Source organism: Podarcis pityusensis (genome assembly GCF_964106645.2).
Source record: "Podarcis pityusensis genome assembly, chromosome: 2".
NCBI lineage: Eukaryota > Metazoa > Chordata > Lepidosauria > Squamata > Lacertidae > Podarcis > Podarcis pityusensis.
This window is the reverse complement of record NC_138029.1, coordinates 46,402,748-46,473,752: the sequence shown is the minus strand read 5'-3', so window position 1 is coordinate 46,473,752 and position 71,005 is coordinate 46,402,748. Positions and strand designations below refer to the sequence as shown.

The window sequence follows — 71,005 nt, the reverse complement described above, 5'->3', positions numbered from 1 at the left end:
TCCTCTCTTTGTGCATTAATGAAGCACTACTGAAGCGAAGGGAGCTCCACACAATGAAGGAGAAGCAGGGGACATGTCACGGTGGAGAAGCATGTCTGCTTTGCACATCCGTTCTGTTAGCTATTATGTTTTTTGTTTATTTCCGTGGCAAGGGACAGCGCGAGAGAGAGCCTGATGTCACATGCAATTAGTATTATCTCCGGTTCTAATTAATAACATCAGACACTGCGTCTGTCTCTTTCACCTTCCACCTTAAAAGCTTTATCATTTACATGACATAATGTCACTGACTGACTCACAGATTTCCCACCTCATGCTGAACCAAGGAAATGACAGGCTACTGATGTACCTTCATCAGATGCATACGAGAGGAGAGAATGAGAGCAGTGAAGCGGCTGAGGAAACCCAGGGGCTCTTCTGTGTTTTGTTCCTATCTCCACCCTTCTCTGCAGGATGGAGCTTGGGGGAAACCACTTCTGCAAGTGCTGATTAGATGGAGCCAGTCATATTTCAAGCCCAACTTGCTCATTTTTCATCACAGAACAGAGTTTCGTATTTTTTTAAAGGAATATTTCTTAATTATATAAATTCACAAACATGGACTGCAACCAGCTAAGTCATTGTGGATCCACTGGAACCAACGCACTTGTTAGTCACACCCGTTAATGTCATTGGGTCTACTCCGAGTATGGCTTACTTAGTAAAAATCAGGAATCAGTATGTACAGGCTATAGCTCCTCTGTTGGCTAGCAAGACCAATCGTACATCTTAATAACTGTTGATATATACTGTTATTGTACTGTGTATTTTGGGTCTATGGACCTCAAGAAAGCTGTCTGTGTGCTTAATTAGATTCCACCCAGTGTTTTTAAAAACCCAAAGGTGAACAGCGTGCCTTAGAGCCGAAAGATGAGGCAACCCCACCAAATCAGCATTCACATTGCTTGCCATCAGTGCTATTTTTGTAGAAAAAGCGATGCTGGAACTCTCCGTGAATATGCTATCGTTGTATACATTTATTTAAATTTCCCAAGCATTTTTAAAACAAAAACAAACTGGATATATATTTCTAATACTACATTTTCTGCTACATGTATACCACTTGCCTGTTCTTTGGGAAAATAGATCACCATGTTTCTATTTTGTTTTATCTCCAGATTTTTCATTTGCTTTTGTTTAATTTTTCCCCCATTCAAAAAGGAAGGATTATTTTTAGCAACACATTGAAAATCTTTTGTAATTATAATCTACAACTTTACAGTCCTTTTTTCTATGACCATAGAAAGCCTATGAAGCATCTAATATCGTGTCTAAAGTTAAATTTCATGCGCGGGAATAACAGGTTCAGGTTCTTGGACTTTGTTATGATTGAGTCTGTATGGTTTTAATTTCCTTTCTATGGTTGAAGAGCAGTCCTTTTAAAATCAACATCTACAAAGAGAAGTTTTCTTTTTCAAAATATATAAATCTTATGAAAGGTTTTGCTCCTATGATATATTCTGTTACTGGTTTTGAAATGGCCACCTGGAATGGACAGATAAAAATGCACTAGTGATTTTCAAAAGGTCAGCTATTTTTGATCCTGCCATATATTTAGAAACCATAACAGTGAATCTAATTCACTAGGAACAAACATCGCTTAATATATCTCCCAGCTGTATTGTATATGCGGCAGTCCTATGCCATGATTAGCAATATTGTAATATTCATACCCCACAAAAAATAATTAAGGCAAAAATAAAGCTGGGTGGACAATTTCCGAATGATGAAGGAGAAAATAATAAGAAAATGAATTATTGCAGGCTAAATGCAATTATATTTGGATGACAGATGCAGAAATTGTCTGGAACAACTGTCAAGACATTATAGAGGAAATGATTTTCCCCCCTGTCACTTTTCCTATCCTATTTTTGATGCTCAAGGAGAATTCTGCCTGTGATTTATAAGATTTCTCATAGACATTTTTTTCTGATGGAGAAAAGTCCAGGAACACAATCTAGCATCTAGTTAAATAAGCCTTTGTCCTACCAACTTTAGAGGGATTTCTGCATGTGCCCTTTATTTGACCCAAAGTTATGTGAAGTCAACAGGAAAGGCAGGAGTCAATTCAAAATTATGATTAGTTACCATACATAGGCATTATTTTGGTAGAGAAAAAGTCATGCCACAAAAACACGCAAAAATATCTTTTCAGTGCCTAAGGAGAGAGACATGTCTGCAAACAATAGCCCAGATTGGGCATGCATATTTTGGTTTATGAAGCTGAGATAAAACGGAGCATCACTTCCAGGTGCTCGATCCTTGTGCCATCCTTTTTCCCCCTTTGTGTGCTTCTATTCAGTACTTCCTGAATTAAATAGCTATACTTTCTTTTTATGTCTGAACCATCATGAGGATTGAAAAAGAGCCAGGATCATAAACAAACATTAAACTGTGGTTTGCAATCCTGGCATGTTCCAATCCTGCTCACCATAACTTCCCCGTTTAGGAGTTACAGGAAACTATGATGATGTAACATGAGACGTGTCAAATCACAGTGTGCAGAGGTTTAAAATATATAAGCTGTCCATGTCCCCTTTAAGTGTATGTGTCAGTATGGAACTTCCACAATCTGATGTGCTTTCCACCATTTGACCTTCTTAATATAACTTCCAGCAGCAGACAGTGGAGTGGGGTGGGGTGGTACCTGCTCACCTGACCTATGGTGAGTCATGTTGCTTCTGCTTACTGAGAGATAGAAGGGGCAGGGAAGAGGTGGCAGGGAAGTTGGCATTGTGCAAATGCACCACCAGAAGGGCCAGATTGGCTCCTGCTGTTGTGTTTGCATGACACTGACCTCCATCTGCCTTGCCTCCTCCCCTTCTGTTTCCTTATAGACAGTATTAACTCAACAGACCCAAGTTCAGGTGAATAGCGGCGCCCCAACCAAACTGTCCACTGCTGATAGCTTCTCATAGTGAAAGCCGTTAGAACAATGGCACTGCAACAGTTAGAGCATGGTTTATTTGTAGGGCAAGGCTATTCCAGAACTTGAGTGCCACCACAGAAAAGGCCCTTTTTCCTGGTTGTTACCAGAGAGAGCCGGCCCACCCATGAGGCAGGGTGAAGTGTCTGCCTCAGGCAGCAGAAGCCCAAGAGGTGGCATTCTGCCCACCTTACCACCTCCACTGTCACCACAACACCCCCTTCTTGCTGAAGAGGGAGGCATTTCAGCACAAGGCATTGCCACACAACTCTGCGGCAGAGAAAATGAGTGGCAACACCATGCAGAATGCCCCACCCAAGTTCAGCAAGGGCCAGGGCATTCCTGGGTACAATGTTGCCACTCATCTTCCCCACCCCCAAGCAGAGAAACTGAATGGCAGTACTTTACGGAGTGCCCTGGCTCCCACCAAGTTCTGTAAGACCCAGGGTATTCTGGTGGTGGAAGGAGTCGAAGAGGAGGGCAGGAGGCGTCAATTCCCGTTTTGCCTTAGGTGGCAAAATGGGACGGGCCACCCCTGTTGCCAGATGTGGGTTGTGTCGTAAACACAAGGATGACTGCAGTTGACCTGAGAACTCCTTAGTTCTTGGGGCTCACATCTCCAAGCCTAAGCAAACAATACTACAGTGGATGCTCAGGTTGCGAACATGATCTGTGTGGGATGCACGTTCGCAACCCACAGCATTTGCAACCACAGGGGCGCATCTGCGCACACGCGGGTTGCGATTCGGCACTCATGCGCAAAGCACAATTTAGCGCTTCTGCCTATGCATGACCCCCGAAACCCAGAAGTAACCCATTCTGGTACTTCCAGGTTTCAACGGGTCCGTAACCCGAAAAAACGCAACGTGAAGCATCTGTAACCCAAGGTATGACTGTATAGTGACTGGGATAACAAACAGCTACCAGTTCAGTTCCACACTTTGACCGAGCAGTGAGTCCTGATGGGGAAAGCTCGAGCATCAGAAATGAAAGGCAGCACAAAGCAGGGCCACAGCGATCAAGTGACGGGGGCAGAAATCCCTGCTAATTAACCTGAGCAAGTAAAAGGGCTGGCAGGTGATAGACAAGCAAAGGGAAGAGAGTAAATTGGAAAGATTTTCATCAATATATGCCAGACTTTTCAAAGTCTGGGCTATATAGTTAAAAGGGAATCGTAATATGCATGAAACATTTCCAGTATTAAGGGTTTGAATCTTTTCTCCCAAAGACAGCTGAAAGTACTAAAGAGAATTGGTAATTATAGTTCACATCAGTTTGTCTAATTCGGTTAGCTTGAGTATTATGAGGCTGAAAACAGGTGCTTCACCGGTAGCGTGACCTAACGCCCGAGTGTAAATTAATGCCTTTTATTTTCAACGTGTTTTCCAATCACAAAACTCTTATGCAAATTTTATTGGGAGATGGGGAAATCCTAGCACAATTTGACACACTTCAGTAAGCACGTGGACAAGTTTCACTGTCCACAGTCGGGCAAACCCTTTAAAAGGAGCAAGCCAAATGCAGCAAAGGGAGCACTACCCTCTGCCATTATGAATGGTTCTTTGAACCTTGGTTCAAAAGGTTTCAACTTTTCTTGGGAAAGTGAACTTTGCCTTTGGCACAGTGCTGGCCACAAAGGGCAAAAACACAGAGACATGTGCCTGCACCTAAAACTTAGCTGGATATAGCACAGTAGACCCACTGAAATTAACAGACCTGATTAACAGGCATGGAGTCAAGCTGGCACTACTACCATCAGTACACCTGTGTAGCCCCAGCCCCACTGCTGTCTCACCTCCCTGCCCCCTCCTGATAAGTGGAAGCAGCTCTTCTGCAAAGAGGCTGTAACTGCAGCTCAGCTCCACTGAATGAGCCACTCCAGCCTTAGTTACTCAGGTTCATTAATTTCAATGGGTCTACTCTGTGTATGACTAACATTGGATACAACCCATGATGGCCAAGTTCAGATTATTATAAAACCATGCTTTAGATGGTTGGAAACAAGATTAGAAAAGTCCTCATGAAAGGTCACCTCATTTTAGTGCAAATTTCCCCTAATACAGGGGAACAGCTGAATATTCAAGAAGACCAACCAAATTTGGGTTGCTGGCCTCTATCAGAAATTCGTTTTACTGAGCCGCTAAATCAGTCCTGCTAATTCCTCTGCATCAGGAGTAGACAACCTGCAGTCCCAGAATTAGGCTCTCAACCTAATTTCAGCCATGTTTTTTTCTCTCTTATGACCATCACCACCACACACAGTTCATTGTGTCTCTCTCAGCCATCTTAATGGGAAACAATTACCTACTCTTGCTCTAAATGCTAATTTGCATCTATGGTGTTTACAAGTTAAATGGATGCCTTTGCTCAAGTTTTGAATCATCTGACAGCAATCCTTGCACATCTCAGAGTGGCAGCCATGTTAGCCTCTTGCAACATAAGCAAATGTGATGGTGAAGGTGACATAGCTTGACTCTGTGTTGCCATTTCCATTCCTTTACCTGCCATGATCATATCATCTTGCAGAATGATTCTCTCCTGCCACCATATGCTAATAAGACCAGCACTACTGAACAGTCTGGTTGCACCCAGAGCCATTTTCATTTCCAGCAAAAACTCTTCAGAAGCTGCACCATCCAAGTCTGACATTTAAAATACCAAGATTCTGATTTGCTACTACTGAAATGTCATCTTCTGAGATGCACCAACCCTGAGGCAGTATTGCTAGAAATATAATTAAAACACTAAGAGAATGGAATATTCAATGGCTCAGAGGATGGCTAATGAGAAAGGAGGTTTTAATCGCTAGGTCACCAGTTCAAATCCAGGCCAAATGAATCATCTCAAGTCAGTGGGATATCCACTAATAATCAGCACTTAGTAATGTGTCTAATGCTAGAGGCCTGTATTTGAAAATGTCAGCAGAGGTATTTAATCAGAAAGCATGTTGAGTAAGTATTATTTACAAAAGATATATTATGATTCTTAAATGGTTCGTATAAAATATGGTATCTATGTTACTTTGGTGATATATAATTAGACTGTTTACTTCTATTTAAAGGGTTTTGTAGCCACAATCCAGATCATAATTATAGTATTTCTTCTCATGCCAAACATCAAGAAACCCACAGTTAGGATTAAGAGAAAGACAGAGGGAGAGATTAATATTAAACTTCATTGCACTTGTTAAGGACATTTCATTTCCCTGAGATGTAATGAAGGTCAATATCCCATCCCCCACCCCCACCCCCCACCCCAAAAAACCCCTATAAAATGTACTGAGAAGATGAATCTATGTATTTGTGAAGTGGCGTGTCTATGGGCAACCAACCAAGGTGTCTAAATGTGGAGGAGCGCTGGGCAGAAGATGGTATGTGAACCACAGAGACCCCCAGCCTTGAGAAAAAATGGAATGTTGAAGCAAGTGTGTGTGTGAAAGGCTTACACTTGAACAACACCCTACTGTACCATTCAGATAGATCTCTAAGGTCAGAGGCACTAGCATTGGGCCCACAATGGAAGGGTGAATTGTGCTGGGACCTGCCAGGTAAGACACCTCTGGAGATGCCATTGATCCATACTAAGATGCCCTGGGCTACAATGGGATGCATCCCCCATGTCAAAAGTTCTCACTCACTGAATCTCTTGAACTGCTGGGTGGATAAATTATGGGACACAATGCTGACCTTTCAAGGGCTTTCCTTCCTGTCCCCCTCTCCCTCACCAGTTGCTTTGGGGGCAAAGGAAGCTTTTAGTTCAAAGGGTGAAGAAAATAAAAGCCAAACTAGTCCAGAGAGGCCAACCAGATGCTTCCAGGAAATCTACCAGAAAGGCAGTTGCCCCTGCTGGTATTCAGTAGCACATTGTTGGTTTCTGTTTATGCCACTGTGCAGTGCTTCGAGTCACAAGACTCTGTTTTGCATTCCAGAGATTCCAGGCTGTTGGAAGTCTCATGGAAGACAGGAGACAGATGTGATGTTACTGGTTTCCTGTTCCTTTGTTTTCCAGTTGCTCTCTGCTTTCACAGAGAGAGCATGTATATTTCTTTTCTGTCTGCGTATTTAGAAATAAACTCTTTGCAATGTGGCTCAAACTTCTCGTCCTTGCCTGTGTGCTGTATACTCTGTGTAATGGGGAAACGTGCCTGGAGCCTCATCAAAGGCTTAGGTTGTTAATCATCGTCGGAGGCAATTCCGAAGGACTCGACCAGAGGAGTCGCTCGGTTGAACGCAGATTCCGACACACATGGCCTTTGAACATGGAAGTTCTCTGCATCTGTTATGACTAAAAGTCATTGTCAGATGACTGAATCAGCCTGTATTGGGATGCCAGCTGTAGAATGAGCTGCTCATGTGAACATTCATCAACATTTTAACTGCTGGGGGGGAATAAAAATGTCGACATCCTGTTGGCAAACAGGTCAGGTTCTGTGAGCAAAGCGAAAGGTTAGCTGGGCTGGGGAAAACACAGGACAGGATGAGCTACGTAGGCAAAGTTATAGAGCTGAGCAGAGATGGGATCCAAAGCAGGGCTACACTAAGTAAGCTGCCAGTTTCTGACCTGGACATGAGCTTTCAAGAGCACCTCCAAGCACAACCAACGCACACCAAATTGGAGGGGAGATCCATGAGAACTGGGGTGTTTGCTCTCTGCAATCATTACATCCACAACCACATGTTTTGAAGCATTCACAATCACAATAAACACCAAGGCTGTGAGGCGTAAATCACTCATCTCTCTCTTGCAATCCATGTAAACATTTGGTTGTCAAAGAGAAAGTGGAAAGGGGGGCAGTGGTGGTGCAAATTATCATTCCGGCCAATGTATGCTTTTTGTTTTTGCTTTTGTATGCTTTTTGTTTTTGTATGCTTTTTGTTTAACCTGATCTCGTTTTTTGACAGAATTACAAGCCTGGTAGATGAAGGGAACGCAGTGGATGTAGCCTACCTTGATTTCAGCAAGGCATTTGACAAGGTGCCCCATGATATTCTTGTAAAGAAGCTGGTAAAATGCGGTCTTGACTATGCTACCACTCAGTGGATTTGTAACTGGCTGACTGACCGAACCCAAAGGGTGCGACAGTGGAATTTGCTGCCAAGGAGTGTGGTGGAGTCTCCTTCTTTGGAGGTCTTTAAGCAGAGGCTTGACAACCATATGTCAGGAGTGCTCTGATGGTGTTTCCTGCTTGGCAGGGGGTTGGACTCGATGGCCCTTGTGGTCTCTTCCAACTCTATGATTCTATGATTCTATGTTTTAAATCACATTACCAAACCATTGAAGGGAGAATTGCTTTAAACTTCACGTGTGAGAACACCACTAGAGGTGTAGATTTATTGCATGGGGAGAGGGGAAATGGCAAGGGCTGAAAGCTGAGCTTGATGAACAACTGTTGCCATACCACAGTCTGCGGGAGTCATTTGTTCCCAGTGTTGTCAAAACTGAGCCTCTTGATAGCTTTGAAACCCTTTCTTTTTCTTTTTAAGGACGGGAGAGGACAACATCTATGGTTAAGCAAGCACTTCATTACCTCCCTATTGTTGGCCATAAATTATTGTTTACCTGTCAGCTGACATCAGAACACCCACCAGGTGCACTTTGAAGTTAACCTATTGGATATCAAGAGTTGTTTAAAGAGCTGTTGAAGAGCTGCTTGATCTTCAGACTGAGCCCTTTGAAGTTGTGAGCTAATGGCAGATTATTTTTATTCCAAGTGATCAAGCAATTAATGAGATAAAATAGTGGGAAGACAGACTTAATAGAATTATTGTGGCTCAATCACAGGCTAAACCTTCCATAAAGCACTTGGAAAAGAAGGCGAAAGCAAGCAAGAAATTGAGCCGCATATGGAAGGCAGGAAAGAAAATAAAGAGGAAGAAATAAGCTGTAGACTTCTTAAATAAATAAATAAGCTCTTTCTAAATCTTCTTTGGCAGAACTAAAGATATGTAATGCCTGTCTTTCACATTCCACAGCTAGTAAAGAAAACAGAGTTTATATACACACACACACAGAGAGAGAGAGAGGCAGAAAGAACCATTTTCTATGTCATCTGTCCATGCTGTAGTCACACATGACAGTGGTTTCACATGTCATAGCAAAGTGGACACACATAAAACAAGACAAGAGTTATGCCTGAGCATATGCCTGAGATATTTTTGTTCATCTAGCCCAGTATTGTCCTCTGCTCTGGCTGGCAGAGCTCTTAGGGTCACAAACAGTCTTCCATGCCACCTGCTGTCTTATGCTGTGTAATGGTGTTGTCCTTGGTGTGAGTGGACCATCTCAGCTGGACAGTGGAATATAAATATATGGCCCTCCATATATTGTTCAACTCCAGCTCCCATCAACCAGCAACACCTGAAGGGTCAAAGGTTAACCACACTCCTTGGCACAAGGTGACCAGAGCTCAAACCTTTGCTTACTCTTGCAGTTCTCTTGGTAGCAAGCAGCAGAGCTGTCAGCCTCACCTGCCTCATAGTCATAGTGACAATGAAATGGGAGTTAGCCCCAGATATAGTACCACTTGCTTGTGGGGAAGAGACGAACAAAGAAGAGATGTACAAATGTTGAATAAATAGATTCCCTGACACGTCTTATGCATTCTACAGTCTCTATGAAACATGTTCTGCATTATAGCGGAAAGCAGTGATAGTCTTTCCAGTTGTTACAATATCTGTTCTTTGGGGATTCTGTAAAAACACTTCAGGTTTAAAAGGAAATCAAGCTTTTGGCGAAGGTCTGTCTTCAGTTGTATCCATCTCTTTGCCAAGAGAATCATCAAAGCGACACTTAGTAGAAGGAGAAATGGAGACAGCTCAAATATTTCTTGAGCAAACAAATGTCAAAAATGTAAAGACAACAGCCCTTGAAAGCGACTGGCAATCTTGCTTGATATCCTAGTGTGCTCCACTCTTAGCTTCCATAAATCACAACGAAATGGCAGAGGATTTCAGCCCTGTGTCACTTAAGCTGTGATATCCCAGTGACAAAAAACGTGTTAAAGCCTGGCTGCTTCCACTTCTTTCCAAAGTACTTTTTTCTGCCGTGGGCTAGAAATGGCATGAGGAATTGCGAGAGAGCGATTATAAGGAACAAGGGAAATCAGACTGATGTGTCAATAGTCCTTCACAGAAAGGAGGGAATCTGTGGACAGCAGCACCTTCTGAAAACAACTGTGAGTGGTAATGACCATTTTTAATTCATTTTTTTTTTATTTAGTACATTATAATCTTTGTTTGTATCTGACAATTCCGACAGTCTTAGCAAAGCAAAATAGTGCCCGTAAAATGAAGTGCCATCTTTTCTAGATATTGAATATGCAAAATAAGAGACAGATGTTCGAGAAGGGTCTGTTGCTCCTACCACGAGGCAGTTAGGGCAGCCAAGATGTCTTACTTCACAGCTTCTGCTGCATCCTCTAGTAATTGTCTTGCAGAGCTCTTCCAAGTTGTCTGGAATCTGGTCTCACCTACCCATGGGCACAGGTCTCTGCAAGCTATGGAGCCCTGCTGAGACCGTTTGGCCTATCATTTTTAGGACAGCGTTGCTCGACTCTACAGCAATTTAGATGCCAATGTTTCAGTTACCGCAAGGGCAGACTTTGGTTTTTAAAAATTGCAGCAGCATCCTGTGCAAGGCCAACATTTGGTACCCATCTCCAACTCTTGCCTTTCATTCTGCACATTCACTGTGTCATAGTTGTGACACCCTGCAGCAACCCCCTCAGCTCAGGGGAAACCGGTCGGGCTGCCCTAAATCTGCCTCTGCTTACAGTCTCAGCTGAGGTGTCCAGTGCTCCCTCTTTTCTGACTTTGTGGGATCAGTTTTGGTTACGCTATGGACAGGTTGCTTGCAAAGATGCATCTGACTATGTGCCTCTCAATTTCTGCTCGTCAAATTATTGACAGCATGTTACTCTGCTGCTGAGGGCGCTGTAGTGGTTGCTGATTTGCTACCAAGCCAGGTTCAAAGCCCTAAACAACTTGGTGCCAAAGTACCTCATTATGTTCCATCTCAATTACTAAAATCTTCTGATGGGATACTTCTGGTGGTTTGCCTCACCCCTGAGGTTCACTAGGGACAGAGCTGTTGTCTGTCTGTTTATTTTTCTGATAATTTCATTGTTTTAGTTTTTGAGGGTTGTTGTTTTTAACAATTGTGTGGTGCATCTTTCTTATGAAATAAATAAAATACTATTTTGTCAGATTCCAGCTTTCACATTCATGATGTTGTGGAAACCGAGCAGTAATTAATTTTAAAGACGGTTTTAAAAAATTGGGTTGGGCTGTGCAAGCAACTGGAGAAATCATGGAAGGAGAAATGAAGGCGCAAATATTAGAGCAAATCATATAAGAATTGGTCAGTGCAGACATGACTCAGATATTTAGTGCTGGAAAAGTCAAACAGCATCATCTTTTTTATCCCTTTTCAGGGCTGATGCCATTTAAAAAATATCTGCAGTGCTCAGCTCCGATATTCTGTACAAATACATTTGGTGTCAGATTGGTAATTTATGGATGCAATTACCATAACACCATAAACAACTAGGGTGAAGTGTGCAGGGTGTAAAATATGGGTGCATTTCAGAAAGAAAAGGCTGAATAAATTTCAGAGGTGTTCCTGAAAGCTTCAATTTGCAAACCAAGACTATAAAATAAGGCTTTTCACTGATTTGAAAGAAAAAATGATTAATTTCAGCCTGATGACCTTGTTCCTTTAACACAACGGAAGCTTAATTCATCTCATTTAGAGTGCTTCTAACGTGTCTCGCAATGTCACTGAGCAAGTAGTATCAAGTATTGGTTGTTTTGTAGGTGTTTAATCTGTCTTAATGAATACAAATACAATAAAGCGCAACAGATCTAGGCAGCCTGGTCCTGATATCAAGCAACGTAAGTCTTATCCTTGAGCAATACAAATGAGAAATGCGTACGACGAGAATCTTAGGCAGAGAATGATAACTGTTGCATTTATCCTCATCCCTGCCCTTTCGTTCCTGTAAGAGAGCACTTTGCAGCACACAGCACCATTAGCCGATAACTAATTGGCGACAGAAGGAAAAACAGGCAAAATGAATGTGAGATCTGGGCACTGTAGAGAAATGTCACCGTCGTTGCTGACTTATCCCAAGATTGCAAAGGTAAACTCAATCCTGCCAGGCTACAGACAGGCCAGACCTTTAAATTGAAAACTGCCGGTTCCACTCCTCGCCCTCCCATGCTGCTACTGCCTGCTCCATCTTCCACTCGCTGTGGAGCTACACAGTCCAGCTCTGCCCATTGGCAGGTGAACAGAGAAGATAAAACAATCGTAACTATAGCAACACCCGGGCTGATTGTCTGTGTGTGCACTCAAGAGTCCACAGATTGTTTGGGAGATGGTCACCTTCTTGACATATTGGGGAGAGACTCCCGACAGAGGCGTCCGGTTGTTCTCATTGGGATCAACTAGTAACCTCACACAAATTTGGTCTCGATGGACTCAGATAATAAAACTAAGTGCCACTGAGCTGAATGGCACTAAGTTGCACCCAGAGCATTGATCCCAGGCTGCACAATTTGTCTGGTGGTCAGAGCAGGCTTGGTCCTCCGCTTAGTCAGATCGCTTTTCTTAGCTCAAAAGAATGTTATGGAAGTCTGATGGCCTCTTCTCTTTTAAAACCATGTTCCATAGATTGTTATGTACTATTTCTGAATAAGAAGGTGGACATTTTCACTTCAGTTTCTTACTATGCAAGAGTTACGTTTGCCTAAAGACTGGTGCCGTTTGTGTCACGGAAACCACTTCACATGTTACATTTTCTATTCTGAGATGAGTGTCGGTGTTTTTGCAAGGAATCACACATCATCATAATCATCACACTACTACTTATTTTCTGGCACAGAGATTGAGTCGGAAATGCATCAAATAAAATGTGGCAGGGGATTTGTGTGGCATCTTCTCTTGACTCAGGATGGCAGACTGAACATTTCAAAACTGCATGATTTTAACCACTGAATTCAAAACTGCGCTTGGTTTCCTCTCTCTCTCTCCCCCCCCTCTCTCTCTTACCATTCCCAAGGGATGCCAGGTATGAGGCTGTTATCTGACCATATTTATCTGCCACCTGATAACCTAAGTTATCTGGGCAGTTCTCCAGTAAACCCATCTACAATTGCTGATGCCACCAACCATTTAATCTTTTGCTTCTCATCCAAAATGTCAGCTACTGCCTTCTCTTTACCTTTCCTTGGTTAAGCGTGCGTTCTTACAAGATTCCATTTCTCGGTGCCTGGGCTTTATCTACTGAAATTAATACAGAATAAATAAATAAATAATCCATATCCATTAAATAGGTGCATTCCGGACATAGAGAAAGGTGCCCAGGGCTTGCCAACCATCCTGTTTCTCTTTCATATGTCACTGTGTCAGAACCTGAATGGGTTCTACATGTCGTGGGGAAGGAGAGAACACCTGACATCTCTCTGCTTGGACTTCAAGGCCAGCTTTCTCAAACTCACAGCTCACTGGTAGAAGTCAGTGGTGTGTCTTATCCTCTTAACTTAAGAGGAGAGGACTAGGGGTGAGATGGAGGCAGTAGATCCTGACATAACCTTCCCATGTTGCTGGGCATGAAATTAAAAGTCATGCCAATAAAGATATGTCATAAAGATATTTAAGGTGTCAGGCTTTGTAATTTGCCAGGCCTTTTAGAACTACGTTTTAGTCCTTGGAACATAATGTTTTTGCTGACTTTTATGTGAGAAATTGAATTGATTTTAATGTTTTAACTTTTGTATTGACTATTTGAACTCCGTGAACTGCCCAGAGGATCTTGTTGATTGGGTGGTCAATAAATGTCCCAGTCAGTCCGTCAATCATCCAACCAACCATTTAACCTTCATTGCCAAGCTGCATTTTCTTTCAAACATGGACGATCACCCTGATATGAACAAAGTAATATACACAGCCTTTCCTTTACTCAGTTTCTGTATACATTTGAGTTCACATGCTTCCCCCCTGCCCAACAACTCCAGAAAAAAGTTTCCCTTTTTTTATAGGAAAAAAAGCCCTTACAAACAACAACAGTGCTTGAATTTCTGTGCTACCAAAACCACACAGATAGAGAAGAGAAATCAAGTAGGAATGTAAATTGTTCATATCTGCAGACCTTTGGACTGGAAGCAATGAATGGACCTGATTTCCTCGCAATTTGTTTGAGGGTAACACACAAACACAAATGCAGGAGGAGGAGAAAGAAAGCAATCCCATGAATAAATTATTGCTTGCGAGATATTTGCTAATCCCTTGCCAGTACCTGCCCTGAATTTTAAAGTTAAGCACATGCGATTTCAGATTTAAGAAATCCTTCTTCCCCTTCTCTGATATATACATACACACACACTGCTTGCTCATGGCAGCTTGCTCTTCTCCCCGTTCTCAGAAACCTCTTACAAACCGGGCAAGCTGCCAGAGACAGAGTGCTGAGCATTCAGGGAGAGTGAGTGGCAACATTTATGTAATTGGAATCCATTTAGAGCGCAGTACTGTGCCACTTTCTTCTTCAGGTTACATGAAAATCCAAGAAATGTGTTACACAAGATTTGAGTCAAAGCAAGAAGCACCCAGTGTGGCTCGCTCACATCTCGGACTTTCAAATTCTTAAATTTGCCCTTTACTGAAAAAAGTCAATGATTTCCCCAAGAAAGTTTGATTAGTTTCTTTTACTTTCTGTAATGAAGTGCCATCCTTTTTACACTTGAAAGGATCTTTGTAATAATGCAACATTGATCTTTTGAATACAGATGAGCTAACCTAGATAATAGGATTTGGTACCCAAAAGATGGGACTTGAGAATATCTGTAAGGTTCCAGTGCCACCAAGAGGATTTGTAAGACAAAGCAGCTATTCGTCACTGAGCAAAAAGCCCTTCACACACATATACCCCTCCGCCATTATAGTTTAGGTGAGATTTTCAGCTCAAGGAACAATTGGTAGAATACAATATAAAATATAAGAGAGAAGAAGCTGTTAGTATTCATATGAATGACTGTGGGGTGTGTCTAATTTATGAAATCAGAAGAACATGCTGGTGGCATTTCAAACATATTTCTACAATTTTTTTTCTAGCCCCGTGCCATGGCATGATGCCTAAAATTGTAATATGTAATCCTGGAGGGGGGGGGTATTTGAAGAAACACAGGAGTAGAGCAATGGATATTTTCAATTTGTTGTGATGAGGTTCTACTTTCTATATTCCTTCATTGTTTGTTAGGTCCATGTAACAAGCAAATCTGATTTAAAAAGGAAATGGGAACGGAAACTTTTCCAGCCTTAGGACCACATTGCTTTTCACCTTCCTGGTGAAAATTCAACACTCACCTCCTGCAAAGCTGTTCTTTTCAGTGCATTTAAGCAAACGGCAGCTGGGGAGGCAATTCCTGCCCACCCCAAAATATTTTTAAATTAGATTTCAATATAGCCTAATACAGATTCTACCAACATAACTTGTATAAACAATGAGTAAGGGAAGTATGCATGTTTTACAGCATCAAGAGCTGGAGCAGAGGGAAAGGGATAAAGCCCCTTTGCCACACCATGGACACAATCTGGATCAGATGTTTATTTTTGTTTCAAAGGGAAGGGTATCACCCCAAACATAGGATTCAGAGACACGTTGAACATCACATCTCATGTGACCTCAATTCCAGAGCAGGGCAGGAGTCAACTAATGGCCTGCAATAACAGAGCACAAAGTTCTGGTGTGGGCCTGCCCCTTAATAAATTGTTTGGGAAACTGGTGCTCTAAAGATCACCGATTCCTATTTCCTGACACTCACTTGCTAGAGCGCACGAGCTGCAGAGGGCAAACGCCGATGTTTTTAAATGAGAAATAAATAGATCACCCCAAAGCCTCGATGTTTCCTGCTGTCGATTGAATTACACAATATATGTGCAAGTCCCTGAGAAATGAATGACAGGGCCTGCTAAACATTGTCCAGCATTGCTTCCGTTCATTTCTGCACACGTATTATCCCAGTGACATTTCGAGCTTTCTACCCCCTCTTCTGTAATTGCTCTATCAGAGCAGAACTGAACCACCTATTCAGATTGTTAGCATGCGTCAATCAAGCTGGCAAACGAAGACGAATCGTTCGTGGTGCTACTTCCAGTAATATAAACCCCACAAATAATGCACGGTATAAATTTAACTACCTGTCTCATTCTACCTGAAAATATGAAATTATCTTGTGTTTCAAATAAGATACACACTCTACACAGCCAAGCAAAATCAAACAACTGGTCTCTTCTGCCGTGTGCCAGCCAAGAAAGGAACACTTTGGTGGGGCAAGGCTGACACCTTGTGGCAAAGAGAAGTAGCAACACTGAAATTCACAGCTAAATGTTTTCTGATAGTTGCAACTCTTTGTTTCCAGGGCCAGCATTCATTAACATTTCCTTTCCAATACTGTATGTATATACCATATAGCTAAGGGATGAAAAAAAAAAAAAAGTAAAAGCACAGCCCAAGGGGATTTCTTTAGTAGCTGTACTGATACTCTTTTTGTATCTGATTTGGCAAATATGTATTATTTATTTTATTTTATTTTATTTTATTTTATTTTATTTTATTTTATTTTACTGCGGAGATGATTTTTGACCTTTGATTAGTATAAATTGACCTTTGGACCTTTGAGTAGTATAAATTGTTTTGGTAAATAATAATCAAACAAGCAAACAATACTGTTTTCCGGTGTGCAGATGTCCATCAGCAATCAGCCTTATTCAAGTCTGAACAACTTCCCCAGGAATTGTGTGACAAAATGCAAACTAACTGAGAGATTCCTGGTCTTCTAAAACAGTATGATAACATCTTTGTTGAGGAACAATGAACTTATAACGTCTGGAAAAACTAAGGGTGGTATTGAAGTAAGATTTACTCAGAGTAGACATGTTGAAAACTTAATTTCATATATTTATTTGTGTCTGCTCTGAGTGAAACTGAGTGGAATACCACCCTAAGGATGTTAGCAGTAATATTGTATCATGTCTAGATTCTGAACCCTTAGCACTGTCTTCTCTGGGGGGGTCTCACAAAATCCCTCAACTGCTCCATTCTTTTATTTCCAAAGTGCCACTATCCTGGAGTTTCCATTACTTTAAAACCTGCAAATGTCTGAATCTGGAACTATGCCTTTACTGTTCATGAAAACATAACACTGCAGGTTTCCTCTCCAACTTGTGTGAACTGGACTCTCTTTATGGGTTGCCTTGAGGCAATACCTGGCCAGAGCCTTGGACTTGACAAAACGATATGAAAAGCAAGATGTGTTTCCATGGCAGCTAATTGCCATGCAATTTTCCTTACGTCTATTGAATGAGGAAGGAAGACATGAACGGGGTCAAAAGCAGATCTCTCCTACCCCTTTAGCAAAGGATGTCATAATCCAGAGGTGTTGTGCATGAACAGAACAAAAGACCGCAGTTTGAGTGAGACACAGAAGCACAGGGAGCTCTGTAAGCTAACACCCCCCTCAAAGATCTGATATGGTGGCCAGGAGCTTTGGCTGTCTGTGCTTAAAGTGTGCCTGTACACAGAAGCAGGTGCCATGGGGCCAGAGCTGCTCCCTCCTGACACCATTATTGCAGCTACAGTGGTACCTCGGGTTACATACGCTTCAGGTTACATATGCTTCAGGTTACAAACTCCGCTAACCCAGAAATAGTGCTTCAGGTTAAGAACTTTGCTTCAGGATGAGAACAGAAATTGTGCTCCGGCGGCGCGGCAGCTGCAGGAGGCCCCATTAGCTAAAGTGGTGGTTCAGGTTAAGAACAGTTTCAAGTTAAGTACAGACCTCCAGAACAAATTAAGTACTTAACCCGAGGCACCACTGTACTTCCTTGGATGCATGTGAGGCAAGACGGCAGCAAGGTTGGGGGTGGCGCAGGTCCCCCGGCAGGTGTGTCAGATTAGCTCCACTAGTGAATACACACAGCCCTGAACTCCCTGGTGCTCTGCTCTCACACTGACAGTGACACTGGTGTCAAGAGAATAGCTCCACGGTACCATCCCACCAGGCCAGCTGCTCCTTCCTCCACCCTTGTCCAAGGTGTGTATTTTATTATGCTTTTATATTTGTTGCAAGCCATGCAGAGTGGCTGAGGCAACCCAGTCAGATGGGCCAGGTACAAATAATAACAGTAGTAGTAGTAGTAGTAGTAGTAGTAGTTTTAGTAGTAAATTCAAATATGGCAAAATGATTATAAGATTTTAGTGCCTTCCTTCCAAAGGAAGTCAGATCTGGGTAAGCTCTGTACTCTTGAAACGTCTCATCAGTTAGAGAAGAGGAGTGATCATAGCTATACCAAGAAACCCAACAACAACTCTTCATGCATAGTGGATGACTATTTACCCAGACATTTTCTGCATTCCTACAGATGCCATGTCCCCAGCAGAGATAAGCTCACATGTTCGCCTAATGTAAATGCATTCAGATGCTTAAAAAGAAACGCATCCCTTGGCAACAGGTTCACATCTGCAGGACAATATAGCATCCTTTATTCATCTTGTATTTCAAGCAAAATACTTTTTTCAGGGACAACCGTCTTTACAAATAAGGCACCTGGGTCTCCTTGGCCTCTCAACTCCAACAACTGACAAATGTCTAAATATTATGTCTAAGTTAAAAGCTGTAGACCTGCTCAGACAGACTTCAACAACAATGACTTATTGGAACAGACTGAGGCTGTCAATAAAATATTTTCCCAGGCCATTAATATTGACAGCAATTACTCGCATTACACTTGTAAAGGCAATTTCCCATGAACAAGGGCTTAATTTGAAGCACATCAGGAAAATTGATAATGGGTTGGACTCTAATTTAGTCGAACTAAAATCAAAGGGGATTTAAATCATAACTAAGTTTCCCTGTTAATTTCACTGGGACTTAAATGCAGCAAACTTAGCCTAGATCAGCAAACAGTTTTTCCCTTCCTCCACCCCAGCACTAAACTGCATTTCGGAAGCAAAGAAACAGCCAAAACAGGATCAGTACCTTGGAGAGGGACATAAGCAGAAGTTTCAGGACAACAGATAGTGGTTCGGTAGCTGAGGCTACAGACTTTCAGCAATGTCGCAGAGCAGGGGTCGGCAAACTTAGGTCCGCCGGCCAGATCAGGCCCAATTGCCTTCAGGATCCAACCCGCGGAGTATCCGTGGATTGGCGTGGGGATTCTGTTCGTCCAGACTGCACCATTCCCCCCCCCGCTCCATTCCATTTCCCCCCCCTCTCCCTCACACACACCGTGGTGGCACCTCCTCCCTCCCTCCTCCTGGCTTCTCCCCGCCCTGCCTAGAGGAGGAAGGGGGCTGGGCTGAGCTGGCTGAGCACCATTTTAAGCAGCCCCTCTCCGGAGCCAGCCCTTTTGTGCCACTTCCCTTCCCTTCGTAGCCGCCCTGGTGCTCCTGTGGGCCAGAGAGTGGAGCAGACGAGCTCCCTCTGCCCACCCACAAGAAGCAGCGGTGGTGGCAGCAGCAGGCCCTGGGAAGGTAAGCACAGTGGCTGGGCCTGGGGGTGGGGGTGGGGAGGACTACTTGCCCCCCTCCTCTCTTCTTCCACCCCCACCCCCCGGTGCCATTTCTCCAGCCCACCACAAGGTCTGAGGGCTGCAGACTGGCCCACGGCTAAAAAATTTTGCTGACCTGTGTCCCAGATCAATAGCAAATCTTTCTAGCCTGCTCTAGGTCTTGATTGACTTCACCTCTTCCCTACTGCATCTTGCCTCCCTCTGCAGCCATTGGCTTCTTCTAATTGGGGGCAGGAACCTTTGGCCCTTGAGGTGTTGCTGGACTCCAACTCCATCAGCCCCAGCCAACATAGTGAATAGTTAGGAATGATGGGAGCTGTAGTCCAGCAACATCTGGAGCCCCACAGGTTCTCCATCCATGATTTAGAAAGCGTTTTAAAATTGAGTGTTTTATTTATTCGCCCTGCATTGACTTATTTTGCAGGCTCTGGTGCAGCCAGTTCAGCTAATTGATCTTCTTGTCATCGTTTGTCTGTAGTTCAATGAGTTGAACAGCAAGAGGCATGGGAATACAGATGAAGAGCTTGAATCATAGGAGGGACAATTTCAAGAAACAAAATGCTGCCTTAGTCACACCTGTGGAAACTGTGCTCCCACCTCCATATTCCTGGACTTCCTTCAGTCCCAGCCAGTGATCTGAGCTGATGGGAGTTGTGGAATAACAATGTAAGTTGATAACAGAAAGGATATTCACGTATTACATTCAGTGAGTGTATATTATGTACACTGGTGTACATAGTAGTTAAGCTTTATGAATCAATTAAGTATGGAGGGTTAAGGCTGGGGAGCTCATTGTAGAAAAAAATAGGACACAGTAAAAATTGTCTGTAAAGCCATGTAACTTTAAGAAATCAATAGTCTAGATGCTTGGTGTATTTATATAGCAGTGCCCCCCCCCCTCGGTAAGTGTGTACTAGTAGACCTAGCAAGGACATTTTAAACAAAACCCAGCCAGACTGGATCTACATTGATCTTTAAAGCACTGATCTTTAAAACGTCAGAGGGGTTTCCTTACCTTTAACATGCAGTTAAAGGTATTGCGGTGGCTGGTTGTTCTGCAGCGCCTTCTGGTGTCACATTTTAATAAAGCATTAGAAACATTATAAATCTCGGGTATAGATCCACCCCCAATGAATATATTTAATCATGCTAAAATAAGAAACAAAACTATTTCCACAAACTTCTATAACGTTTAAGGGCAAGAGGGTTTCTCTTGATAGTCTCCTAGGACCTTCTAGCCATCTGTTTCCTTGATTCAACAAATACCCAAAGAGGATCAACAAGAAATCTTATAGCAGCTTACAAACTTATTATGCAAGAAGAAGTTTATTTGTCTTTAAGGTATCACATTGTTGTTGTTTTCCACAGTTGACTAGGGTAGCTCTGGTTCTGGAAATTATAAGACAGAGTGGCTTTCAAGTCCTTTATTCAGCTCCATTTAAAAAATGACAAAAATACAGCTCAGCAATTACAGACCACTCCATGAACATGCTGACTGTCCACTATTCTGAAACATGTTAAACACTAGTTGAATATTGCATTGTGAGGATAGTCAATGCATTGTTTAAATGACTCTCCTTGGAGTTCCACTAGGCTTTAAGGATTCGGGAAGGGAGCAAACAAGTCAGCCACTTGGGGTGTTTCCTGGACACAGTCACAGTAGTTAACTAAAGACCTTTTTTCAAAAATCATAATTTTTCCTCCACCAAAGCTTTGCATTGGCTATTTGTTAGGCAATGTTACCTGAGACAATTAAGAGAGCTGGGGTGAGGAGATAATCCATCTTGACCTTTTGCCTTGTCAGCCTTTAATAGTTTTAATTGCCTGTTGACTTTAGTATAATGACAAAGCCTTTTAACATCTCACTTCTTCTTGTTTCCAGAATGTGACCTCCTTCAGTCATACTAATGAATAATATGCTACTGTTTAGGGTTTTAGCCAGATCAGCACCATTCATCTTCATCTTTCTCCACTGACTTCCCACTGGCTTTTCGCAGCTTAGATGTTTACATGAATAAATACACTTATCCCTTGGGGTTATCATCCATCTTCTCTCATTCCCCACCCAAGCCCCATGTTGGTCATGAAGGTCTCTTAGTCACAGGCTTCTCTGCAAGCAGGGAGAAAGCAGCGGCAGCAGTATGAAATTCATAATGAATTCTGCTTCTCAAGAATCTCCAGGGACAGCTGTTAACATCTCTTCTAAAATATTATTTATTATAGTCATTCCTCTCCTAACCCTTCATTTCTTGATCCTGGGGTGGGTTGCACATAGAAATGTTGTTGTTTAATCGTTTAGTCGTGTCCGACTCTTCGTGACCCCATGGACCAGAGCACGCCAGGCACTCCTGTCTTCCACTGCCTCCCGCAGTTTGGTCAGACTCATGTTTGTAGCTTCGAGAACACTGTCCAACCATCTCAACCTCTGTCGTCCCCTTCTCCTTGTGCCCTCAATCTTTCCCAACATCAGGGCCTTTTCCAGGGAGTCTTCTCTACTCATTAGGTGGCCAAAGTATTGGAGCCTCAGCTTCACATAGAAATAGCCTCCAATAAAAACTAAAAGTAAAATATAACAATGACACATTAAACAGGAAGCAGCAATCCTCATCTAAGTATATATAAGTCATGTTATCTTATGAGGACCCTACAAAGGCCTGGGTGAATAGGAAAGTTTTCAGCCAGTGCCAAAAGGTCAACAATGACAATGCTAGCTGCATCTCAGGGGAGAGGGGATTGCACAGCCAAGGGACCACCACCGGGATGCTCATATCCTGGGCCACCACACTGTAAGCTTGCCACATCAGTGGAACCACAAAGAGGACTGTCCTACTGCTCTTAAAACTCAGGTAAGCTGATACGGGTAGAGGTCCTCCTTTAGGTATTTGGGTCCCAAGTCGTTTGGGGCTTTCTACATTAGTCACCTCTTTGAGTTGTGTCTGGTGGCACACAAGGAACCAGTGCAATATTTTAAACCCACTCTCGGTTCTGGCAATCATATTCTGCAACAACTGAAGCTTTCAACCCACCTTCAAAAGTAGTCCCCCATGAAGTAAGTTACAGCATTTGGCATACAGTGCTAAATATTTCTTGTGCTCTGAACTCCTGGACCTAGCAGGGACCTATGAACGATATTAGTATTCATTAAATTTGGAGGTTTAAATTTGAAGTTTCAACGACATGCTATCTCATGCCTGAGATTCGAACTAAACCTTCAAGTAGAGATTCTATCACTAGCACAGCAACCCTGCAAAACTCCTACTGGATGGTAAAGTGCTTTTATGCTTCAGTGCTTTCTAAAACGGCCAAGAAATTTCCTCAAGTGATTTGCTTCTGAAAAGTGGTTTTTTCTTATTGAACTCGCAGGAATCCAACTTTCTGGGAAATTGGTAGGAGTTATTCCTTCATGGCTTGGAGCTTGAAAGTTCAAGCAGCTTCGGTCCTTTTCTTGTGCATGTGTGCACATTTTCTTTCTTTCTGCAGTTTATCAACTCTCAGTTGTGAAGTTCTTGGAACAGATCCATATTACTTGGCTTAAGCCAAAATGTTCACTGCAGTGTGGCTCATTCCGAGTACTTATTCGAGCTAAGCAATAAAGCAGAGACAGCATGCAATGAACTTTGAAGGGCAAAACCCAAGGCCACCTGTGCTCTATGGCTATTAGTATGAAAAGTGCTACTTTGAAGGAATTTGAAATTCAGGATATTACAAATGCCTCTAGGTTAATCTACCACTCCAGTAGTAGAACATTCCCTTGAGAGTGTCTGATTGGCACCCACACGAGCATTTCTGAGCCTCTGTTCAAATGCTGTGACTTTGGCTGATTAAGGGTAAAAATGTTTAAACTCTTGCCATATAATATTTCATTTTTTAAAAAAATTGTTACCGAACTATTAATTTCCTGATCCTTGTATGTTTTCATGAACTATTTGAGCACTAATTGTGTAAAAGCAGAGGATATGTAAAGTAGATAACATGTGATGTACTGATTAGCATTGGACTAGGACATGAGAAAAGGTAAAGGTAAAGGGACCCCTGACCATTAGGTCCAGTTGTGACCGACTCTGGAGTTGTGGCGCTCATCTCGCTTTATTGGCCGAGGGAGCCAGCATACAGCTTCTGGGTCATGTGGCCAGCATGACTAAGCCGCTTCTGACGAACCAGAGCAGCACACGGAAACGCCGTTTACCTTCCTGCCAGAGCAGTCCCTATTTATATACTTGCACTTTGACGTGCTTTCAAACTGCTAGGTTGGCAGGAGCAGGGACCAAACAACGGGAGCTCACCCCGTTGCGGGGATTCGAACCGCTGACCTTCTGATCAGCAAGTCCTAGGCTCTGTGCTTTGACCCACAGCGCCACCCGCGTCCCTCAGGACATGAGAAACCAGAGTTCAAATCTGCTCAGCCATGAAGCTCATTGGATGACCTTGAGCCAGTCACTACCTCTTAGCCTGATGATCAAATGGTGAAAAGAACAATGCACACCAGCTTGCATTCCTTGGAGGAAAGGTGGCATATAAATGTAAAACAATAATGCCAAACTATTGCAAACAGTGCTGACTGAAGATGAGTTAACATGCAATTACTGAAGCTTTCATTTTCATAAGCAAATGTGTCAGGAAAGAGAATAGATTCAAGGTGAAAGCTATTTCAGCATTTGTTTTGAGACCAAGATGTATAAATCATGCTGCTTTTAAAATATTCACAGCAGAAGCCTAAGGGAGGGGGAGGGGAATATATGGATCTGTGCAACTCACTGGGATAATAAAATTTCTTTTTAAAAGGCTTCAAATATCACTCGCATTACTACTAATGTCAAAGGAAGAGATTAGCAACAAAGAATTTATTATGAAAAACTAAGCAGGCTTGTAACACACACGCTGTTCTGTGACGTTTTGAAGGTGAACAAAATTAGCAAGGAGAGCTTTACTACTTTGTGAAAGGCATGAAGGCTGTTTTTAAAGAAAGATAGCTGAAGGGTAAAAAAGAAAATTGTGAATAGTGGAGGGAAGACTGTTTTACAGCACAAGAGAAAATGTAGAGTTACAGTGCATCATACAATCAGACCTAAAAGTACCCCCAATTTCATGGAATAAAAATAACTGATGAATTTTACAACTGACACAAAAACTTGCATTGAAAGGTTTTACCACCTATAGGATACAATTACCATATTTTCCGGCGTATAAGACGACTGAGCGTATAAGACAACCCCCAACTTTTCCAGTTAAAATATAGAGTTTGGGATATACTCGCCGTATAAGACTGCCCCTCTTTCAACGCACACCAAATAAAAATTAAAAAACCAGTCTCCAGTCCGGCTCAGAAATCCGCTCCACTTCCCAGGGGCCAGGGGCGTGGCCGGGTCCATTTAAACAGAGGAGCGAGCCAGAGGGCTTCCTCTTTGGCTCGCTTCCTCAATCACTAGGACGTCACTGAACTTCGCACAGTTATTGCTTTTGCCAGACCTGCTGAAACATTTTGGGGGGATTTTTTTACTGCTTTTGTTGAGCCGCTCTTGTGGAATTTGCTTGGGATGTGGAACAGTTGTTTCAACCCAGGGTGGCTGGAAAAAAGCCTTTATAGGAGGCCCCGATCAATTGGCAGTGGGTGAGTCCAGCGCTGTGCGTCGGGAGCAGGGCATTTGAGGGGAGTGCTGCCTCGATTGCAGCTCTCGCTTTACAACTTTGCCGCCCTCGTGGCGAAAAAGCTTCCAGGTTTCTCCATTCCCGGCCAACTCCCCCTCTCAGCTTCCCCTGCCCGAACTGCTCCCTTCGTCATTGCCCTCGCAGCTTGATAATAGGCTCCCCCTCCCCCAGCTGTTTTCTACCTTTGCTTGCCCCTTCGGCTGTGCCGTGCTCTGCTGCGCTTAATGCTGTTGTTGGTTCCCTGCCTTTGTTGTGAGCCTTTCCTTTTCTTTTACTGTGGGGGCTGCTTGGGTTGAGGCAGTGGCCAGTGTCTAGTTGCTGGGGCAACATGAGGCCGCCATTTTGGACCACGTGGTCTACTACCGGGAGCGGTTAGGGTCGTTCTGTTGCTGGTGATTGGGGGGTCTTCTGGGGCCAATTTTCAAGTTTATTTCTGCTTCATCTAGAGAGCTTGGTGTCCTCTGATTTAATTTGCTGTTGTTTTGTCCTTTGGTGGGGAGTTGCTGCAGGAGCTGCTGCTGTAGCCGGCGTATAAGACGACTCCCAACTTTTGAGAAGATTTTCCTGGGTTAAAAAGTAGTCTTATACCCCAGAAAATACAGTACCTGCTGTAGCAAGAAAGCCATTCAGTCTTTGTTTTAAAAGTGTTGAGTTTTCCTTATGAACTTGAGCACGGCAACTTCAGGAGTCTGTATTCTTCTGTAGCTTGTTTTCATATGGTTAACTTAAGATCAGAGGGCTGGATTCAACTAATACAGCATGCTAGCAGAAACTCACTATGTGCCCTCCACCCCCAAATCCACTCTGGGGGGGGTGTCAGAGGAGCCCCCAGAACAGCGTGGGGAGAGGAAAGGTGTGGGATTGTTCTCTCTGGTGAGCAGAAATGATGGCAGTGATGAACAATAAGAGAAGTGCAACACTGAATTCTTCCCAGAGAAGACACTGCGGGACCAGAATGTTCCTCCACTAGTTTTCGAAATATCAGAATCTGTGTGCCCATTTATTTTCTCGCATCATGCTTGGTGTATACAATTTGGAGTGTATACACATGCTGGCATGTGACACCCCAATTCCTTGTTTCTGTTCAAACCCAACATTTATCACTTGCAGGGAACACAAATGTCAAAAAAGTTCGTAACAAAAAATCTCATATTAATATCACGCGGCACTACTCGGCCAACACATTTTCTTTTCCATTTCCTTGTCTGAAACTCATGATAACAAGTTACAAACTAATTTGTACTACAGTGGCTGTAAAAGGAGGAGCACTTTATAACAGGCAGAAGCAGCAAATGGAGGCTTCAAAAGACACAGGAATATAGGAAGGTGTAAGCAGTGGGGGCAACATATCCTCCAAGACTGAAAATACCTAAGGGCACAGCACATTACAAAATCCTTAGATGGAAACACTTCCACATAAGGATTAGCATGCAAGCTATGTGTGACGATTTCAAATGTATAAATATTGCAGAGGGTATACATGCATTGTATAGCTATGACTTCTATGTTTTTAATCCATAGCTTTGAAAAGCAGTGGCCAATGATCAAGGATGGGAGGTACATTCTAGGCCACAGGTGAAGCATGTAACACAACCATGACCAAATTTGAGCACCTAATTTTTAGTGGCTCTCCAAATGCTCTTAAGAAGGCTAAATGATATTCCTAGTCATTTGACTGTTATGGGGCCACCAGTCAAATAGCAATATCATTTGTAGTTAGCAGTATAAACATGATCAAATCTCCTGAAACAAATCGCTCAGTTTTCATGCCCTAACTTTTTTCAGGTGAATGCGTGAGCACTGAGAGTGCCATGCCAAAAGCCATCAAAGTTCTAGCATCAGCACTAGATTAGTATATTCTGTGATCATGTTCTCAACTAGCCTACTGGAAAATTGGTTGGAATAGAGAGAATGAACTGGTGACTTGTTAATTTGGAGGATGAAATTTATAAAAAGTGTAAATGTTCACACACTTAAGTAACAACAGCCTTCCCAAAAACCTAACACAGCCAGAAATTTCCACAAGAAATGATGAAGACACAAGATACCATGCCAGTTATATATATTTAATGTCGTTTTGCATTTATAACTTACCAAGTGCATATCAAGATGTCAGACTGTCAGACTAAGACAAACAAGTCAGGATATGTCCTTATGGAAAGGGAATGACAATATGAATGGCTTAGAGATATTTTATGAATCTGACTGATGCTGTTTCACCACCTTTAGAAGGTTTTTTGTTGGATGCTTTACCTTGGTCAGGAGACAGAGGAGAGCACAGAGGAGAGAAAAGATACGCCTGCCACAAGCTGCCTTAGGTTTTCTTGCTTTAAGTAAAAAGCCTGGTTTCAATACGTACACCCTAACACTCTATTGAAGTAAGAACACAAAATTTACACAAAAGTCACTTTGCCATTTAAGCTAGACATTCATGCTGAACAGCATTAATAATTTTGAACTTTCTCACTGTAAGCATAGAATTTTCTCTTCAGAAATAGGCTAGTACAAATACTTAATGCAGCCATCTTATCTGCATGTATGCAATGAGGAAAGAACAACCAGGGATAGTTCTATTGGTATAGCTCTTTTGGTCCAACTGAAACAATGACAATTCTGATACAATGTGTAAACTGGTTGTTTAATGAGAACATCTAATAATTTTCTGGGTTCTATGGGGTTCTCAGAAACACCAATAAAGAAAAGACAGCAATGTTTGTATTTTGTGCCTCCGACACCCACTATGAACCAGTGTGCTCATTAACAGCGCGCATGTGACAGAAAGATATATGAACTATTTTATACAAATGTAAGAAAGCAGTTGGATTTCAAAATACAGAACATCTTTCAAGCATTAAAGCTGCACATTAATTGCAAAAATAAAGCATTACTTTAGAATATTTTGATCACAGCTAAAGCAAACTCCAAACTTCTCACTTCCATTTCAATCACATCAGAATAGCTTTTTTAAAAAAATGAAATGCCAAAATCCAGTGCTTTATTTTAATTATTTTGGCAAATAGGGAAATAATGTTAAGAGAGATACTCTTTTGAAATCGAAGACACATAAAACAACAGTGTATTTCAGGAAACCGGATCTCATCTCAACCATTACTGATGGTTGTAGTACTCAGAGGTTGCTAAATATTTAAAGAAACCAGTGACGGAACAGAAAGAAATAGCAATCACTTCGAACAAGGTTCTTTTTTGCCAACACCTCTTATAAGTTCACTAGTGCAAGACCATATTTTTACCTGATTGAATTAAACTTGTAACATAGAACACTCAATACAAAACCATTCTCCCCCCCCCCTTTTAAAAAGTGCCTCATACCATACATGCTCTAAAATATTTCCAACTAATGGAAGACCGTCTGTCTCCACTTCTTGTCGGTAAGGAATGGCCAGAGTGATTCTTTGATCCCAACACGAAATGGAGTGTGCTGTCCAATGCCCAACATCTGTAGTCTAGAACAGTCAAGCTGAGCATTCTTGGGACGAAGAGCTCCCACAACTGGGCTGTCTGTAATCTTTAAAAATAAAAATAGGCAGTAAAAGAGAAATATGCACTCTGTCTAGAACAAAAAATAAAAATGAAGAAATCTCTTCTCAGGAAAACACTCACAATTCTGCAATGTAAATGCTTTCCCATAACCTTACTCTGCATTGAACACTAGTTTTTACTAGTATGGAAAAGGGGATACAGAAGTCTTCTTTGACAAATCATTGTCCTAGGAATCCAGAGAGCCCATCATACACATTGGGACTTTCCACTGCAGCCTCTTCCGCTCACTGGAAAGATGCTGCAGAAGGCACAGCAGTCTTGCAAATAAGCGTACACCTTCCTCACCCAAACCAAAAAGTCTGCGAAGTTTTACTAGCTGATGGCAGAGGAGGAACCATGAGCTTGCAGCATTTCTACACTACTTCTCTCCCCTGGTAGCCTGGCTGGGAAGAGGGAGGAATAGCGCATTCTGCCCATTGTCTGCCAGCCTGTAATTCCATGGGCTTGCCTGCATGCATTTCCCTGTCACCTACAGCTACCAAAGGAGTGGTCAGTTCCAAGGCTAAGGTAGAAAGAACTGCTGAGACTCATATTTTAATGTCTGATGTTTTGTTGTGTTCTTTTAAATTCTGTTGAAAGTTGCCCAAAGTGCCTGGGGCAACCCAGTCAGATAGGAGGGTACAGGAAATAAATTATTTTAGTTATTATATAATGAAGAGTCAAACATTGTAGTCAGGTGGGAATAATCTCCCTTAGCTGCATGTGCTGGGTTCCCTGAATCTCAGCTCAAGTTTCCAGCTTGCAGAGTTATGTGGTTACCTTTGAAACTGCAGAGGCGAAAATACAAGAGAGTTCCAAACTGGTAGAAAGTAGCTCTGCAGATATGGTTTATCAATCTGCATTATTTCAAAGGGTGGAAGATAGGAGATGCAGCCCATTGGGGGGGGCGGATTAAGGGAGCCCCAGGAGGTGCAGCCTGGCAGCCTGACAAATGCAACCACCAAGGAGGCATCAACACCCTATTGGCTGAGACATAAAGCCGCAGCCGGCAGCACAGGAGAGTCCCAGACAGGAAAAGAAAGGAGAGGCAACGAGAGGAAAATGGGCAGACAAGGCAACACAAGAAGGGGAGACTGAAAGGGAGGCAGGGTGAGAGTGTGGAAGATGAAACCGCAGAGTGGCTGTGGGAAGGTGTGCAAGTGAATGAAGGAGAGGAATGGGACAGGCCCACAGAACTTAGTGGACAGTGCTGATGCAGAGGAGGAGAAGCAGGGAGGAGGAGAAGGAAATGGAAGAAGCTTCTGAGGGTATGGTGAGAGACCTGTAATCAGTGAAGGGGCTGCTTGTGTGAGAGGTTATAAGGCTCTACCTAGAACAATTAGGGGAGGAAGCAGAAAATTATGAAGCTTGTTCCGCCACCTAAAGAAGAAACTGAAGTAGTATTGGCTGCACTCTAAGGACAGAACAACAGGAACCCTGAATCTGAACAAATTGTTCACAAAGCATGTCTGATGATGGAAGGAGCCCTGAGCTTACCAAGGTGACAAGCTCACCATCTGTCTCTGATGAAATGAGAGACAGTGGGACTCTAAGGAGCCTCAGTTGGGACCCTCGGTGTAAGAGAACAGCCAAACCACAGCTGGTGAACATTTTGCAATTATTTTATATTGCATTGTGCAATATTACTCCTGAGAAAGTTCTGCCTTTGATAAAACTTTGTGAGAGTTTTTCTTGCACATTCCTTTTTCTTTCTGTGTCAGGGGTTATACACTATGACTTACTGGTCTCAAGTGGCTACTGGGAAGATTGAAAGCATCCGCCATAGCACATGCCATTTCAAATTTAGTCATCCGCTCATTACCAGACCAGTGGAACGTTCCTCTTATTGATGGATCCTAAGGAAAAAGAGAAGTATACAAAGTTTATGTTCTTGTTTATTTTACGGTGTTAAATAAATACAGAGAAAACACCATAAACAAAGCTAGAGAACATTCCCTTTAAGGCTAACTTGAAAAGCAAGTTTTAAGTCAATCTAACATATCTGGATCACCCAGATAAGTTTTTGCAAAACAGAGAATTTCACATATGATCATTCTAAAGCTGATCATGACAATTCTGCCACCCTAACTCAAAGAGAACTTATTTTTCCATAAATAAATATTCTGCCTAATTGCAATTCCCAGCCTTGTGTTTTTCTGCAGAGTAAAAACATTCAGTTTTAGCTCACTCTTAGATTTGTTCAAAGAGCAATCTTTTTTTTTCCTATATGCCTTCTTATATTTTGTCCCGCCTCTAGAACTATTTGTTTAGCCATGCGGTTATTTCAGAAAATGTGTAGAAAACACAACAGCAGCGAACCACCCTGTTCATAACCATGTTATTGGAATATTATACTAAACAAGAAGCTCAATATCCCTGGCTCTTTTCTATATTCCACAGTTCTTTGAGTAGTAGCTTTGCTATGAAAAAGGATTTGTGTTCCATTTCAAGCAAATCTCTGTCCACATAAGAACAAAATCATTACGTTGCTGGATCAAGCCAAGGCCAATTATTCTTTTAAAAACAGTAATCCACCAGATCTCTCTCCACTTCTCTATTGCACTCTATTTCACTCAACTACTGAGGGTTTTCCCCCCCTAGAACTACATCAGTTCAACCAAGTATTGTAAAAAAATAAATAAAATAAAATAAAAATCTGGGCGGCAGTTTTCTTCCTTTAGAAAGCAAAACTTCACACATCTTACTCTTCTATGTTTATATGAAAAGACTGCCACAATCTAGAGCTATTATAATCTCTTGTGTATAAGCAATGACTAGAACTTGCTTGCCAAGCATTTCTACTGCAATATCACCTCTCATTCCAAGATAAAGCTATCATGATGCAAGGTCAACAGAAGGGCAGGGGGAAGAACTACCTGTAGTTTAAAAACCCTGGCAAGTGTTCTGAAGGTTACATGCACCTGAATGCAACTTCCTAGTATAGTCAGCATTAAATCAGCAGCTTATGCATTCCTCCTACAGAGGAATTCAATACTGCACTAAGAAGATTGCTCTGTCAGTGTGAACAGTTTTGTTTACCTGAAGGAACCATCTCCTCCCACCGTGAACATACTGTTCTGGGTGAACCAGCACCTAGCAAGACTGAACTCTCGACTTACCAGCTGATGAGCAGATGCTTTGACAGCATGTTTTCCACAGTGAATGTGCTGCCAAAGCAAAACTGAACCCCACCCAAACAGCATGTAGCTGTGTCCTCAGAGAATGCCTGCACTCTAACCTCAGAGGTCCACCTTAGATCATACTTTCTTGCCACCAGCACATTTACTGACCCAAAAAATAACCCCCCTTTGCCACCGCCACCATTCTTCTAGTCCCTGGTAAAAATTCCAGTCAAAATATCAACCCATCTATCGTTTCTATAATGCCTACCACATCACAATCTAGCCTTCTTCTGAACAGAATAGTGCTTCTTATGTTACTGCATTCAGAGGGAATGTTACAAAAAGTCCTGGTTGGTAGGGTGAGGCTGCTCACCTGACTTCCTGTTGCCTGAATTGCTTTTGCTTGCCTGCAAAATGGATGGGGGAGGTGAAGCTTGTGCATCTCCACTGGGCTGTCCTAGCTGCCCCCTTCTCCTTTACTTCCAGGTAAGCAACAGCAACATGGGCAATGGGAGGTCAGCTGAGCACCACCACCCTGCCCACTCTTACAGTATTCAAGACTAGTTGTAACAGTTAACATAGGGTTGTATCCAATGGTAGCTTTGTGATAGCACAAACAATTCCCCTTGTGCAAAGCGGGGCATATACCCAGTGCACCCCCATGCCTTCCAAAAGCTTCCCCGTAGGGTTCTGGATGCTCAAAAACAGTGGGAAATATTATTAGTTCTTCTAGCTTTCCCTTCCTCTCATGACAACAACAACAAAATGCAACATTAAAAGTTGAAACCTCAATGCAAAATAAAATATAGAATACAATATGCTGGTAAGCAACAGATTACTACAGCTTGCTGGAAAAAGTAGGTCTTAAACTGGCACCTGGGGAACAATCTCCTTTCAACAGGAACAGAGTTGCACAGGTGGGCTGCTGCCACTGAGAGGACCCTTCTTCATATACTGTGCCCTCCCCCAGGCCATATTTACCAGAGGCATGGCAAGCAACCTTCCCCTGCAAATCTCAAAGCCTGGTTTACTGGTACTGAGGAAGGCATTCATTCAAGTACTTGGGTCCTCAGCCATTCAGTGCTCTGTACACCAGTACCATGAATTAAGCCAGGCAATTCACGGGCAGCCAGAAGTGTTTCCAGGATCAGTGTAACATGACCCCATCTCACCATCGTAAAGAAACAGTATGAGGCATTCTACATCTTTTGCAGCTTCCAGACCATCTTCAAAGGAAGGCCTCTGTAGAACACATTGCAATACTCAGATCAGGAGGTTATTATAGCAGGAGCTACTGTAGCTGGATTATCCCAATTCAAGAACAGTTATAGCTGGCAAACCAGCCAAAGGTGGGCACAAGCATTCCTTACCACGGAGGCCACACGAACCAGTTGGTTAGCGCATGGTCTGATAACACCAAGGTTGCAGGTTTGATCCCTGTATGGGGCAGCTGCATATTTCTGCATTGCAGGGGGGTGGACTACATGATCCTCAGGATCCCTTCCAATTCTAACCTCTAGTGACAGTTTGCAAACCAGGAAAAAACCCCGACTACCCATCTGTTCTTTAAGAGGAGTACTACCCTGACCAGAACAGGTTATCTACTTAATTCCCAAACCTAGGAACCACCTACCCACAAAGCCCCCATCTTATCATAATTGTTTGTTACTGGCTATCATCCAGCCCATCACTGTGTCCAGTCACTTGCACAGCATCATATGGTCCAGATGGAATGGCATAGAGGACTGCAACAGGGGGACAGACGGGGGACGGGACGCATTGGTGAAAATAGGAACCATGTCCTTGCAACAGAAGTCATCCATTAGTGTGAAGGCACCACTGGATACAGCCCATAGTATTTTTGAAATCTTGAATACATCATAAAAACACAGAATCACTACTAGTACTACTACAATTTTACACATATGATAATATGTGAAGTAGTCCGAAAAATCCTGGCTGAAATTTATTTTAAGAATATCTCACCAACATTTTCTTCTCCGCTAGCTGTCGACAAACACTGGCTACATCCTTGACATAGGTGGGAAACCTCTGCTGCCAGTGGTCCATATTGGCTGATTTATTATTGAATTGCACTTTATCAAACATAACTGTCACAGCGCTCTCTTCCAACCTTTCAACCTCTCCATATAAAATAGGAATTCTAAGCACAGCAGCACCTAGAAGATGAGAAAAGCTATGAATACAAAGCTGTATTTATGAACAGGTACAATGAAAATTCCTCAGCTCATCTCTGAAAAGAAAATTAAACCACCTTTGAACTATTTACAAGACACTTCACTCCCTTGAAAAGGCAAGTCTACTTATGTGGAAAAGAGAATAAATCTCGGTGGGTGTGAAGATTTCAGATGAAAACTTCAGATTATGTACACTTATGCAAGGAAGAAGTGCTAAATTACATCAAAAACACCTTACCATGCAATAGAAAAGATGCCCAGGATCCACATGATAAGTAGGAAAGAAATAATGGTATAAGTCAACATCTACTGTTACCCCATCATAAAACTAATTTTTCCTCCTTGAAATCCTGTGTCACCAGTATATGAGAATGTTCTACAACAAACCTGCAGTTAACTACCAACCCAAAGTAAGCAACAGAATGACTGCAAACACTCATTACATGTGATTTTCAAGTTATGTAGGGATTATATTCTGGGGATATCACATAAAGCTTAATTCACATATTTTCAAAACACCTGGGGTCAATGGCGGGTGGGATTGCCAGTGTCTTTTTTCCCTGGATGTTTGCGCCCTTTGTTTGCCAAGCGCATAAAGCTGAATGTGTGCAAGTAAAATGTGTGTAAGTTGCGAGTTACCTGTTCTCAGTCAGTCCTGCATTACATGAATGCACGCAAACTGGTGAGCTAAATCTGGTAGCCATTCAGTGAGTTCTCGCTATCATGTATCCCTCCACCTACCATTCCTAACAACTGAGAAATCTGACATCCACATTTTTAAAACAGAAGTTGGATCCAATTGGGACGAGTCAACTTGTCTAAACAGAGGCTTTGGATTCAGCTAATAGTATCACTATACAATACAGATGACAGGGATCTGCTTGTTTCTAATGATTACCCAGCCAATGAACTCTATTGCTCTGTACAATCCTTAAAAAGGGTTAGGAATCTTTTCAGCTCTCCAGGTGAGAACTTTTATCAGGGATCTTAGCCTCGCAGGCCAAATTTGACAGATGTCAGTCACCTGACATGACAATCCTATCAGGTGATTGAGCACTTTGAAGCCCCAAAATTGAGACTTCAAAGTGCCACATACAGGAAATTCAGCAGGCTTTGGCTCTACTGCCCAGCAGCTGCTCAGTGCTATGTTGAATTTCTCCCTGTGCATGGAAAAGGTTTTCGTCCTGAATCTGTTATTAATCAGTTTCACTAGATAATCTAGAGATCAGATTTTGGGGAGGAGGAAAAAAATCTCTCTGTATAAATTCTCTCATCATTTGTAATTAATAAGCCTGTGTCATGTTCCTCCATCCTGATCACAGTAGTCATTTTTGCTAAACTAAATCCCACCAAATAGTTTAGCTTTTCTGTATAAGGAGGGTGTGCTAACCCCCTGGACATTTTTACTGCTCCTTTTACAGCACTACATTTTGACTTCTGAGATGGAGTAAGCAGGAAAGTGCATAATACTCTGGATGTATGATTTTCAAGCTCTTTCTTTTCTTCAATGCCCCTCCAAAAATCCTATTTTCTTTTCTCCCCAACAATTTCCCCATACCCAGTTTACTCCTTCCCTTTAGCACACAGGCCTTTAATCTGCCTTTCAGTACCAAGCTCTAAAATTATAAAATGAGGCAAAATAAAAAGCAAGATAAATAGCATAGAGTTGCCAGCAGGTGGCAGTGATTGGGAATTTCCTTGGCCTTGACATTAAACACTGAAAAGGAGCAGTTAGGATAAATAAGAAATGGAATAAACCCTTAGTTAGACCTCCCAGTGATGTATTCTCATATGGCCCCAAACTTTATGGCTCCTTTCTTTCTTATGTAGTTTTGTCAAGCATGACTTCCTGATACTCATTAATGTACAGTAGGTAATGAATGTTTCTGTATGTTGTTTTAATTTTCCCCACCACCTTTTGTACAACACTCACAGAACAATAGCCATTGGGTGTCCAGTACATTTGGTAAAGAAAACAAATAAATAAATAGAATCCTCAGCTTCTAGGCCACCAATACCAATACAAATCACTTAGGAAACTGAGGTGATCATCTAGTTTGCCACTACAAAACATATAGCCTTGGTCTTCACATGTTGTTGGACTACAGTTCCCACCAGCTCCGACCAGCACAGCTGGAAGTTCAAGTCCAATAACATCTGGAGGATACTCGGTTGGTGAAAGCTGCTGTGGCCATTCTGACACCCAACAGAAGTTACCAGAGAGCAACTCGAGAACATGCATCATTATTGCCTTTGGCACACTAACAGTATTGCTTTTGTCATCATCTACTCTATTTTAGCAAGTCTTGCAGAAGTTCAAATCTCAGCATAGTGGTACCTCTGGTTGCGGATGGGATCTATAACCGGAGGTCCAGCCAGATCCCAAGGTTTTTGCAACCAGAGAGACCACTTCTGCGAACACATGCACGGCAAAAACCTGAAAATATACTTCCGGGTTTGCCGCTTAAGAATCCCAAAGTTTACGTAACCGGAGGAATACATAAGTGGAGATACGACTGTATAATCTTTGATGGATTGATATGAGGTGCAAATGAAAGGGGTAAGAAGAAATTCACTAAAGAACTACCTCTAGTTATTTGGAAACGACAGGTGTTCTGAATTCCAACCACTTTTTATTCTCAAATTTCATTTGTCTTGCTAGAGTTTGTGCCTAGTTGTTCCCCTCTCAGCAAGGTTTTCAAATTATTATTTTTAAAAAAGGAAGACTTTTATAGCTTCCTCTGCTCCTTACCCCTAACCTCAACCTCAACAATTAATTAACAATGCTACCATTCTCTCTTACCATTTCAACTCAGTGGTATACATTTTATCTGACCTTCTGTTATATTGGTTTTACATAATCTCAAAACTTTATAAAGAGACTTGATTCTAATTATTCTCTACAGCTTCCTTTTAAACCCCCTCCCCATTTTAAAATACGTTTCTTATTTTGAAAATAAAATAAAATGGAACTTCCAAATCCATTTACTCCTATTTATGGAAATCCAGTAAAAGATTTCAAGCCTTAACTTAACTGTTAAAGAAAACCTTACCAGCTGTAAATTGACACTTACCTTCATTGTTTGCTAAAACTGCCTTTTCGCCCTCTAGTTTAGTTTTCCCATAGAGATTTAGGGGATTTGGTGCATCATTCTCTTTATAGGGAGGATTTGTTCCATCAAATACATAGTCCGTACTAATGTAGATCAAAAATGCTCCTACTTGAGCTATAAAAAGAATAAATTAAAGCAATATGAAGAGACGTAAATACAAAGCAGTTACTCTCTTTATCTTTATTCTCTCCAAGAATTTAAAACACACAAACAGCAAATATTTACGTGATTGTGAAAGACCTAAGTATTTCTAACCCAGAATTTGATTCCAACAGCTGGCAGCCAGTTCCCGCTATCCGTCTCCTCCATCAATGCATGTTACTCAAACAGCTAATGATACATTTCTTGTGGTAAGAATTCTTTAAGTTCAGGTGTATAACCCATACTTATGATGACACATAAAAGATAATTATGCATCCTGAGAAGAAATTCAGACCAAACCTTTTTTACCTGCTTCTTTTGCTATGTTCCCTGAAGCAGCCACATTGAGCTGAGAAGCAGCATCTGGTTGACTGTCTACAACATCTGGCCTTCTCTCAGCCGCACAATGTATTATCACATGAGGCTGGAAATTAAACACCCATTTTAATGAGCAAAGAACAAGCAAGTAGTTGTACCAAATCCACACTGTTCATGGAAAGCTAGCAGAAAATAGTCCCATGGAGTAAACCACATCTAAAGTGCAAATTTACTCTAGATCATCTCTGACTAAGTTGTAAGGCTCAACACAGATGCGGAGAAAGAAAATCATCTTTTTTGCTCAGACATTTCTTCAAGCTGTTTCTGCAGCGGTTTAGATATGAAGAATTATTTTTTTTTATTTTTTGGCAAACTTTAACATTTCTCAAGCTCTAGAAGGAGTCCTTATACTCTGAAACACAGTGAGCGAAAATAAAATAGTTCTTATATCAGTGAATACAGGAGCCTTCCGTCTCCTTTGTTTGCTTTGCTCATTGGAGGTGCTCTTTTCCCCATTTTTCTTGTGCATGCAATTTGCATAACCAAAAGAAAGGAATTCCCTAATCACTCTCTAAGTGAGAAGCCCAACTTATTCTGCAGTGTTATTCTAAAGAAGGCTTTCTAGGTTCTACTAGACTACTAGTATATAGCTACTTTCCTGCACACTAGTTTTCCTCATATCATGCACCTCATATACAGAAGGTGCACCAAGGGTTGCATCAGAGATTACAGCGGGGGGGGGAAATACATAAACAAAGCTAAATATTGCTGTGATAGATAGCGGACATCAATAATCAGTAAAACTTTATGTGACCAACTAACATGAATTTGCTGAAGAAACCTTCAGAGAAACATGGTGGTTCGCCGCTTTATCCTTCTTTCCACCATTCTCACCTGAAAATCCTGGATGACATTGTGAACAGCAGTAGTATCTAGAAGATTAACTTGCTCAAACATTGGTCGAGCCCTGCTGTACCCACAACCGACAGCATTCCAATTATTTCCTTTAAATTCCTTATACACAGATCTGCCAAGCAACCCAGTAGCACCAGTAATCAGAACACGTCTGTTTGGCGTATCAACATCCTCCTATAAAAAAAGAAAATTGTTATCTTCTATATTCTTAACAAAACTTAATCCATAGTTTAATATTTGTTTTAGAAGGCTTTAGGGGACCTTCTGTGTGAGTCTACTCCAATGCAAGCCCCACTGAGTTCAATGGGACTTATGCCAAGGAAGCATGCACAGGACTGCACAAACAGCCCACAGTATACTGAAGACAACAACCTTAGATTGCTTATAGCTCCAAGCTTTACATTTCTAGCATCAGAAGGACATATCTTACTATTGTTTACAGAAACTGACTTGCATTAAAAGGGACTGTTTAAATATATCGTATAAATAAAGATAATGTTTACAATTGTTCCAGCAAAAGGCTAATTCCCAGGCAGCTAATGTAGTAAGCTTCTTTGCATAGCAAAAATGGTGACTGGAATGATCAAAATAAATATTCTTTCAAATATGTGGGTTGAAGTGGAATTTCCAGCTATGTGAGGAAGTATATCACAGGCGTGGTTCAGAATCAAATACTTAAAAGGAGGGTGGGGGATCAATGACTAGTTCCCCATTCCACCTCCCCCACTCCAAGTTACAAGAACAGGGAAGGGGTTAGTTATAGAGATATGGTTATGTTAGTTATAGAGAGAGAGACCAGTGACAAGCTGTTATTCCAGTTTTGGTTTTGTATTGTTTTATTTGCTTTTAATTGCTGTAGGATCCCACTGCTGTTGCAACCCACACTGGGCATCTTAACGGTCAGAAATCCCAGGAATTTTTATTTTATTTTACTTAAGACAGAGGGCATGGAAAACATTTTAACAAACTGATCCTGATCTTGGAGCAAAATCCTACTATGGTGAGCGAGGCTTCCTCTCAGGCAGGCAACATCTGAAGCGTGCATTTCGCCCTCCCTTCCCCAGCCCAGCAGTAAGGCCTTGGGGGTGGTGATTACAACAGAAAGAAGTACTTTTTGGGGGGTACGCATACCCCTAAACATTTTGTGAATCTTTGTACTTTTGTCCATTTACTGTATTTATTTTTCCCGATTTGGCCTGTCAAATGGTGATTTTCTGGAGTCAAAATGAGAGTAACCCTAAACAAGATAAAAAGCACTGCCTGAAAGTAAATCCCGTTGCGCACAGTGGGATACCTAAAATCGGATTATTGTATTATCACCATTGCCCTGAGGCTTCCCCCATCTTAGCTCGACGGAGGCTGCTCTCAGGTAAGTTGTGTTTGGGATCGTAAGGAGTAAGTTAGTGCCACTCAACCCAGGGGTGGATTTTTCTTAACACCCAAGCGGAGGCCTACCCTGCAGGGCTGGGCTGGCGGTTACATAGCTTTCCCAGACCCCCGAGCAGCAGCGGCCCCACCTCGGTTCGCCCCACCCCGCTCAGGGGGCGCGGCTAGGATCTGTTTACCTCCCGCGGAGAGAAGGAAGGGAGGGGAGGGAGGGGAAGAAGGCCCAAAGCCGCCAGCTCTGCCTCACCTCCTCCAGCCAGCACCTGCCGGGCTCGAAGCGGATCCGGAGCCCTTTCTCCCACCCGACCATCCCTCCGCCTGCCTCAGTCCGCGCCCGCCGCTCGCGCTCAGCTCCACTTTCGCGGTGGCGGCGGCAGCCATTCACAGGGCACGCCCACTCGGCAGCCGAGGCAGCCCATAGGCTCCCTCGCCTTGGGAAGGTGGGGCCTCAGAGGGGCGGGCGGACGCGCGCGCGGCTGCCGTTGGGACACGTTCAAGGCCAGCCCGCTTATTGGCCCGCCCCTCTAGAACGGGGCGGCGCGCGAGCCCCTCGAGAGTCTTGCGCGACGGAACACGTCGAGCTCACTCACTTCCCCCCTCCCCCCTCCTTTAATCCCCGTTCGCAATGTCTAAGCGCTCAAGCTCCTTGGCCGTATAGCTGTAAATACTCCAGTCTTCTTGCTTCCATTTACCGCACACGTATTTCGGCCTACCCTTCAGTCAGGGGCCCTGTTTGGAATGCTGTTTATTTTATTTCTTAATAAAAAAATCTGCTTTCAACACGCAGACCAGCACTGCAAAGTGTTGGGCATCATGCAGCAGCCTCACATTGTCAATTTAAGCACAGGTCGCCCTTCCACCTTGGCTCAGGCTGCCAAACCTACCCACTGCCAAAATGAAAATACATGTTTTTTTCCTGGTGCCGGATACTGTTTTCTTGTACAGCTAGAGCAAGCGCTGCAGTGATGTGCAGGAAGCAGTCCTGGAACCAAAGTAGGGCAAATGGGTGAGGCATCCAGCCAAGAACTGTGATCTGCATCAAAATGGGGAAATTGACTTTAAAAATTTGTGGCATGGCATACCATGACAGCGTCTGTTTAAATGAACTTTGTTCCTGATTTTAAAACAATGTAAGAATGGGGCGCTCTGCAAATGGCAGTGAATAAAAGCGGCCAGTGCACAACAAAAGCCTCTTTGTGGAATGAGGGTGGGTTTTTCATTATTACAAATCACCCATTTCTGAAGTGATCCTTGGGGGGGGGGAGCCAGTACAGTGGTATCTCTGGTTACGTACTTAATTCGTTCCAGAGGTCCGTTCTTAACCTGAAACTGTTCTTAACCTGAAGCACCACTTTAGCTAATGGGGCCTCCTGCAGCTGCCGCGCCGCCAGAGCAAGATTTCTGTTCTCATCCTGAAGCAAACTTCTTAACCCGAGGTAATATTTCTGGGTTAGCTGAGTCTGTAACCTGAAGCGTATGTAACCTGAAGCGTATGTAACCCAAGGTACCACTGTATAGTAACTTGACTTTTGAAAAGATAAATGTTAGAACTTTGTCTATAATTTTTAGTTCATCTGCTTGTTTGGAAGTTCTTGCAGGGGAGTGCATCTATTGTATACCTTTGACTGAAGAACAGTACACTCCTATCTGGGATGGTTGTCCTCATCCACTGAGTGCGCAGCTTCAGGAAGGATGTACATGGAGCAGTGAGGGAGGAAGGGGACACCCGCCTAGCCAGCCAGATCAGCCAAATCAACCCTGGCGATCAGTGGGGTGACAGATGTCACAGCCTGATCTCCCTCACATGGCAAGTTAGAGAACCAAGGGCGAGAAATGTAACATACTCTACAGACCTGAACAAATTAACCAATGGCCAAGACCTCTGTCCGTAGCCCTTTCTCATTTGGAAAAAAGCATGTTTGTTCATTTTTATTTTGTTCCAGGATGGGTGTGAAGTAAGGAGCACCAAGCCTACAAAATTTGCAAGACTGAGTGTCCACGAGTAGAATTAGAGAACTAGAAAAAATGGAGGAAGGGGGAAAAAGAAGAGGGGATTGCTAAATCCTCTTCTCTGCAACCCCGGAAAGTTGGGAAAGATAAGATAGAGGGTTGCGTATGTAAAGGGGCCTCAGCAAAAATGGCTTCCCTTTTGTCTTTCCAATGGGAACACCTGCTATATCTCAGTCTTGTGAATAAAAGTAGCCCTTCTGCTTGCAAAATGCAGTCCGGATGCAGCTTCAGAATCACTAGGGCCTTCAGAAAGACCATTCAAGTCAGATTACTGGTAACAAAGTCTATTTCCAAACACATTTTATTTCCACGCCTTTCAAGCTCAAGAAAAAAATTCCAACATCTTACGTATTACAAACCACTTTATTTTTTCAAAAAACATAAATTTAAATTGCCAGTATCTAGAAAATAGCACATTCATAACTGAGCTATTCTAACATAGAATGATAAAACCGAAACGACTGTTTCAATTTCTAAATTGCAGAAAGATACAATACTTGCATAGCCTCTGTTACAGTAAACAAGTGGCACTTGGGATACATAGCCTTGTAGCATTGATTTTTACACAGCAAGCATGACATGTGTTTTTAGAATTTAAACACCTGCAAATATTAGATGCAATGGCACATAGAAAATGTCTAATTGGGTCCTGCTGCTACCTCAAGTATGTCAGTGCTATGGCAAGTTTCTCTCTAGGCAAAAGAAAAAAAGGACACTGTGAAAGGAGATCTTTAATAGTTGCTTTAATTTCAAGAGATTTTAAAAGCACATGTTTAAAGACACCATCCAGTTGAATTTAAAGGTCAAGACTTGTATTATGTTCACATATGAAGCAGCAACATGTGGGTTTGTTTCACGGTCTGTTCGTCAGAAATAAGGCTGGATTTTGTTTGTTACCTATTGTACAGAAAAGACATTGTTAGATACTTGAAAAAGCCTTCTTAGTGACTGCCTGCCTGTGCATGACAGACATGAACAGTTCAGAAATAATGCAGGAAATATTAGGATGGAAATACAGATCAAGAAAAACCACAGGACTACTGCTAAATAGCCCTGTGTAAGTCTCTAAAGCCAGGGGTGGGAACCTTTTATGGATCTGCAAGCCAGAAATTTCAGGATCCAGCCTCACAGGACTTCAAAAGCACATGTACCGCCTAGGCAACAGATGCATGAAGGAGTTCCCTGCGAGGTGGTAGAGATTAAACCTGCTTTGTTTTGCCAACACACTATCAGGAATGCCCTTCTAGGCTTCTGATTGTGCACTGGCAACCATATCTCTGCCTGACCTACATATAATCAGGTGTGGGGCAGGTTTTTCTTATTTGGGTAAGGAATTACTTGCACCTCAGTTCCATTTTTGCTTTACTCTTCATTACATAATTATAAATTTAAAAGATAATACAAATTAAAGAAATAAGGTCACTGGAGTATTATCAACATCCTTAAAAACACGAGAAATTTGAACTGTGGTGTATTTATGCAGACTCACTTTCTTTAAAAGGTGTTTTTGGATTGACATTTTCCTTGGCAGAATGCTGAAAAGCTTTAGAAGGATCGAATCGCTTGATGCCTTGAATCGCATTCAGTTGGTCCTCGAGCTCTCCACGAACTTTCTTTTCCTTTGCTACTTGAGATCGTAGTTTTAATACCTCCTAAAGAACAGAAGACTTCAATGTAAGTTAAACAACAAATTTGGTGACAACATGAAAAGATGTGACTCAAAACCGGTTCAGTTAAACTTTATCCGACTTAATTCCACTCAATCTGAAGGCCTAAAATGCACAACAGCTTAAAAATTAACTCATGGATTGTGTATGTACAAACAATGTTATCATAAAAAAATCTAGTTTTAATATAATGGGATCATTGGGAAAAGATTAGTCCTTGAAGAATGCTCTTTGACTCCTCCGCACTCCCAAAATTGAAATTCCCTCTTTCATTAGGCAGTACAACAGGAAATTCTCCCTTACTTTTACCTGCAAATAGCTCCTGGCTGGTCTCACTTTACACTATTGTTGGCTCTGTTTCCACATCACAGTAAGCCATATTAAAAACACAACTCTGGTAGCACGCTGATACAGGCTCAAGTTTGTCATGCTGCCTGGTCTTGTGAATTGTTTCTCTCCAAATAAACTATGAGCAGGAAGCCAAGAACAAACCTTGTTTACTACTACAGTATTGGTTTCCATCTCTGCAAGCAAACCATGACCTGGGTTTGAGGCATAAAAAGAACAACGGGAGCTGAATGAGAACTTTTCAGCACCTATTCACATTAAATCATTGTGTTTAACGTGACATGTGAACCGGGCAATTGCAAAAATCCATTAGGCTTTATCAGCTTTTAAAGATATCTACATCAAACAAAGCTCTAGGACACATTCAGAATCTTCTGTGGCTATGACTATCAGAAAGCATATGTTCAGCTTTTAAAGGACTAAACTCAATGGGTCTAATTGCCAAAAAATTAGGAATAGCAAAATAAACTCCATCTCTATAAATCACATTGTCTTTGTTCCGACAGGCACGTACCTCAAACTTTTCTCAGCACAGACCTTGAAATGGTAGACTGTTTGGCTGGCTTGTGGTTTCTTTACATCCTTTTCTGCAACACTCCCTGCTGCCCCCAGCCAGGTGCAAAAATAGTCATCTGCATCCTGCCAGTTGACAGGAACTTGTGAAGTAGTCCCCTCCCTCCCTTAAATGCTATTTTCTTTTAATTCACATGTTTATTTCATCTAATTCTTAACCCACCCCCTTCAAACAAGCAAACCTATGGTAGGGTACATTAATCTGAAAAACAGGCAATTCCACTAAAAACCTTAAAAGAATCAGTATAACAGCTACTCCTTATGTATTGTCAGTGGCTCAATATGTCAACAATCTACCTTAAAAAGCCCGGCTGGTGCTGAAAACATATGCATTTCTTTGTACCTCATGCCATCTCCCCTACCCCTCACAGTGTCAGGCTATTGCTGGATTTTTTCATGGCCCCCATTTTGCATCCAGACTGATGGGTACTCAGCCTCCTGAGTTTGTTTTGCTCCAAGCCATAGCAATGCTGCCTATCACAAACCTGTTTCAGTTGTGCATTCTCTTCTTTCAGTTTCACTACATGTTTGATTTTCTGCTTCTGATTCTGATGGCCCAACAGCTTGGCATATGCGTCACTAAGTTTGTTCAGCTCTTCTTGGGCAGCACCATTCTCATTCAAAAGGGCATTCTTCTCCGCCTCGTATGCATCAAGTTGTTTCTGAAATGTAACATTTAATATAGGCTGAACTACAAGCGATCAGCAAAACTCGAGTTGCTTTCAGATGCTGTGTCCTTACTGTAGAACCAATTCAATAACGAAACTGCCAATTACCCCCCCACACACACACACCCCGGATGAAATCCAACATCAACCCCTCATCTGCTTGAGGGTCCCCAACCCTCCAGAGAAGTTTCTGGAAGGCATAGAGGGCCGTAGAGGGGAAAGGGAACTGCACATGTATGGTCATCACTGAATTTTACCGACAGCTAATAGTGCTTAAGGCAGGGGTAGTCAACCTGGTCCCTACCGCCCACTAGTGGGCGTTTCAGGATTCTAGGCGGGCGGTAGGGGGTTCTACGGCACAAGCTGAATCCTCCTTCCATCGAGCGCTGGTGGGCGGTAAGGGAATTTTACCATCAAGAAAGATGCATTAGTGGGCGGTAGGTATAAAAAGGTTGACTACCTCTGGTTTAAGGCAGCGGGAGCACCTGGAGAGTAGTGAAAATTCCAGAGTTTATTTTGGTATTTTTTGCAGTATCTAGACTCTTAATGGCTTTAATCAGACTAACCTGAAAGGGTTTGACTTTATTAAGCAGATCTTCGTACTGGGTACGCCATGTTTCCAGGCTCTCTCTGCAATCAGCTTCTACTTTTTCAGCAACAGTTCTCCTAAGGAAACAGAAGCCGTGCAATTCATTCCTCATTTCAGAGATCCAATTACCTGATGCAAGACCCAGGGGAGCCTGCATTGGGGGCATCAAGGAGCATGCTTTTACACCTGCTTCACCCTAGTCTCCTTCCTGGGATCCTTATAAAAGAGGAGCTATGGTGGGAAGGTGGCTGCCCAAAACTTTATTTCTGCTCTCTGGCATTCTGGACATTCTTGTCTCTAGGTAGGTGGGGGGACATGTATATTTTTCATACACACACACACACTTGTTGGGATTTTGTTGTCTTAATTTTTGTAAACCAAGGTTATTGCTCGAATTTCATATACTTCTTAACCTTTGTGAGCCACCTTTTTGGCCAGAACACAGCACAGAAATAAACTCAAACTTGTGAAACTTACCTTTCTATTTCAAGTTGCTTTTTAAAATATTCACTTTGTTCTTCAAGTTTTGCTTGCAGATTAGCAATTTCCACAATATTCGATTCTTTGATTCTTTTTATTTCTGCATCTTTTAATGCTACTTTTGTCTGGGCATCCAAAATGATCCTAAGTGGGGAGTGGGTAAAGGGAGGGAGGAGAGCTTTTTAAATTCTCCGCCTGATGGATGGTCGGCAAAAAAATAGAATGAACATATAGATAAATGGCACAAATTGCCATGAGAGTCAAGTACTAAAAGTCAGTCAAGAGTCAAGTACTTTGACTAGATCCTCACTTTGTAGGATCAAATCTGTTACGCAATTTACACACTGGTACAATGCGAAGGATTTGCAATTATTATTATGCAAATCCTATCCTGTATGCATGCTTTTCTTTGATAGGACCAAGAGACAAGACTGCTCCCCTCAGCTGTTATTTGGGCCTTTGGAGATGAATATGTAGCTTATTCTGTCTAAACCTTTTGATGGGGGGGTGGAGAGAGAGATGTTATAATTTATTATCTGTGCTAGTGACGAACAACTCTTTAGCCTAGACAGGCAGAAATCTGGCTGAGCAAACACATGTAAATATCATCCCTCTTCACCATCAGGTCTATCGGGTGAAATTTCTTATCACCCTTACCTTGCATTTTCTTCCTGCACCATGTCTTTTGCAAGCTGCGCATCTTCCATCTTTTGGGTCACGTGCTGCACAGTTTTGCTCATCTCAAGTAATCTGTCCTGCAGGGCCGTTTTCTCTTGTTTGAGGGATGTGATTTCTTGGACCACAAAAGCTTTGTAACTAAGAAGGGTTACAATATTTACATTCCTGCTTGACTTGAACACTGCGCTCAAGCTCTCCCTTGCCATGCCTTACACTTCATGCTTTGCCCCACCCCCACCTCTGGCATTGGTCAACTCACTCTTCCCATTCCTCCTTGCCTACATGCCAACAGCTTAGATCAAGTCGGGGGGGGGGGGAGGATAAACTTCCTTCACCGGTGCAAACTATCTGGACAAGGGTCACGCTGCTTCAGAGCTCTGCACAGCAGAATTCAAGTCACTCGTGGGAATTAAGATTTTATCAAGGGCTTAATGCCAATTTCCTCATGTGCCATGCAAAACCCCATCATGCTGCTAGTCAAATAATGCCTTCCATTTTTCTATCCCTCCTGCATCAGGGATGGGAAGCCTATAGCCTTCCAGATGTTGTCAGACTCCAACTCCCATCATACCCAATCACTGGGCATGCTACTGGGATATGATGATGGGCATTGGAGTCCCAACAGCATCTGGAGTGAGCAACCATTTATCCACTCCTGCCTCCTCCCAAAAGGGAGACTAGCAAGGTTGGTGTCATAGACAGCTATTAAATTACCCACCCACCCTCATTTCAGCAAAGTTAAATATATTTCAGCAAAGTTAAATATATAGTTAAATATATTGAACCTTGTAACACGGCAACAAGGTAGTCCATACTCATTTTATGGCATATAAGAAGCAGCAATACCAGGGGGTAGATGAGGGCAGGGGAAAGGGACTGCCCTGCTTCTGCTACTCCTAGATGCTTTCCTTCCTCCCCAGCACCACCTGCCTTTTGGGAAGGATCCCAAAGAGAGAGTGTGTCTACTACTGTTTAACAACACAAAATCCTTTGTTGCAGAAGCAAGTCAATGCACATGCAAGATGAATGTGTCTGCAGCAGTTTGCCTTGATAAAACTCTGGAACTGGAGTGGGGGACCTGAAACCCTCTCCAAGTGTTGAGTTCAGATTTGTGTTAATGGGAGATGAAAGCTGAAATAAATAAGAATCATTGGGGGCGGACACAGAGAGATATCCAATGCCGCACAGCAATACCCACAATTTGCTTTGCCCATCCCATCACCATGTCCTGACTTGGATGTTTTCATGGGCCGAAGGAAAAGGGGAAAGGCCAATGTTCTACAGTTCTTAAGACCAGCATCAACCAAAATAAATCAACTGTGAAAGGGGGAGAGAAGGAGACAGAGGGGAAACACACCATTTACACAAGAGCAGAGAAGAAATGAAAGCATCCACTTACTACCCAAAGACTTACGTACGTTTCAAATTCAGCAACGGTCTCCCCAAGCCTACACAGAGTATTGCTATGCTCTTCTTGCATCTTCACAACGGTACTTCTGCGCAATGAACCTAATTTCTCCAACTCTTCAGTTTTCCTGAGATGGGGAGTGGTGAGTCAAAAAATGAACAGCAGTATTTTTTAAGAACAGCCCCCCAAAGCTATTCAAAATTTTATGAGCCAGTGCCCCCAAGTGCTTGTTTCTGAGTCCAGTGCAACCTTTCCATTTAAGTACCCTAGTCCTTTTGAGTTAAAAGCAATGTGCACAAAATGGCTTAGTGTGCTCTCTCTCTCTCTCTCTCTCACACACACACACACACACACTTTTATCAATATATGTCATGTGATCTTTTTCACCTGCAGCTTGAAAGACTACAGCTCAGGTACAGGTTTGCTCACATCACCTGCCATTTGTGAGAACTATGTCTAAATGTAAGTATGCAAATCACTATTTCTCTACACACCCTCTCAGTTCTGCTTCCAGCGCTGATAGCTTCTCAGCTTGGGATTCCTTCACATTTTCCAAGTGTTTCACCACCATCTCAACTTGGTCTTCTTTAGCATGCAGTCTCTCCAACTCAGCCATGGTTTCTCTCAATTCTCTTTCCAATCCCTGACGCAAATTAGCAGAAGCCACCTGAAGTGGATTCAACAAACAGCATGTAGCTCGAGTGAACTCATTAATTAGAACAATCCGCCAAGTTATCCTTCCTTCTGATCATCTTCTGCTTCAACCCAACATTCTCTGCCACTGCTTCCTAATTTAAGAAAGTATTCTAGATACAGATGTTATTTTCTGAAGCTATTTTGATGAAATTTTGAGACACTACCCCACCACATATTAAATTTCTGGGTAAATATAACACAGCCCAATCTCTCCATGGCAAATTGGGGTGGCTGATTCAATTATCTGAGACATACCATAACCCAAAGCTATGCCCATTATACTCCAATACTGCCAAGAGTGAAATAGGTTACGAAGCTTCAGATAATGTGAAATTGCAGCACAAAATCTCCAACAGTAATTGTTCTTTGTCTGCAAATGGTGACTAGCGGGATAAAACTCTTCAGCTTTCTAGACTCCTGCTCAGCTTTATTTACATTATAGGCTTCCTTCTGCTTTTGGCGCTCCTGTTCTTCTTGAATCAGTTTTTCTTTCAGAAGATCTATCTCTGCATTTGCCGTTTTCTCCTTTTCTCCATATTCAAATAAGCATTTCTCTAAAATAAAAAATAAAAAAACAAAGTTACACAAAAAAACTGCTTGGATATAGGTAGAGCTTTTTATATTCTAACTGTTCTGCTCTGCCATTCGTAGTTCATTCCTAGATTCCTGCAGTTGTGTCTCCAAAGTAAAAGTAACATACAGGAAGAGATTTGCTTGGCACAATGATTTCCACTACCAATAAAATAAAAATAAATTGCCTCATAATACTGTGCACATCAGTCAAGATTAAACTTGGAGCTGTCGTTGAGAAAATGAGAGCCAGCTGACGTCTGTTTTGAAAGTAATGTAGGCATATTTGGCCAAAACACACCGTAACTTTATGGTCACCTTTTTGCTGTTCAAGCAACTTGCATCTTTCATGCAGGTCTTCAATTTCTGTAGACAGCGTTGCTTCTTTCATTTCAAGAGTATTTTGCAATGTGTCAATGTCCTTATTCTTGGCTTCTATTATTGCCTCTAACTGGATGACATCCAGCTTGTATTTATCAACTTGTTCTGAAACATTGCTGTTGGGGAGAAAAAAAGAAACACATGATGTTCTTAGTTTACAGTAGGTTTACTCTGGCAAAAGTTAGATCTCAGCTCAGCAACTTCCACTAGCTTTGCAATGTAGTGAGTCTTATTTTAGGCCCCTGTAGTGCAAGCAGTCTCTTCTGAGAAATATTCTGAAGTAGTCACACTTTACTACTGCTTGAAGAAGAGTTCACAAGACTATCCTGGTAAACCTGCCCTAGTTATTTTTGTTTTGTTTATTTTAAGGTTATATTTAGCATGCTGCTCCTTGATTGGCTCTTCATTTCATCTTCAGGTAAAGACTTGGATCCCATTAACATCCTCAAACTCTCCAAACCAGAAACAGAGGTCACCCAAGTCCTATAGAAGTCACAATGCTTGAAACAATTGCTGGGACTGAAATATGCCAAAAAGTTACCCCAACAGGCCCTTCTGATTTTGTTGCTGTTCCTAAAATGCCCAAAGATGCATTTAGGACAGGTAATGGCTCTCTTGCAGTTTTAGAAGCTTCTGGCTGATGACTCCTCAACGTATATTATTCCTTCAAGGGGGGAATAAGAGTAGCAGATATCCACAACTCCAGTGTCTAAATGCCTTCCCAAATAAACATAAGCTGGTATGTTAGCCAAAGATATAGGAATATCAGCAAACTGCATTTTCTAGTCTAGCTTTTCCCAAACTGGTACCCTCCAGATAGAATCCAAATCCCATCAAACTTAGCGAGCAATGCCACTGGTCTGAGATAAACAGATGCTGTAGTATAGCAACATCTTGATGACACCTGGCTGGAGAAGACAATCTTAATTAACCATAATCTCTACCCTTATAAATGATGGATGCACCAGCATCTTGGGTCAGAACAGCTGCCTGCTGGTAGTCTCTTCTTTTCTCAACATTACCATCAATGCTACCTCAAGATTCATCAGTAAGCCAACATGGACACTTGTGGTCCATCCCATCCACAAATGCCAACTGAAGACTGGGGCACTTCTCCACACCCTGCCTTCACTTCCATAGAACAGCAGCAGCCTAGGCAAAAACCCAGCTTTTATCTCAGTTAGCATTTGTGACACCCACTCTGAGAACCAGCAATGGACTTGTCACCTCTAAAAACGTAGATCGTGGAAGTTATGGCTTTGGGAACCACTAGCTTCACACTTCAGTTTAACAAGTGCAGACAAATGCACAATTAGGCAAATTCAAATCTTAGGCTTTTTGTAGAAATAAAACGCACAAGGCCAAGTCCCAAGGTTCCTTTACCAGACAGTGCTTGTGTCAAAGCTGTGAAAGTAAGATTGTAAGTATACGTGACTTACGCAAGTTCTGCAATGTATTCCAGGAGATTCTCTAAGTCACATGTCTCTTCAGCTTGCCTTTCACTTGCTGTCCTAGAACAGAATGAAAATGTATGAGCGCATGGCATAGGGTCTTTAGAAACTCGATCAGAAAAAAGTGAGTGTTAAGTTTTCCAGAAGGAATGTTTGTTTCAGCCATGTAGGGGCCTAAAATATGTAGTTAAGTTTTCAACCGCGAAGTACAAAATAACCAAGAAATGGAAATAAGCAGTTTCTTTCCTAGGGTATACAGAAGATCAGTTACTTAGAATCCTTACTACAGCCCAGGTAGCAGCTGAGCATTACAAAGTTGAAAACCATTACAGAAGACCAGGTGCATAAAGGCAAATAAGTGTTCCCGATTGTAAGAGAAAAATAAGGCACCAATGTCACCTTTCTGAAATGTGTTTTTCCATTAAAAAAATTATGTGGATATATGTTCAAAATCATGGCCCACGTTGTCAAATGTTCACTGACAATTTAGACATACAATCTCTATTTCTATCTAAGCATTATTTTATCAGTATAAAAGTACCAAGGATACGCAAAGCCATAGCAAATAAAACCTACAGACCAACTGAACTGTGGAAAGCAGCAGCTTGGTGCTGCTCATGTTATCGCATAATGCTTACAACAAGCAATAGAGGCCACTCAGTAGACTCCATCCTTAACCACTACAGGTTAAGACATGAAAACAATCACTCTGTGCTGGATACTTCTGGACCATTGATATCCCTATAGTCATCATGTTCAAGCTCTTTTCTTAGCTGTTTCTCTTAAAGGGAAAGGCACTTAAGAGGTCAGGAGTCACAGGAAAAAGCAACGCTAAATACAAGGACAACACCCCTCTTTCTCTCCACTCCCAGCTAAGCCATTGTTATAAACAGAGGTGCTGATTTTGAACAGAAATCCATCTGGGTAGAATAGTGGGGAAGTTTATTTCAACATCTGATTTTAATTACTATTGATTAAATGGCTCTCTAGTGAGCAGATGGTCACTTAAGATGTCCAACTAGGACACGGTAGTAAAAAAAAACATGATATGGATACAACAACATGGATACAAATTGCTTGGCCACTCTAAAAGATTCCAACAGAGCATTATTGCTAACTAAGGAGCAAAGTGGAAGGACATTCACTGGAAGGACAGATAGTGAAGCTGAGGCTCCAATACTTTGGCCACCTCATGAGAAGAGAAGACTCCCTGGAAAAGACCCTGATGTTGGGAAAGATGGAGGGCACAAGGAGAAGCGGACGACAGAGGACGAGATGGTTGGATAGTGTTCTCGAAGCTACCAGCATGAGTTTGACCAAACTGCGGGAGGCAGTGGAAGACAGAAGTACCTGGCTGTGCTGGTCCATGGGGTCACAAAGAGTCGGACACGACTAAATGACTAAACAACACCAAGGAGCAAAGTAACTGAAGCTGAATGGACTAGTTGAAGGAAACATACTATAGCTTGCAAATGTATTTCACTGGCCACTCACCTGCACCAAGTCTGAAATATTTGTGTTAAGTAATGCCTCTTTTTTTAAAAAAGAGAGAGAGAGAGAGAGAGAGAGAGAGAGAGAGAGAGAGAAAGCCTTCAAAAGTAACATTTCGGTGTTTCAGAAAGCAGTTTGCCGTAGAAGATGGTTACCGACTCTTACCTTTCAAGACCCTTTACACTTAAAAGGTTAGCCTGCTAAAGTACCACAAAGTTAACAAAAAGGGTTGCTGCTTGACATTTCATGCAGAAACTTACAGTTGCTCTTCCAGCTGTGCTACTTTTTCCTGTGACTGCTCCAAGTCTTTTTGAACTTTGTGCAGTTTCGTTTCTGTGTCTTCCTGCTTAACGGGGCCTGTCTAAAAACCACACACATAGACATTACACAAAAGATTAAAACCTTAAAAGATCATCAAATCTTCCCTTATTCAAAATTTTCAAGTTTAGAAGCAATAAGTCAACCAATAAAAGGAACCTAACCTGAGCAATGTGAACTCTCCCACTGTTCAATGTCTACATTAGCAATTTTGAACTCTCCCTCACTGATGGATTTATAAAGAAAAACTGTAGTCCTAGCAGATCAACATTGAGGGTGATATTCAACTACTGCATCCCATCAGGGCAAGGGTTTCTGCTTCCTCAATAATACTGCCCCCCCCCCCGCCAAATTTGAAGGAATCCCTGAACAATTTTTCTGGGATGTGGTGGTGGTGAAGGGAAGAACATCCTTTTGTGCAAGGAGAAATTTTTGCACTAATGGAATGAGACTTAGCATTACATTAGATTTCACCCTTCCTCTCACCATAAGCAAAGAAATTTAAAGTCTAAATTATACTATGACAGATATGGTTTTAATCCCAGTCTGAGTACTGTAACTCACCTTCTTTGCATTCCTAAGATTCCGCAGCTTCATTACCTCTATCCATAGCCTTGTATTCTTCCGTGTTCCATCTTCAAGGAACTTAAGGGGAGAAAGCAGGAGAGAAGGAAAGTTTTCTTCTCAATTTTAGTTCTGATCTTTAGGAATCTTCAGGAGCAACCTAGCTAGAACAAATCCTATCTAGCCAAAATTACCCTCTGTCATTCTAGATTCCAGTGGGAACAAATTGGAGTGTGAGCCTACAGAACTGTTCAAGGTTGTTAAAACAAAAGGAGTGTGTGAAGAGCTCCGAAAGGACCTCTCCAAACTGAATCGGTGGTAAAACAGCAAATGAAATTCAATGTAAACATGTAGAAAGTGATGCACACCAGGACAAAAATATGCTCGGATTTCACATGTTTACTCTTGGGTTCTGAAATGGCAGTGGCTGCCCAGGAATGAGACCTTGGGGTCATAGTGGATAGTTTGCCGAAAATGTTGACCCAGTGTGTGGCAGCTGTGGGAAAAGGCCACCAAGTTGGCTTTAAAAGAGGATTAGACAAATTCATGGAGGACAAGGCTATCAATGGCTACTAGCCACAGTGGCTCTGCCACTGTCTCTGAATACCAGGTGCTGAGAATTGCAGGTGGGCAGAGTGCAGTTGCGTTCATGTCCTGCTTGCAGGCTTCCCACAGGCATCTGGTTGGCCACTGTGAGCTGGGTCTTTGGCCTGATCTAGCAGGATCATCTAATGTAGAATGCCCCAAAAGGTTAATTTAAATAAAGAGAAGTCCCCTTGCAGTCAATGAAACTTATTCTCATGCCTTGTGTGTTCAGCAGCCTTGTCCAACCTGATGCCCTCCATACTCCCAGCATCCTTGATCACTGGCTATGCTGCCTGGGGCTGATGGAAACTGCAGTCCAACACATCTGGAGAGCATCAAATTTCAGAAGGCTATTGCAGGGAATTACAGCTTCCAGCACGTGCATAAACCCATCCATTGGAAATCAGTGCTTGGAAGTGCACACAATACGTAGTCACTTCTGTGTTCATCTTTTCAATGCCAATGTAGGGTGTCCTGCTGAAAGGGAACTTGCTGCACAAAACCCTCACATTTTAAAGTGTGTTAAAGGGAAGAATGTCCCATGCTTAAGTTTGTTACTGTCTAAAGTCACATTAAGTAGATAGCGAGACAATATAGTCAAACCTCGGTTGTGGAACATAATCCATTCCAGAAGCCCGTTCAGCTTCCGAAATGTTCAGCAATCGAGGTGCAGCTTCCGGTTGGCTGCAAGAGCCTCTTGCACTCGAGCAGACGGCACGTCGGACTTTCAGCTTCCGAAAACCGAAGCATTTATTTCCAGGTTTTTGGCATTCGGGATCCGAAATGTTCCAAAACTGAGGCATTCGGGAGCCGAGGTTTAACTGTATACACCCCAAAATTAGTATTTACTTGGTAAAATAAAGGCATAATTGTAAACAACTTAGCAGGGCCACCAAGAAAGGTGGTAAAAGGATGGACACCATCTCTATTTTTTTAACTACAAAATTTATGACATGTTTGTGAAATTACTGTTCACCCACTGTGCCTTAAGGACAGACCCATTCAAGCACAAAGCTTTGCAGGAGGAAACTGCCACCAGTAGATAAGTGCTCACTCTGCCTCTTAAAGAAGGGCCAAACACCACAGCAGCTACATAAACCATAATGATATGTACCTTTGATTTCAGTAATTCATTGGTCCTGATCAACTCCAGCTGCTGCTTTTCCAGAGAAGCAATATTCGCCAAAAGTGAGGTTTTCTCCCTAATTGCAGCAGACAGCTTTGACTCAGACTTTGCAAGATCTTCCTCCAGAGCTTGCAGTCTTTTATCCTGCTGGCCACGTTCTCCAATCAGCACCCGAATCTACAGTAATACGCATGAAATTAGATGAGAAATAATTCCAGGAAGCAAGTCCCCCCTCCCCCACAATATTGTTTCATTACTAGTTGAAATTCCAAAATGTTCTCGTTATAAATAACACAATTGAATTAATTGTCCCAGGGCACTTACAGACTGTCATTATTTTTGGGTGGGTTTCAGTCCAGTGTTAGAAACTGAGAAATGAAAGCTAGGACCTAAATGGCAACTTAAAACTAGGTTGTGGGCACAACAGCAGAATGTCTGGGCACGCTTTTTTATAACAAGAATACAAAGCTGAAAATGAATGAACCTCAGCTAAAATATTATGTTCATTTTTCACATGGTCTAGTCCTTCCCCTGCCCACGCCCCTAAAATTCTTAAGAGGGTCTCTTCTCCAGTCTTCAGAGAGTAGGTAGAAGTGAGGAGGCAGAAAAACGTCCTCCTTTCCTTCCACTCTGCAGTTTTAATCTGAAATCTTAGGCACAGTACTGTGCCCAGAGCTCAGAAACTGCTAATGAAGTTCCCGGTCACAAAATTCCCCTAGAACAATGGGAGTTTCGAACACTGATTCAGTTGCAATGCCAGCAAATTCAGTTTGCCACCATTACAGTTTGGGAAAGCTTGTGTCACAAACCCACTTCCCTGAATGATAAGACTTTTTGTGATATAAGGAAGTGGTGGGGAAATGCAGTGGAACTGATGCAATGTCATCAAAGCTCCCTACAAATACATCAGAATGAATGCTCAGTAAAGCAAGCTGTCTGAATGGAACCCCAAGTCACCCACCAGAGCAATGATTCACATGTCAGCTTTTATAAATGATTTCAAAGTAGTTTACAAGTAAGCCAACCATAAATCCAACATCACATATAAACAAAGAACTATCACTGAAACACTCCAGACACCTGTAACATCAATGTCAAAATGGTTTATGATGTTGAGTTTGATGACAGCCAGGTGACTTAAAGGGCCTTGGGTACTTCCAAGGGGAGTTTCCTATTATGCTGACTAATACACAAATTGATTTGGCCACCCACTTATTTAATCATCACTAGGAAATTTCGGGGGACAGTAGTGACACTGAGGGAAAATGCTGCACTCCAATATATCCAGTGTCTTTGGTCAAATTATATAGTAACAAATCTTTGGCTCTCCAACAAACCTGAATAGGTTTAAGAATTAATTGAGACAAAGAAGAAGAAGAAGAAGAAGAAGAAGAAGAAGAAGAAGAAGAAGAAGAAGAAGAAGAAGAAGAAATTATTTATATGCTGCCCATCTGACTGGGTTTCCCCAGCCACTCTGGGCAGCTTCCAACAAATTAAATGCATTAAGCACAGTAAAACATCAAACATTAAAAACTTTCAGGTTCTGCATACCTATTCTAAAAGAACCATAGATGTTCACACCAGAAATGCAATAGATTTATTTAAATAAGCTACTAAAAGAGATGTAGGTGTTTATACCTCTTTTTCCAACTCCTTGCATGTTTTCAGGTCTTTTTTGCTGGCCAAATCCTTTCCTGCTTTCATTCCCGAGCTGTTTGGCTTTAAATTCTAGAGGCCAAGAAAAACAGTTTGTTTCATAAAAGGGCTGAAACCCAAAAAATCAATTTCCTTTTGATTTCACCCACACTTTATGAGCACAGCTTTTCAGAAGTACAAATGCAACTTATCCAGCAGGCAGTTGAGAAATATACACATGCACGTTCCCAGTTGCTGGGGAAAAACATTTCTCCAGATTTCTGTGCATGAAGAAACTCCTAAAGACAAGTGATCTTTCGGTCTATCTCAGTTTGACAGTTATAACAGGCTTTCAAAAGGACTGCATTTGTAAAGAAAAGAGAAAACTTTAGCAAAATTATCCTGGGTGGGGTTTTGTGGTGCTTACCTTACTTTTATGGTAAGTAATGGCTGCGTGCTTTTCCTTTCATTCTAGAAATTATCTCACCAATTGTCTGCCCTCTACAGCCTTCATGGGTGCCCATATTTCAATTAAAGTCCAGGGGAGGAGGTCATGAGGAGGCAACTCTTCCCACAGGACTTTCTCAAGTCAGGAAGCTCAGACAGCCAGGGAGGCTGCAAAGGACTGGAAAATGTTTGCTATAAAGTGTGCATATATATAACGCTCCACCCTATGCCATCTTGCAACAATAAGGTAAGCTCGAAACCTACATCCATAAAAATTATAGAGAAGTTCTATTGAGTTCCAAGAACAAAGCAGAAACATGGAAGCCATTCCTCGGGGAGAAAAAATAATCATGAAAAGTTAAAGGGCAGATTTTGACACAGCAGTAGAAAAATGCCAAGGGAGACGCAAGCTAGAATATGAATCCTACTTTCGAGTCAAGTTTTCTTGCAGCAGTTGATGAAGGTTTCATACTGGTAACATTCTGCTGAATTCCTGCATCCTCTATGAAAAGAAAAAAATAAGAGAATTTTTACCAGATTCCATTTCCAAATTATTTGTTCAAGATCCTTAGATGTTCAGCATCCATAGATGGGAAACACAAGAACAATCCATGAAATGCTTGTGGACAAAATGAAATGGCGAACCAAGTGCATTATCCATTCAATGTAACATAGAACCCTGGCAAATCAGGGTTCCACTTGCACAAATATAAACCAATCACCCCTGAATTAGAAGAGGGTGGCAAGGTTGCACTATTGTACTTGTCTGTGTCCCCACATGTGAAATTCCCATCTTGCAGAACCCCCTGAAAATGGTTTATGTTTCAGCCATTTAAAAAAAAGGACTAAGCAGATGTACTTCTATTTCCCAGGTGTCTCACAGAAAACTTTATACCACCATTCCCACATTGTCTAGACATCACAAAACAAACATTGACTATAAGCAAATCTACTTTGGGGCATGGATAAGTGCCACAGCATGAGAGAAAGGAGAAAGTTGGAATGACTACCTGTAAGTAAGCTAACATGTACACAAGCACAAGTCGACCTCTTAGCGTTATTTTACCTTCCATTATTCTTTGTGTGTTTAGACAAGACAGCAAAATGAACAAATTTATAACTAAACAAGTAGGAATCCAACAAACAGGAGCTCTAAAGCAGAAGGACAGTAAGTGTTAATGCACATCCATAACAAGCGCAAGTCATAACTCCAGCAAAAGCTCCTAAACCTCTCAGTAATGTGTATATACATGAGTGCTGACTGCGCACATGTGAGTCCAGGTGCATAACACTACTGGATGTCATTGACAAACATGGAACATGGTTAAGAATGGAAGATGAGAACAGACTCTTCATGCATGTAGCGCAGATCTGAAGCTTGTTAAAGAAGCATCAAGCAAGCATTTGCCAATCCAGCTTTTTCACGATTTCATTACCCATATGCTCTTTGAATCGTTGGGACTTGTCAAAAGACACAGGTCCTTTTGATGGATCTGAAGCTTTGACATCATAAGCGCCTGGTGATGGGGCACAAGCTAGATAAGGTGGGAAGAAGGATGAACATTCAGCAAAAATCAAAGCCCTGATTAAAAAAAACCCATTTAAAAAAATATATACATTTTGGATAGCCAACTGTTGCAGAAAAAGCTGAATTAATCCTTACTGCAGTGTTTGCATTCATTACATTGTGCACTGGGGTTCTTTCACCTCCTTTTCATATTTCTGTTGAGGGAGGGAATATATTTTGATAATCTCTGAATTCCTGATAAAATAGTCACAAGATGAAAGGGTAGAAATGACCCAATTCAAGGGACACTACAAACTTTAGTCTGCACCAACTAAATCAATAACAATGATCGTGAATGCGTTATCAGGGCCCATTGAGAAATAATACAAATATTATACAATGTAACCATTTGCAATATTGTTATAACTTGAAAAGAAAAAAAAAACTCCAGCCATTTCCTGGTGCCTTAAGAATTGCTTTAAAAGTCAATTTTAAAATGAAGGGGGCAAAACTTAGGGCCAGTCCTACTATCAGCTAAAGAAAAACAAAGGAAGGGAGCAGTAGCGATGTGTTGGAGGGCTAAACTCTATGTGCACAAGGCCTGTCTGGCACCACGTAAGCCAGCCGGTGCCTTTAGGTGCAGTGAATGACCCTGTACCATCACCAATGTTTTCTTCTTATTATTATTATTATTGGGTTTTAAAAACAAAAATAATGTACAAATAAGCATACCAAGTTTTCTCATCTCATTTGTACAGTATATCACAAAAATGGCATAATAAATGTGGAGTAATATCTACAACATATGGTTCATTATTAGTGGTCAGTGTATGAGTTCTTGGTTCATGAATTGCTTTAAAAAACTAAAAAAATAAAATTAAAAAATTCCAGTAGCACCTTAGAGACCAACTAAGTTTGTTCTTGTTATCTTTCGTGTGTATGCGCATGAAAGCTTATACCAAGAACAAACTTAGTTGGCCCTTAAGGTGCTACTGGACAATTATATATATATATATATATATATATATATATATACATATATATATATATATTTCAACTGCATCAGACCAACACGGCTACCTACCTGAATTTAAATAACTAGGAAGAAAAGAAGGGGAGGGGAATGGTAAGTGGGGTGTCGTCGGGTGGTTATGCTTCTGTTCTCCTACTTACCATCACCAATGTTTAAGATTAAGAACATTTATACATGGAATGGGAGGCAGAAGTGTCTTGCCCTTTACCTCGGACAGCAAACCATCTTGAGCCAGTCATACTAGACTACAAACAGGTTGGTACCCAAGTGAGATTGGACTTTGGACAAGAGAAGGCCAAACATCGCCTTCAGTGGGGAAGGGGCACAGAATTAAGTGGAGCTTCCATGTTCAGAGGCAGTGTGCCTTAGAGAAACGGGGACAAAAATAGGTGTGGGGGGGGGACTGGGTGGTGGACTAGACGGGCTCTCAGCAAAGCCCTGGGTAGATACTCCCCGCTGCTTATTCACCGCCTGCGCTCTTTGGAGATGCAACCGAGCGCCGCTTCCCCACCTCCCGGCCCTTTACTCACTTGGTGCCTCATTGAAGCGCCTGAGAGGAGCCTTCGGGAACGACATGGCGAAAAGCAGCGTCTGCCCAGCCTGCAGCGAGCAGAACGAATTCAAAAAACTGCGGCGCCCCGCCTCCCGCGTCATATGAACTCAACGCAGCCAATCAGGAACGCGCGCCGCCGGCCAAGAGGCTTCCACTGGGAGGTGTTAGCGGGAGGGAGGCGGGGCAGGAGAGGGGGCAACGCAGAGATAGAAAGGGGAAGAGAAGCCTCAGAGCAATATTGCGGCGGGACGGCTCAGAAGCCAGTCCCCTGGGCTTCCTCCCAGGAAGGCGGGCCAAGAGCGACGCAGTCTCATTTAACGGCCCCGCTCTGCCTAAATGTATAGGGAGGGCGCTGACGTGGAAATCTATAAACGGTCTGGGAGGCGTCAGCAAACGAATTCATTGCATTGTTTCTCCATGCACGGCGAAAACTCTTCCTATATTCCACCTGTTTTCGTTGTAATAGTCTGATTTTAACGCGCGTGCTCCGCTTATACTATAGGCGACAGGTGTAGTTTACTGATCCAGTTGCGGGTATCCAAAGCGCCTTTCCTTCTGCGCGCCTCCAGCGGGATGCATCCGCGCATCGTCCGGGGACGCATTCTGAGTAGCGAGCGCATTCCACAAACGAACACAATTTGCATTTCAAATCAACGACAAGTAGCCTTTCCAAATATGAGTGGCTGGGTGGGGTTAGGTACAACTTTATATTCTCCAAGATGTCCGCCTTTCCTTATTTGTAGAACATTTTTTTTTAATGGAGACTGCTCTTGTTTTTCTAGCTCTATGGGCCGTGAAAAGCTGGCGGAAGTGGGGCAGTTCGAGGACCACTTCCGGGGACGGGTTGCGAGGCGGAGGGACGAGGGCGCATGCGCCCTTTCCCCGGCGCTGGGGTCCTGGTGGGGGGAATGAGGCTAGGCGCCCGCTGAGTGGATGTCGGCGCCGTTCGAAGAGCGCAGCGGGCTGGTGCCGTGCGCCACCCCCTGGGGCCGCTGGTACCAGACCATGGAAGAGGTGTTCATCGAGGTGGACGTGCCGCAGGGGACCCGCGCCAAGAGCGTCGAGTGCAGCCTCAAGAGCCGCCACCTGTCTCTCTCCGTGGCCGGCGAGGAAGTGCTCAAGGTGCGGGGAGGAGGAGGAGGCAGGGACCGGGGGCGGCGACTCCGAGCCAAAGCGCGCGGCTTCCCCCAAAGGAATCTGGAAACTGCAGAGCTAGAGTTCCCAGCGCCCTTTGTGACTGCAAGTGGGTTGGGCTAGATGGCCCTCGGCGCCCCTTCGAACTCTTCCGTCCTGTGGCTCTGCGGATTCTTGGGAGGAAGCCATGCGCGTTGGGAGTGCTTTTCAGTGCATGGTTGCACATATTTCCTTTCTTAGTCTCTTGTAGTAAGGCTTACTGAGTCATCACCATGCCTTGGACTAGATCCAGTGCAGGGTTTGTTGTTGTTGTTGTTTAGTCGTTTAGTCGTGTCCGACTCTTCGTGACCCCATGGACCAGAGCACGCCAGGCACTTCTGTCTTCCACTGCCTCCCGCAGTTTGGTCAAACTCATGTTGGTAGCTTATAGAACACTGTCCAACCATCTCATCCTCTGTCGTCCCCTTCTCCTTGTGCCCTCCATCTTTCCCAACATCAGGGTCTTTTCCAGGGAGTCTTCTCTTCTCATCAGGTGGCCAAAGTATTGGAGCCTCAGCTTCACGATCTGTCCTTCCAGTGAGCACTCAGGGCTGATTTCCTTCATATTGGATAGGTTTGATATTCTTGCAGTCCATGGGACTCTCAAGAGTCTCCTCCAGCACCATAATTCAAAAGCATCAATTCTTCTGCGATCAGCCTTCTTTATGGTCCAGCTCTCACTTCCATACATCACTACTGGGAAAACCATAGCTTTAACTATACGGACCTTTGTTGGCAAGGTGATGTCTCTACTTTTTAAGATGCTGTCTAGGTTGGTCATTGCTTTCCTCCCAAGAAGCAGGTGTCTCTTAATTTCGTAGCTGCTGTCACCATCTGCAGTGATCATGGAGCCCAAGAAAGTAAAATCTCTCACTGCCTCCATTTCTTCTCCTTCTATTTGCCAGGAGGTGATGGGACTAGTGGCCATGATCTTTGTTTTTTTGATGTTGAGCTTCAGACCATATTTTGCGCTCTCCTCTTTGACCCTCAATAAAAGGTTCTTTAATTCCTCCTCACTTTCTGCCATCAAGGTTGCGTCATCTGCATATCTGAGGTTGTTGATATTTCTTCCAGCAATCTTAATTCCGGCTAGGGATTCATCCAGCCCAGCCTTTCGCATGATGAATTCTGCATATAAGTTAAATAACCAGGGAGACAATATACAGCTTTGTCGTACTCCTTTCCCAATTTTGAACCAATCAGTTGTTCCATATCCAGTTCTAACTGTAGCTTCTTGTCCCACATAGATTTCTCAGGAGACAGATGAGGTGATCAGGCACTCCCATTTCTTTAAGAACTTGCCATAGTTTGCTGTGGTCGACACAGTCAGAGGCTTTTGCATAGTCAATGAAGCAGAAGTAGATGTCTTTCTGGAACTCTCTAGCTTTCTCCATAATCCAGCGCATGTTTGCAATTTGGTCTCTGGTTCCTCTGCCCCTTCGAAATCCAGCTTGCACTTCTGGGAGTTCTCGGTGCACATACTGCTTAAGCCTGCCTTGTAGAATTTTAAGCATAACCTTGCTAGCGTGTGAAATGAGTGCAATTGTGCGGTAGTTGGAGCATTCTTTAGCACTGCCCTTCTTTGGGATTGGGATGCAGACTGATCTTCTCCAATCCTCTGGCCATTGCTGAGTTTTCCAAACTTCCTGGCATATTGAGTGTAGCACCTTAACAGCATCATCTTTTAAAATTTTAAATAGTTCAACTGGAATACCATCACTTCCACTGGCCTTGTTATTTGCAGTGCTTTCTAAGGCCCTTTTGACTTCACTCTCCAGGATGTCTGGCTCTAGGTCAGCAACCCCACTACCTGGGGTGTACGAGACATCCATATCTTTCTGGTATAATTCCTCTGTGTATTCTTGCCACCTCTTCTTGATGTCTTCTGCTTCTGTTAGGTCCTTACCACTTTTGTCCTTTATTATGGCAATCTTTGAACGAAATGTTCCTTTTATATCTCCAATTTTCTTGAACAGATCTCTGGTTCTTCCCATTCTGTTGTTTTCCTCTATTTCTTTGCATTGCTCGTTTAAGAAGGCCTTCTTGTCTCTCCTTGCTATTTTTTGGAAATCTGCATTCAATTTCCTGTATCTTTCACTATCTCCCTCGCATTTTGCTTGCCTTTTCTCCTCCGCTATTTGTAAGGCCTCATTGGACAGCCACTTTGCTTTCTTGCATTTCCTTTTCATTGGGATGGTTTTAGTTGCTGCCTCCTGTATAATGTTACGAGCCTCCATCCATAGTTCTTCAGGCACTCTGTCCACCAAATCTAAATCCTTAAACCTGTTCCTCACTTCCACTGTGTATTCATAAGGGATTTGACTTAGATTGTATCTTACCGGCCCAGTGGTTTTTCCTACTTTCTTCAGTTTAAGCCTGAATTTTGCTATAAGAAGCTGATGATCTGAGCCACAGTCAGCTCCAGGTCTTGTTTTTGCTGACTGTATAGAGCTTCTCCATCTTTGGCTGCAGAGAATATAATCAATCTGATTTTGATGCTGCCCATCTGGTGATGTCCACGTGTAGAGTCGTCTCTTGTGTTGTTGGAAAAGCGTGTTTGTGATGACCATCTTGTTCTCTTGACAGAACTCTATTAGCCTTTGCCCTGCTTCATTTTGCTCTCCAAAGCCAAACTTGCCAGTTGTTTCTTTTATCTCTTGATTCCCTACTTTAGCATTCCAATCCCCTATAATGAGAAGAACATCCTTCTTTGGTGTCACTTCTATAAGGTGTTGTAAGTCTTCATAGAATTGGTCAATTTCAGTTTCTTCAGCACCAGTAGTTGGTACATAAACTTGATTACTGTTATGTTAAAAGGTCTACCTTGGATTCGTATCGAGATCATTCTATCATTTTTGAGATTGCATCCCAGTACTGCTTTCGCCACTCTTTTTTTGACTATGAGGGCCACTCCATTTCTTTTGCGGGTTTCTTGCCCACAGTAGTAGATATGATGGTCATCCGAACTGAATTCGCCCATTCCCATCCATTTTAGTTCACTGATGCCCAGGATGTCAATATTTATTCTTGCCATCTCATTTCTGACCACATCCAACTTACCCAGGTTCATGGTTCTTACATTCCAGGTTCCTATGCAATATTTTTCTTTACAGCATTGGACTTTCCTTTCGCTTCCAGGCATATCCGCAACTGAGCGTCCTTTCGGCTTTAGCCCAGCCGCTTCATCAGCTCTGAATCTACTTGTACTTGTCCTCCGCTCTTCCCCAGTAGCATGTTGGATGCCTTCCGACCTGAGGGGCTCATCTTCCAGCATCATAACTTTTATATGCCTGTTGTCTTTGTCCATGGAGTTTTCTTGGCAGGGATACTGGAGTGGCTTGCCGGTTCCTCCTCCAGGTGGATCACGTTTGGTCAAAACTCTCCACTATGATCTGTTCATCTTGGGTGCCCTGCTTGGCATAGTTCATAGCTTCTCTGAGTTCTTCAAGCCCCTTCGCCACGGCAAGGCAGTGATCCATGAAGGGGGTGCAGGGTTTACATATAAGCTAAACAAGCCATAGCTTAGGGTCCCACTGTCTTGGGGCCTCCCCAAAAAAAATTAAAGGGGAAAAAACTGGATGTACATTTCCAAAATATAAAATAAAAAACAAATAAAATAAAACCTATATACAGCAACAGTGTTTTGTGTTGTGTAGGCTTCTATGATGTAAGTAATGGGCCTAGCCTGCTCCCTAAAATATCACTGGTTTGCTCATTTCTATATCAATTACTTTGATAAAATACACATTTTATGTGCAAATGGCTTTAGATACCTATTAGGTTCAAAAATTACCATATCACATATATTCAACACAAAAACAGTGACAATTTGTTGTCGACAAAGGACAGCTGGACAAATAAATGGGCCCCATTACTTTCAGTAGCTTAGGGCCCCATCAAACCTAAATGTGGCCCTGACTAGATCATTGGTTCCCAACCTTTTTTTGCCATGCCCCACCTAATCATCTGTAAAATCCTGGTGCCACTCCCCCCCTCCCGACATATTATTATTATTATTATTATTCAAAATATGCACATGGAAGAAGCCTGAAAGGCCATTAACTGTTAATAACTCATTCTTGGATTGTCCCCCTTAAAAATCAAATTGTCGCCCTATGGGGCGTGTGCCCCACATTGGGAACTACAGGACTAGATGATCCTTGTGGTACTTTCCAACTCTACAGTTCTATGATTCTTCTTTCTCTAGCTCCATAGCCTACCTCCCAAAGCTAGTCTGGCTGCATACTAAACCTGTAACCGCCTCAGTTCCTCTGGTGTAAGAGGAGACATTCTGCATCAAGGCAAAAGGTCCATCTGCCTTGACTCAATGGAAAAGTGATCAGTTGATATGCTGGGAAGAAGAGTTTCTGGTAATAGAGTTGTATTGTGAACCTCCCTGAGATTTTGTGATGAAGGGTGGTATATAAATGAAATCAAACAAACAAACAAACAAACTATTCCATGCCATTGTTGTGCATGTGAGCCATCACTTTTTTTTATTATTTATTGAATTTATATGCCGTCCTATACCCAGGGGTCTCACTTGATGATAAGAGTCTTCAGGTGATGAATATGCATGTGTCAAACAGGGCCTCTGCCCATTTTATTGGGCATTTGTGATTATTTGTGCTCCCAGTGGTATCAGAGTGATTATTTGTGATCCCACTCTCAGTACTGTTTGCACCTGCAAAATGGTTTGGGGCAGAGATACTTCTTTGTTTCCAGTCAGTGCATGTCTGCCACTTCCTTCTGAAATCCTGTAACTTTTCATACTATTGATGCCCCATGTTGTCTTTAGTCCTGCTCTTGTTGCGCTATAGTCATATTCATGAGTGTACATGCTGACAGCAATAATGTGATAACATTGGGACAACATTGCACAACACCTAATAAACTGGAATGATCTGTGGAGGGTCCATTTTTAAATCCACCGCAATACACTGTTATTGCATCAGTGACATGTTGCAGAATGCACCCTCAAAACAAACAAACATAAACTGTCTCTAAAGACCCGAGTCTTTAAAAAAAGAGCTTCTGTCTATCCAAGAGGAAAGTGAGTGTGGGAGTTTGGTAGTATCCTTGAGCTCTTTCCTTACTGCCCCCTATACTCTCTTAACAGCACAGGTCTGACCATAGGTACTCAGAAGTAAATGCTGTTGAATTCAATAGGCCTTTCTCCTAGGTAAATGGGGTCAGGATTTCAGCTTTAGCCATTAATGTGGTCTGAGCCTTGTACTTGCAGACCTGTGCACATCATTAGATTTCGGCGTTCCTTTTGTGTGAGCAAGCATTTGCCTACTTCATCACATGTGGAAAGTTGAATGATTTTGCCTTTATAGATTAATGGAATGCAAATTCATGAGAAATAAAGGGGTTTATATTCAGCTTATATTACACTATTGGGATGTTGCACACATAATAGAATCCAAAATGTATAATTAAAATGGCAATACCAGACAAGGAGATTGAGTCCCTATAATTAAACAAATTTACTAAACTAGTTAACAAGTTGTTGTTTTTTTCAAAAAATAGACCGAATCCAACAATTATCATTTACTTACATGCAACACAAAACAAATGGTATTTCTGGAACCAGCTTAAGAAGTTTGAAGATTTAAGCAAATCTTGTTTGTTTACAAATATATGTTACGACACACTTTTTAAAACAGTTACTATTTCTTTCAGGGTAAACTCTTTGATTCTACAATAGCGGATGAAGCAACATGGACACTAGGTAAAACCTTTGTTTAAGTGAACTTTTGGGAAGCAATTTAGTTTCTTTGTTGAGTTTTCTTCCCCGGTAAAGTTAATGTTTTATTCGTGGAATTTGCATGGGGTTTTCATCCTTCCTTGCAAGGGCACAGAAAGATTCACACGTGGATTGGCAGAGCCCTGTTTCTCCCTCCCTTCTCCTGAACTGCCTGGGGAGTGGAAGTAATGGATGAAATGAAGTTTCATACCGAAACTGTTTCCGGAATCTTTCCACTGTTTTAGCATGCTTGTTATAAATTGTGGTTGTGTTTGCTGTCCTTCAGGAGGAAGAGTTGGATATAAATTCAACAAATAAATAAAGACTGTGCATGCCTCCCATACACCCATACAGCCTCCCTATTATGTTATGTGAGTTCCAGTTACTGCCTCATTTGGCTGAGCATAGAGATAGTTGGATGAGGTCATGATAGACGGGCACAGACCTCCAATTCCTCATTAAGGCCTGTTGTGCTCATCACTCATGCGTTGGGGCTAAAGGGGAGCATGTGGGGCTGTTACTGCATCTGCATGTGGAGGGTTTGTTTCTGTGACGTTTGTCTTTTATGCAGAGGTCCATAAAGGCACTCAACAGCTTGTTGCTGGGGAGAACATTTTATTTTTATTTTGCTCTGGTACAAACACGAAAGCAGAAAGAACTCTTACCTCCTTCTATGTATGCCTAAAGAATTATGCTTAGAGGAATGGCAGGTGTAGTGAAGCTAGAGAAAAAGAACTATCTTTCTTCTTCATCTCCCAGTTCAATAAATGTTTGTCAGTCCACAATACTCCTGCAGAGGCATGAAGTTTGTTCTTATTAAACGATTTGTGTACCACCTTACAAGCTTCAGTCACCTGGGAATGTGTTAATATGATAATAAATCTCAGGATCTCTGACAGCAATTTTGCACAGCCAAGCTGTCTGTCATATGATTTCTGCTGTTAATAATTGGTCACCTTCCATCGATCTAAGTGCACTACACAGGGGTTGGAGAACCACTGCCCCTCCCAAGCAGGATGTCCATTGATATCTGAAGGTTGCTGACCCCTGCAGCAGTCTGAGGATGAATATATGAAGACAAAAAAACTTAGTCACAAAAGGAAGGCTCATTCATTTGGTGTTGGCTCCACAAACACTGTGTGTAATAGTTTAGAGAGAGCACATGCCTTTGCTTGCTGGTCAAAAAAAGGAGCTGGTCTAAATGCACGCAAGTTTCCAGCTGTTGTGTGTCATCTTCCTCTCTTAAAAAGCACACTTCTTTAAAAAACAGAGGACCAGAAACTGATACGAATCGTCTTGACGAAAACCAACCGTGATGCTGGAAATTGTTGGAGTTCTTTGCTTGAGAACGAGTATGCTGCTGATCCTTGGGTCCAGGACCAGATGCAGAGGAAGCTGACGCTAGAAAGGTTCCAAAGAGAGGCAAGTCCGGGGACATCAGTTAATGTTTGTGGACATGTATTTGAACCAAGATTTGAACATTACGAAAGCAGGGTATTGAGACGTATCCTGAATATAGCCGCAGTGGTATATAAATTATCTAAATAAACAAACTAGCGGTAGTGATCCCACGGACCATATTCCCAGTGTCCCTAAGTTGTGCCAGTTCTATCCTCTCTACTCCTGACATAGGAGCTGAATGTGCAGTGGTCTGGACTGGGGGAGAGCGGGTGGCAGAGAGGCAGTGCGCACAGGGATGTTGGGGTGGGGTGTGCTTCCTACACAGTTTAGGGAAGAGATGGAGAACCTATGACCCTTTGGATGGTGTGACTACCATGAATCCACAGCCAGTATGGTCCATGGTCCTCAGGGATAATAGAAACTGCAATTCATCAACAACTGCAGGTTGGCCACCCCTGGGTTAGGCCTTTAGACTAAATGCTTCTTTTAATTTGCAAAGCAGTTAGCAAATGCTGCAAGTTAATCTGATGAATGGGTATAAATGAAATATTGCTTTTTTCCATGTGTGTTTTTATTTTCCTTCCCAGAACCCTGGATTTGACTTCAGTGGAGCAGAAATTTCTGGAAACTACAGCAAAGGAGGGCCAGATTTCTCTAGTCTTGGAAGATAGCTGTCTTTTCTTCTTCTTTTTTCAGATGTATTCCCTTGAACTCAAGCAAAAATGTTGTGAAATATAAATTGGCCAAAAAACTCACCTGTGAGAATTAGGCTTAAAAATAGTTCACTGCTTTTTCTCAATAGCTTTTAGATCACTGAACAACAATAGGCTTTTATTTAAATTGTGCTAACATGGTAATGCTATGGCATATACATAGTTCACAAGTCAGTACTATATGTATATCAACAATAAAAAACCTATAATAATGCTATTATTATTATTATTATTATTATTATTATTATTATTTATTTTAAAAACCCTGCCAGCTGAAAGTTATGTTGAAGAACTATAGGGTGCATCATTCTTTGGAATAAGAATACTACTCCCCATGTGCTCCTGGCTTTAATTTTGACAGAAAACTGCCAACGTGGCAAGTTAGTAAAATGAATTTTGAAGTGATGTTCTATGTTGTGATATAAAAAAGCACGTTCTTTTGAAGGCTGGGTAATTAAAAGCAGATGTGGCATGCTGTTGCGATTCTGTGTGGCATCCACTCAGTTGACCCAAGCACAATTTGGATTATGTGGACGTGCCTGTAGACCCAGCTGTGTACGCTAAAGTGTGGTGTACAGGTAGCTCATATCTTACGTGAGGGTTCAGTTCCAGGGATTCATGCGTAGGCACAAACATGCATAAAGCCAGGAAACCCCAGAAACGAGCACTGCTTACCTGACTTTGAGAAGGCAGCGCAAGGGCTCTGGGATGCTGCAAGGGCTCTTGCGTCGCCTTCCCAAAGCCAAGTCAGCCCATGATTGCAACTTTGTGTGGGTGGTTGTGGAGAAATAAATAAATGGAGAGCGGGTTTCCTCTGGTCTTTATTCCCCGCCCACACAAAGCTGCTATTGCGTAAGTGAAATAAGTGTAAGATGTGAATTACCTGTAATTAGAGTCTCCCATACTTTTGTGCCAAGTTCACCTGTAAGATAAACAGGTGAGAATAGGGCAGAGTAACCTTGTAATAATATTCTTCCTGGGCCTCTACCCAGACCAAGCCAGTCATCATTCCAATGGTCTCTCCACAAGGCTGGTGGTGGTTCTGAATTTGAATCAAAGAATTGCCTCGCATACAACCAAGAGTTGTGGCATTCCCAGTTGGGTTTTTGACTTTTAGTATTTGATGAGGGTCTGGTGCTGTAGCTGCTTTAGAACACAGGAAAAGTTTCAACAGGGTTTGCCCTGCAGCTTCCCCTCTTGCCATTTGAGAAACTCCGGCCCAAAATGTCATTGGGCATGCAGATGTAGCTGCAATATTGTGTTGCTCTTCAGCTCTTGTCT

The 71,005-nt window shown here is 42.4% G+C and overlaps 3 protein-coding genes and 2 long non-coding RNA genes across 8 annotated transcripts; 2 read left to right on the top strand and 3 right to left on the bottom strand.

Moving 5' to 3' along the window:
* Nucleotides 1–27,227: 27,227 nt before the first annotated feature.
* MAT2B (methionine adenosyltransferase 2 non-catalytic beta subunit) lies at nt 27,228–40,315 on the bottom strand. The gene is made up of 7 exons (XM_080995322.1): nt 40,158–40,315; nt 38,504–38,698; nt 37,601–37,715; nt 37,112–37,264; nt 33,826–34,019; nt 30,460–30,573; nt 27,228–28,703 (listed from the first exon to the last, which is right to left on the bottom strand). The coding sequence occupies exons 1-7, from the start codon at nt 40,218–40,220 to the stop codon at nt 28,533–28,535; spliced, it is 1,005 nt and encodes a 334-aa protein (XP_080851448.1). The 5' UTR covers nt 40,221–40,315; the 3' UTR covers nt 27,228–28,532.
* On the bottom strand, nt 31,313–31,523 carry LOC308471378. The gene is made up of 2 exons (XR_013982933.1): nt 31,423–31,523; nt 31,313–31,392 (listed from the first exon to the last, which is right to left on the bottom strand). It is a non-coding gene; the product is annotated as an uncharacterized lncRNA (long non-coding RNA).
* A 2,333-nt stretch (nt 40,316–42,648) lies between the features above and the next one.
* On the bottom strand, nt 42,649–60,824 carry HMMR (hyaluronan mediated motility receptor). Of its 4 annotated transcripts, XM_080995240.1 has the most exons (19): nt 60,666–60,752; nt 59,259–59,317; nt 59,032–59,130; nt 58,024–58,097; nt 57,152–57,241; nt 55,502–55,690; nt 53,803–53,883; nt 53,181–53,281; nt 51,418–51,489; nt 49,916–50,094; nt 49,463–49,581; nt 48,826–48,998; nt 48,342–48,458; nt 46,903–47,061; nt 46,243–46,389; nt 45,743–45,842; nt 44,994–45,170; nt 43,410–43,572; nt 42,649–42,817 (listed from the first exon to the last, which is right to left on the bottom strand). In XM_080995240.1, the coding sequence occupies exons 3-19, from the start codon at nt 59,033–59,035 to the stop codon at nt 42,774–42,776; spliced, it is 1,989 nt and encodes a 662-aa protein (XP_080851366.1). In that variant the 5' UTR covers nt 59,036–59,130; nt 59,259–59,317; nt 60,666–60,752; the 3' UTR covers nt 42,649–42,773. The 4 variants fall into 4 exon arrangements, with proteins under 4 accessions (XP_080851366.1, XP_080851364.1, XP_080851363.1 ...); XM_080995238.1 differs by lacking the exon at nt 59,259–59,317 and having other exon boundaries at nt 48,826–48,974; nt 60,666–60,824; XM_080995237.1 differs by lacking the exon at nt 59,259–59,317 and having other exon boundaries at nt 60,666–60,822.
* Nucleotides 48,465–58,017, top strand: LOC308471369. The gene is made up of 3 exons (XR_013982925.1): nt 48,465–48,793; nt 50,348–50,396; nt 57,624–58,017. It is a non-coding gene; the product is annotated as an uncharacterized lncRNA (long non-coding RNA).
* A 718-nt stretch (nt 60,825–61,542) lies between the features above and the next one.
* NUDCD2 (NudC domain containing 2) lies at nt 61,543–69,939 on the top strand. The gene is made up of 4 exons (XM_080995327.1): nt 61,543–61,810; nt 67,547–67,595; nt 68,881–69,032; nt 69,599–69,939. Exons 1-4 carry the CDS (start codon nt 61,622–61,624, stop codon nt 69,680–69,682), a joined length of 474 nt encoding a protein of 157 aa, XP_080851453.1. The 5' UTR covers nt 61,543–61,621; the 3' UTR covers nt 69,683–69,939.
* Nucleotides 69,940–71,005: the final 1,066 nt, after the last annotated feature.

Coding starts and splice junctions, on each gene's coding strand:
- MAT2B (XM_080995322.1), bottom strand. CDS start 40,220: ATGGTCGGGTGGGAGAAAGGGCTCCGGATCCGCTTCGAGCCCGGCAGG. Junction 38,699..40,157: donor GCAGGTGCTGGCTGGAGGAG/GTGAGGCAGAGC, acceptor CTTTTTTTATAG/GAGGATGTTGATACGCCAAA. Junction 34,020..37,111: donor AGTTTTAGCAAACAATGAAG/GTAAGTGTCAAT, acceptor CTCATCTTCTAG/GTGCTGCTGTGCTTAGAATT.
- HMMR (XM_080995237.1), bottom strand. CDS start 60,789: ATGACGCGGGAGGCGGGGCGCCGCAGTTTTTTGAATTCGTTCTGCTCG. Junction 59,131..60,665: donor GCGCTTCAATGAGGCACCAA/GTGAGTAAAGGG, acceptor CACCTTATCTAG/CTTGTGCCCCATCACCAGGC. Junction 57,242..58,023: donor CAAGAAAACTTGACTCGAAA/GTAGGATTCATA, acceptor CTTGGCCTCTAG/AATTTAAAGCCAAACAGCTC.
- NUDCD2 (XM_080995327.1), top strand. CDS start 61,622: ATGTCGGCGCCGTTCGAAGAGCGCAGCGGGCTGGTGCCGTGCGCCACC. Junction 61,811..67,546: donor CCGGCGAGGAAGTGCTCAAG/GTGCGGGGAGGA, acceptor TATTTCTTTCAG/GGTAAACTCTTTGATTCTAC. Junction 67,596..68,880: donor TGAAGCAACATGGACACTAG/GTAAAACCTTTG, acceptor TTTAAAAAACAG/AGGACCAGAAACTGATACGA.